Raw genomic sequence first — 70,356 nt, forward strand, 5'->3', positions numbered from 1 at the left:
TTTCAGTATGACATTTCAGGTCTAATTTTTCCTAGTATGATATGTAGGTTTTTGAAATCCTCATTCAAAGCATAAGGTCACAGATAGAGCCCAGAAGCACATCATTAGAGACCCGGCTTATTAATCGGTATCCTGGGGGCTCATAAATGGGCTCAGGGTGTCCATGTGAGCCCTTTTCTGGATGAGGATTCACAGCTTTCATTAGATTCCCAAAGGGCTCCCTCTCCAAAAGAGGGTAAGAACCACGGATAAGGCTTAACCTCCTTGTTTTCAGATGAGGTCAGTGAGGTCAAAGGGGAGATGTGACACCTCCCCCTAAGACATGTGGCTAGTTCTGGGGGGAGCCCAGGCTTCTGACTCATTACAGAGCGCTTACCACGGCCCTCTTTCTTAGGACCCAGTGGGCACTCTGTGGTGAGGTCTGGCTCACCTCTGCGACGCAGGACACTGTCTTCCTCATTCAGAGTGTGGGCTCTGGGGTTGGCATCTGGCCTGGGCCTCCTTTCGCAAGATGTTTCCTCCCAGGCCCCGCCTGACGCTCCCTCGAACTGCCACCAGGGGGCAGTGGTGCCTGAGCTGGCGAGGCATTTAGGAATCCTGGACTTGGGCCAGCCTCCCCTCTCCCCAACACTAGGGCCAGATTCTGAAATGGTCTGTCTACTATGCCAACAGAAAACAAAAAATTCCCTGAGAGTAAACAGGAGAAATGTACTGGTTAAGTTACTCATCATTATCTTATTATTAACAAAATAAAGCACTATCTATGTTTACAGTCATAAAAAAGAAACAGCCTGGAGAGAAGTTGGGCTCTGGGGAGGGGGAGGGAAGATGGGGCGGGTACAGGCTCCACATCTGCCCCTGTGGGGTTTGGGGCTCCCTTCTCACTCTGACCTGAGGGCTGTTCGGGATCTTTGGAGTCGGGTGCCAATGGGATTTGATCTTCTTAGGGAAATAACTTGTGAAAGTGATCTGGAACTGAGGCAAGTTCCCCAGGGCAGAGTTGGGGAGGGGAGGGGAGCGGGCAGGAGGGGAGCGGGCAGGAGGGGAGAGTGGAGCCTGAGTTCCCCTCACCAACCCCTTCCAAGAATGGGGAGCCTTCCCACCCCCTGCTCAGGAGGGAGGGATAGAGACCAGTGGCCATGGGAGCCCTGCTCTCCAGGGCTCTGTCACTGGCCATCGGTCCTGCTGCCCCCACTCTTGGCACTCAGGTTGGGGCCAGGGGCTGGGGCACTGGCACAGAGCCCCTTGGAGGCTGAGCACGTTCCCATGCTGCTCGGAACTAAAAATGGCTCCATGGGAACCGACAGGCAGAGTCAGGGAGGGAGTGAAGGGGCGGGTAGGAGAGGTCAGGGTGCTGTGGGCCCAGGGGCAGACCAAGGGCCTACAGAGACCCAGAGTAGAGTGACCAGCAGGCGTCAGGGGGCAGGGCACACACTGAGGAAGGAGAGAGACACAAAAAGGGCCCTGCAGAGAGACAAGGCCAGAGAGAAACGCACTCAAGGACGCACAGAACCTGAGACACCCAGACTAAGAGGTAGCAATTTGGGGACAAAGAAGCAGAGAAAGAGGCCCCCGGAGAAGCAAGAGTGGCATCGAGAGACACCCACAGGAACTCAGCAACAGTGCCTGCACGCGGCGGCACTCAATAAATATCTCCTGCAAGGAATGAACAGACAAAAACATGCACACGTGTGTACACACACACACACACACACACAGCAGCCAGAGGCACGGTGGGCTTGGCAGAAGATCAAGACAACGAGGGACAGCCAGACCTTTTTGCACAAAGTACAAAGTGATCCTGGTGCTAGAGGAGGGATCTGGGGGTCGTGTGTTGGGGGTGTTGGTCCCACGGTGGCTGGTCCAGCCAGGACAAGAATGGGAACAAAGCATGTGGCCCCAGGGAGACAGGTCTCAGCTCCTCAGGTGTGCGCACAGGGGTGCTGGGGAGGGACCTCTTCCGTCAGGAAAGTATCCACAAGTGCACAGCTGTGCCCATGTCCTGGGTAGGCCCAAGTCCAAGTACCAACATAGTCCAGGTGGGCTGGCTGTGCCCATCAGCTTGGGGCCAGGTCTTTCCCCAGGGAGGAGGACCAGGTGCCTCCGGCCGGGATCAGTCTGTAAGCACCACCAGCTCCCCGTCGCTCTTCTCCTCTCCCTCCGAGTCCTCCTCCTCGCTGTACCGGTACACCTCCCCATCGGCCCCTGAGGGCCTGTCCTCTGCGCCCTCGCCCTCCTCCCTGAGGCTGCAGGTGTTGATGATGACAGGCATGTTGGGGTCCAGGCTCCGGGGCACATAGTGCTCCACCAGGGGCTGTGCCAGGGGCATGCCCGCCACACGAGGGTACAGGACATCTGAGGAGCTCATGTGCACCTGGCTGGCCTGCGGGCTGTGGGGCAGAGAAGAGGCACGGTTACAGAGGCACCCTCACTTCCACCCCAACCCAGCCCCTCCGGGACCCTCAGGGTGTGCCCTCCCACTCACACCCTTTTCGCTCCCAGACACACACTCTGCCCCCGTCTGCTTTCTGATGCAAATTCCCTGTCGGCTACAGTTCCCCACACACGTGCAGGCCCAGGGCCATGGTGTGTTCAACAGCTACTCCTGGAGGATCGTGTGTGAATCCAGGTTTTGGAAATTGTCTATTTTAAATGCCCAGGGAGTTTCCTGTTTAAAGGAAGCCCCCCAGGTGCTTGCTTTGCTCAATCAGCAATCCGCTGGATGGTAAGTACCTGGATTTTTAGTACCCTGAATTTTTGTTGAATTTGTCAGAAATGCAACCCACAGGCACGTTTCTCCAGGTACACGCCAGTCCCTCACAGTCCCTCAGTCACAAATCTGCATCCTGAGCCACCAGGTACTCAGCACAGTCATAGGCGCCCCTGCAGTCACGCATGCAGGCCCCGCCACACACAGATAATGCCCACACACACCTGTGCACATACACACTCACACACAGGCCACACGCTAACACCCAGCCACTCACAAGAGCTGCACACGCATATGCATGTGCACTCTCGCGCGCGCACAGGCTCAGCTGCTTGGGGCGGGCCTGCTCACGGGGTCGTGTAGCTGTGGCGGGCGTCCTGGCGCCGGGTCCGCATCAAGGCCTTGTACTCGCCCACCCGCAGCCTCTTGCCCTCCACGATGCAGGTGCGCTTGGGCCGCGGCTTGTACTTGTAGTCGGGGTACTTCTCCAGGTGCTGCCGGCTCAGCCGTGCCTGCTCCTCGTAGTAGGGCTGCTTCTCCTGGTTGGTCATGGACTTCCAGCGGGAGCCTGGCCCAGCCCCCGGGGGCAGGCGGTCAGTGCTGGGCCCTGCCAACCACCCCCCGCCCCCTGCAGGCCTTGGCCCACTGTGGGTGCTCCTTGGATGTTGAACAGATGAATGAAGGTAGCATGGATATGGGTATTCAGTTGACAGCTGAAGACACAGCACCCACTCACATCCCAAACTACCCAGCAACTCCTGGGAGGTCTCTGGGCTGCATTATTTGCATAAACAAAAGAGCAGCCACCCCAGGCCCCCAGCGTGTTGTGCAGGCTCCCTGCTCAGGACAAAGCCCTGGCGTCTCAGTCGACAAGGGGCCCACAGGACTCCGGAGGAGCCTCGTCCTGGAGACAGCTGCCCTCTGCTACCCCACCTGCCCTGCCTACAGCTCGCCTTGGCCTCCAATCAAGACATGTAATTTAAGAAACCTTTCTACTGACGGCCCAAGAACACCAGTCTCTCCTGTTTCCTGCTGGAGCCAGCTCCAAGGGTCTGGGCAACAGCGGAACAGGTTAGGGAGAGATTGGGGTGGGGGTGGGGGTTAAAGAATGCATATGTTTGCACGTGCACGCACACACACACACACACTCTCTCGCTCTCTCCTCAAATTCTGGGGCGCAGGTGCCAGCAGAAGAGCCCTGCAATGGTACAAGACCCAGGCCCAGCTGCCCCACATCCTGCCTGACTCCCACACCCCACCAGATTCCACTGGAGTTCAGCATGGTGTGGACCATCACCCAGCAAGGCCCGAGCGGACCCAGCTGGCCCCTGCAACCAGGTCCTGCGGGACTATGGCTCCGGGAGCCCCTAGAGCCCCCAGCCCCCCCCTGCAATGGCCCTCACCGAGGATCTTGCTGATGCTGGAGTTGTGCATGTCTGGGAAGGCTTGGAGGATCTTCCTCCGCTCGTCCTTGGCCCACACCATGAAGGCGTTCATGGGCCTCTTGATGTGGCTGCTGTTCCGGGACTCAGGGAAGTGGCGGGAGCCTGCGTGCAGGGGTGGTAAGGAGAGTCCTCCAGGGCCAGCAGAAAGAAACGTCCCCTGCTTGACCACTAGGGGGCGCTGGGAGGCTCCCACGGGGCCAGCAGCAAGATACCAGCAGAAGCCCAGCCAGGGACCCAGGACAGACAGGGTACAGACACATAAGGGGACTCAACAGACAAAGGGAGAGAAAGGGTCGGAGAGAGACAGGACCGGACCACCCTGGCCCTGGGGGAAGCAAAAGCGGGCCCTCCTGCCCCTCAGCCCAGTACCCGGAGCCCTCACCATCCACGTCGCAGCTCAGCATGGTTTCTTCCAGGGGGTGCACACAGCTCTCCTCCAGCCGCTCCTTGGCTGGGGACGTGTCCAGGTTGATGAGGTCCTGGAGTTAACAGGGGCAACCTGCACACCGGCCCCTTCTGTGTCACCCCACTGCCTGCCTCTACCCTTCCCGGTGGTGGCCTCAGACTGTGTCTTCCACCTCTGGCCACTATCTGTTCCCTGCTCCCAGGTGCAGCAGAGTGGGGGCCCGTACCTTGCGGAAAGGGGTGCTAGGGGAGCTCTCTAAGGCCCCACTGTGGCCATGCAGCAGCTGCCGAGCATCCTGGATGGCTTTGGTGACAGCATCCCCTTCGCCAAGGAAGCCTGTGGAGAGGGAGGAGGAAGAGAAGGGGAGGGCGGGGGTCATGCCCAGCTCCACTCCTGTGAGTTACTTGGGTTGATGCTCCCTCTTGCCCCTCCCAGGGCTGTTGCACTGCACATCCCCAAGGGGGCGCCGCTGACATCAGCTGTGATGCAGTGCCGACAGACTAGAAATGAGAATAGTGTCCTCTGAAATTGTGCAATCCAGTGGCCTGAATCCCTGCGGCTAGGGAGCCCAGACAGACACAGCGGGGCGAGGAGGAACGGGATCTTCTGAGACTGAATGCTGAAACTGGAAGGGGCCGAAGAGAGCAAGTCCAAACCCTTGTTAGACTGTACCCCCAGAGGGGAGGGATGCGCACAATGTCCTCTCATTGGCCCTCGGAGAAGACGGCTGATGGAAAAGGTTCGGGACGTAGAAAACTTACCCAGAGGCAGGCCGGGGGGGCTGGACTGCAGATCTCGGGTGGGGGCCCCATGGCTGGGGGGGCGGGGCCCACAGTTGCTCATTTTCAGGCTGGGGGAGCTGGAGGTGTTGGGCAGCTCGGGGGCCTTGGGCTTGGCTGTGAGGTTCAGGGGCTGGGAGGGCTCCTGAGCGAGACCCAGAGATCAGAGGGTGAGAGACGCCCAAGAGACCCTCGCAGAGGGACAGAAGGGACATATGGTCACAGACAAGAACACCCAGAACAGACAGGAAAAGAAGAGACAGAAGGAGCAGGTGAACAAGAACAAAGGACCCCACAGCCCCCTGGGTGGGCAGCCAGCCCTCACATGTGAGGGAGGGAGCCCCAGGCCAATGGGTGGGCAGTACCTGCAGGGGGTGGTGGGCAGCCATGGCCCCAGGCCTCTTCACCACCGGGGCAGGGGGGCTGTGCAGCAGCTGCAGCGGATACTCCACTATGGAAAAGGCGGCAAGGAGAAAAGTCCTGGATGAGCACAGAACAGCAGACACCTTGCTTGACGAGGGCCCAGCAGCACCAAATGGACAGAGGCTCCGAGCTGGCCCAGCTTGCTTCCACCCACTGCCTTCCCCAGCCCCAGAGCACTGCAGAGGGCCTCCTGCACCCTCCCCTCCACTGCCCTGCACACTGCCCTGCACACTCCTGCCAATCCAATCCCCAGACCCTGGAGTCCCAGCCAACAGGGAGATGAGAGCAGGTGCACTACTCAGTCTACAGAGACTTATACTTTGTACCTACTCTGTGCAGGGTACAAAAGCAGCTGTCTGTTGTGTAGCCCGTCTGATGTGCATTATCTCAAAAGAATCCCTTGTGTGTGGCATATAATAGGTAATCAATACATCAACCCATTTTACAGATAAAGAAACTGAGACCTGGAGGTGTTAAATGGGTTGCCCACACAGTTAATAAATGGGAGCACTGAAATTTGAACCCAGGTCCTCTAGACTCCACAGCCCATCCTCTCCCCTCTACACGGCCTTCTCTCTATTCTACCTAGCCTCCCTTGACCTCACTCTCCCTCGACCAGGCCAGCACTGAGGAGTTGACAGTGCAAGTGGAGAGATAAGCCACAGATGCAAATCCCTAACCCCGTGGCTGTGGTGATAGGGACTGAGTGGGTCGCATGCCAGAGAACTCTGTTCCAGCTGGGGTGACTGGAGCAGGCTTCCCGGGGGAGGTGAGACGTGAGCTAGTGCCTGCAGGTGGACAGGGGGAGATGAAGCAGCGGGGTGTCTGGGAGCGCGGCGAGGTGGGCACGTAGGGGCCAGGTGGGCTCTGAGGCCTGGGAAGGCTGAGCTCAGGAGTCAGGACTCCGTGCTGTAGACCATCTAAGGCTTGTGAGCTGGGGGAGGCGCTGTTCACTCAGCTTTGGAAAGGGGGAGGCTGCACGCGGCCCACCCCTCCACACACACTAGCATTCTGTTGCCACCCCCGGCCCTGCCCTCCTCACCACTGTAGCTCTGTTCTAGGGTCACCTGGAGTTGCAATGGTTTGGTGCTGGCACCCTGTCCTCCCCCTTCAGCCCTCCCCCTCTCCCCCATTCCCAGTCTCTCAGTCTAGTCCCGTGTCATGCCCCCCCCACCTGGAAACTTCTTTTGCGTTTCCCCTTCCCCCTAGAGTCGGTGGGGCTGACCCATGAACTGTGTGCACGGGCCTCAGTGGTGGATCTACAAGAACTCAGCCGGGGGATCTCCCCTGCCTTCTCGTGCATGGAACAGGGAGAGTGGACCCGAGGAGGTCGATTTAAAAGCTGTTCCCCCTCCTGGGGCAATTATGGGGAGCATCTCTGCCCTGCTCTGCCCTCTCACAAGGAATCCATGCCATGGCCTAGGAATTCCATCTCTGCCTCTGTCCCCTCACTGGCCTAGTGCAGGCCGCCACCCCTGTCACTAGCAGCGGCTCAGCAGCCCCACCTGGGCCTGCCTCTGGTTGGCCCCTCTCCATCCCATCACCCACGCCAGTGTGACCACACGTCCTCCATTGAAACATTCAAAGTGTCCCACATTCTACAAAATAAATCCCCAACTCCACGCCCAGTCCCAACTGCCCCCCAGCCATGGCCCACCACCCTGTCGCGCGCACCCCGCACTCCAGCGCCCCCTTGCAGCTCCCTGCCTCGGGCTGCAGGTCCTCTGCCTGGAGCCCTTTCCCGTGCCTTCCACCGGCAGCGCCCAGCTTCACCCTCACAAGGCCACTCTCCCAGGCCCCAATCAAACGCCACCTCCTCAAGAAGCCTTCCCAGATTCCTCGGTCTCCGGTATCCTTCTTTCTCCCACCCCACACTGTAAATTTCTTGAGCTCAAAGTCCACATTTTATCACCCCCATGACCGCTCTGACGAGTGGTCGGTACTCAGTCTGTGTCCACTGAATTTCAGTGATGGGGCAGACGGCAGGAGTGACATGGTCAGGGCGAGAACAACAGTGTCACCTTGGGAGATGTATAAAGCTCTGTTAATATTCTGGTACAGTAAATGTACCAGAGCTGGGGAGATTAGACTTAGATTGGCTACCTCCGCTTATATCTGGAAAGCACTTCATGGCTTTCAGTGTGCTATTTCTTTTCATTCTCCCAGTGAAGTTCAGAAAGAAGGGATTATTCTTCCACTGGACAGATCCAAAACTGAGGCCCAGAAAGGCCACACTGCAATTTAACGGGTGAGAGCAGTTCCGGGGCTCCTTCCGGACAGCTTCAGCGCTGGGCCCTCCCTGCCACACTCACCTGGTTTGCAGGGGATGGGCTGAAGGGGCAAAGCCAGCTGGGAGTCGGGGGCGACAGGCAGAGGTTGGTGGCTTGGGGGGAAGGCCGGGATCATGACATAAGGCATGTTGACCTGCTGAGGGCGGAGAAACCCTGTGTGAGTCCCTGGGGGCCCAAACAGCTACCCAGCTGTGGTCAGCCCTGGACACAGAGATGAGAGGCACAGGGCCTGGGGCAGGGACAGTCTTGAAAAGGATCCATCTGCCCCTACGCCACCTCCCTAGGCCCCTGTCTGCCTGCCCTCAAGCCCCAGCTGGGCAGGAGGATATTCCGGGCCCCTCCCTTGAAACAGGGAAAGACAACAGGGGTAGGGACTGGAGCAGAAATGAGGGTCACACCTGAGTGATTCTGCTCAGTCCACATCCCCTGTCCCTCCCTGTCCCCAGCACCTGTCCAGGCCGGTGGCAACCCCTCAGCCTCCTGCTCTCCCTTCGCCCAGCCCTCCGCTCTCTTTACCTGGATCTGCTGCTGCAGGAGGTTGATCTTATGCTGCTGCTGAATTAGCTGTTGCTGCTGCTTCGCGATCTGGCAGGGGGAAAGAGTTGGCAAAGGGGCCACGGGCATTAGGCTCTGGGACTCCCACCTCCCACAGAGCCTTCACAGCCCCAACCACACCCTGCCTTCCACGGTAGGGCAACCCGGCAGGAGAGCTGAGTGGGGCACGCAGCAGAACAGCCAACCCTCAGAATTTACTCTCTTTTTGCAGGGAGCTCACCCTTCCCTCAGAGGCCAGGGATAGTGGTTGGGTAGGAAGCAGCCAGCTGCTCCTTCTCAGAGCCCCTCAGCACCCCTCCACCCCGTCCCCCTGCAAGGGCTTATGAAGAGCCAGTGGTGGGAATCCCACAGCCCCTCCCACATCAGCCCCAGGCTCAGCCTGTTCCCAAGGCGCCCCTCTCCAAGCCCCGACGGACCCCTGCCCTGCAGGGAACGCCAGCTGCCAGGCCAGGCCCACCTGCTCCTGCTGCTGCCGGGCCAGCTCCATCTGCTGCTGCTGCTTCTCGAAGAGCATGGCGGCCATGTTCTTCTGCTCTGAGTGGGCTGTCAGGAGCTGGTCCCGCAGGGTGGACAGTTGGTGGATCATGACCAGAAGCTGCAGCTCCTTCTCTGCCAGGCTCTCTTGGGTCCCTGCTCCACAGTGAAACAGCACCATTGAGAACTTGTTCATCTTTCCATCCATCCAACTGCTGTGCCCCGGCCCATTAGGGGCGGAGCAACAGATGACTGGGACACGAGCCTTGCCCTGCAGGGGGCTCCTCACCTTGCTCTCTGACAGCTGGGCCCTGGAGGTTCCCCACCATTAGCCACCAATTCCAGCCCCTGGGCATGCTGAGGGTGGGGGCCTCTCAGCCCCGGGCCCCCTCTTGGACGTCCTTGCGTGCCCAGTGCCACAGGGTCAGGGTGGACGGCCATCCCACAGGAAGGGCCTAGTGGGACATGCTCAGGCTTTGGAGCAAGACAGATCTGGGTTCAAATTCCCCTTTCAGCCCACCCCACCTGGGAGCTGGTGGGCAAGTTACCAACTTCTCTGTACTTTAGTTTTTTAATCTCTAAATGAGCACAATAATCGTCACTTCACAGGGTTGCTGTGAGGGTTCAAGAGAATGAACGTGAGCTTAGTCCAGATCTGGCACGTGGTCCTCAACCAGCAAGTGTCAGTGCTTCCCTGGCCTCCAGCACGGCCGACGGCGGATGCAGGGGTTAACTTCTATGTGCCAGGCCACAGACCATTGCATCAGAACCACTCAGGGAGCCTTTGAAAAACACAGATGCCCAGGCCCCCATCTTTATAAGTAGTGTTTTTAAACACCTCACTACATGCATTAAAGAATGGGTATCATTTCCATTCCCTGAAGTAACACTGTGTTGAACGTATCGTGCAAGTAGCTTGTTAGAAACATCTTTATTAAATGTGTTCTTAATCACTTTGCTATGTGCAGTCCTCTGGGGTTCTCATTCAGTAGGTGGGGGTGGGGCCTGGGCATCTGCATTGTTTTAAAGTCCCCTCTGTGGTGTGGGCAACCACACTGGGAAGATGACCACTCTAAAGGACCCAAGCAGGAGCCCTCACCACCCCTCATTCACCGAGTGAGGTCCCAAGGGCCCAGCATTAATTCTCGGCAGTGAGAGGAGCATTGGGCTCCCTTCGTCCTTAGACCTGGGAAGTGCCAGTGATGCCCCAGGTCACAAGCGTCCCTGATAAGAGCCCAAGCTCACACCCACACCCACGGGATCTGATTCCCACCAGGCCTCTCCTGCAGGGGAAGGAGCCAGACCTAATGTGTGCCCCAGTGAGGGAGGGTGCGGACCCCTAGGGCCAGGCAGGAGCCAGTGTGACACAGGCCAGGTGTGAGGGCACCAAGAGCCCCCAGAACTGCCCCACAGGCCCAGACTGTGTGGCCGGGCCAGAAAAGGAGAAGGGTTCACACATCCCGCCCTGCCCACCCCACAGGCCTGCACCTTTGACATCTTTGGTTTCCACAGAGCTCCTTCCCAGAAACTTCTCCTTCCAGTCACTGGACAGCAGCTTCTCGATGGCCGGCACGACTGGAAGAGGAGCAGGGATGAGGAGCAGCCGTCCTCACGCCTCCCACCCGGCCCTGCCTCTAACTAGGGCAGACATCCTACCTTCCTTTAAATTTCGGTTGAAGTCCAGCTTCTCCTGCCTTCCAGAAGCAGCCTCGGAGCCTCCTGGCCTCTTGGGTTCTGGGGACCCATTGCTCTCCGGGGAGCTGCAGTCCTACAAGACATGCTGAATGTCACTATCACCCCCCAGAGAAGGGGGGCAGGCTGCAGGGGGCGCTGAGCACCCAGAGCTGTGCTCCTGAGGGCATCTCCGAGTTCACCCAGCCCCCAGCAGGGCCCTCCCTCCCCCTTCCCTACCTTCGCTTGACACAGTGGAAAGAAGCAAAGGTTTGAAGACGAGAGAGCTGGGCTTCAGTCCAGGCGCACTGACTCACAAGGTGCTGGATCCACGTGAGTCCCTAGACTTCTCTGAACCTGACTCCCTCTTCTGAAAATGGGCATCCTAATACCTCCCTCCTCCCCGTCATAGGATTGTTGCTGGGATCAAGGGAGTTAATGTGAATGAGGTTTGCCACCACAGATTCTGGGGCCAAAAGCCAGCGATTAATTATTACTCCTCTGCGTACACCCCCCCGCTCCAGCTGGGCGGTTACTCCCAGGGCCCCCACCACACCCCTCCTTAAGACACCATCCCCTCTCCTCTTCTCAGCTGAGTCCTCTCCATTCTTTAAGACCCAGCTTAGGCCCTACTCCTCCAGGAAGTCTTACTTGATCACCACTCAGCCCCGTAACCTTTTCCTACACACTCCTCCAGGATGTATCCCTTCTCAGAGCCCTAAAACTCCTCTCATTTTCACTCATCTGGCTTTTAATTATACAGTCCCTTTTTACATCTCTTGCATGGAATCACAGAGCTTTTAAGAGCTGCAAGAACCCTTACTGCTCAAGTAGCTCAGCTCCCTCATTTTAAGGATGAGGAACTGTTTTGCCTTTAACAGCGATTTAACTCTGGCTTTGGTAATAAGGCTGATTTTCTTAAAGTAAATGAACAAGCTGGTATTTACCTTCATGCCAAACTTTGAGCCTGTCTCTCTTGTGTCTCCAGCTAATCCTCGGGGTAAGGAGTGGGACACACAGGGCTGAGCAGTTACTGTCAGCTGAGTGAGTCCAGGTTCTGCTCGGACAGCTGGCCTGGCTCCCAGTGCCAGACTGAACTTGGCAGCCCCTCCCCCACTCACCTAAGTCTTGTCCCAGAGATGCACGTCTCTCCTGCCCCTCTGCCCAGCTTGGGGGTGGGTGCTGGCCCGGCCTAGTGCACAGGCCGGGGATGTCACACGGGTGTGGGTCACAGAGGCCGGGTGGGGACACTGACCCAGGAGCCCCGGGGAAAGTGTTGGGCACCTGGGCTGGAGCTTGGGGGTCAGCACCATCCTGGGGGGCCCGGGCTGGGTCTCCGGGCTGGGGTTCAGCAGTGGTGGCCAAGCCCTGAGAGGCCTCGTGGCAGGGCTCCTTCCTCCCCTCTGACTTGACGGTGCAGTTCACCATGGTGCCAACGCCATCCGGGGCCAGCTGGGCAGGGCCAGGGCTCCGCATGGACATCCTGAGGGGAGAGGGGCCTAGTGAGCGAGGCCAGCCCTGAGCCCCAGAGGCAGCGACTCCACCATCCACGCCCCCAGCCCCAAAAAGGCATATTTGTGCAAAATGGAAGCTTCCATTTAGAACTCACTGTGAAGAATTAGAAATGATCCTCCTGTCCCTCAGTTTTTTTTTTTTCTTAAATAGGAAAGTCCAAAGAAGGCTGGGCCCAACCTTTGGCACTCCTGCCTGTCGCAGGGTTGGGACTAGTGAGTTGATGGACTCACCTAAGGAGGCCAGAGATTGTTAACTGGCTGTTTCTGAGCCCAATAAAGCCAAGATTATATATACATGTATGTGTCCGTGTATGTTTGTTTATGTACATATTTGTAATTAGTTACCAAAATTTAAAAATCAAGAGGTATCACATAAAAATCTGGATTTGGACTTCTCTTGAAGTTGGTCTGTGGAATCCATTGGCTGGAACTGAGTAGCAGTTACTCCTTATGGATAGGCCAGTCTGCCTTACTCTCCTCCACTCCCTACTACTCCCCAAAAGGGAAACCAAGTACCCTATATAACACATTTATTCTTTATCTTTCTTATAGTAAAGACAAAAGTGAACTATTTCTTCTATCCATGTATTCTTGTATCCATCTTACATCTACCAAAAGTGGGAAAATAAGTAACAAGTTGAGAGATGAGTGGTTTTAAAAAAGATATCCTCTCATATCCAGCTAGTCTCTGGTTTAGAATCTGGCCCTGTAGGCATCTGCAGTCCCTGGTGTAAGCAGACACTCTGCATCCACTGCTCCCGTCGCCACCTCCCCACCTGCCGCACCACTGCCTGGCCCATCTCAAGGAGCTGCGCAGGCCCAGGAGCCAGGGGAGCATTCCAGGGGCCACGCCAGGCTCAGGGCCAGGCCAACACATGCCCATAGCTCACCTGCTCCCCCTCCAAAGTCACTGAGACAAGACCATGGGGACACACAGCAGGTTCCAAGTAGGCATGGTTCCTGCCTCGGCTACTCAACAGCTGCCTAGTGACCCTGGGCAAGTTACTCAACCTCTCCACACCTCAGTTTTCCCATCTGTAAAATGGGCGGTCTCGAAGGCTGAGAAATGGTCTCCACACAGTGTTTAGAACTCTGCAGGGCAGTAGTAAGCACGGCTGTGGCACTGGTTCAGCCACCACTAGGTCTGATGCAGCACGAGGACCATAGCCTCACCAAGGCCTGGGAGCTTGTTTAAGGGGTGAAGGCCTGGGTCCTCCACAAATCAGAATCTCTGTGGGTGAGGCCAAGGATCTGGTCTAACAAGGCCTGCAGATGATTCTGATACACACTAGTTTGAAAGGCATTGTTAAGTAAAATTTTAAAAAAATTTGTTTTTTGCATGGGCACTAAATTTTTAGGAGAGGGGTGTAAGGCAAAAATCAGATACAACAAAACATCCCTTAAATTAAATTGCAGGTGCAATATAATGTTTGTGTGTGCCATACACAATAGGGTCCCTGGACATGTCTGCACAGTTATCCCGGAGAGAGCCTTGTAGCCGAATCAGACGGTTCTGATTTGATTCCTCCCTACAGCAGACCAGACTCCACGCTCCTGCCACTCTGAAAGGGCAAGTGCCCTGGGGCCGGCGTGGGGCCCAGGACAGGCACTGCAGGGCGAGGAGAGCCCAGGGGAAAGAGGCGACCCCGGCCCAGCTCGCCCTGACCCCTCCCACCACCCGGGGTCCTGGAGGGCGTCCAGGAAGCGGCGGCTCAGCCCATCCGGGCACAGGGCGGGGCGCGGGGCCCCGCCGGGCAGGGGGGCAGGCGGGGGAGGGGCGCGGGGAGGGGTATTATCCTGAAGCTGAGGGCAGCAATTACATAACAAACAAACCCCGGGCTCAAGCTGTGAATTAATCAAACCGCTGAAAATAAAACCTTCCTCTCAGGAACTTCAGACAAAAGAAATGAAAACAACCAGGCTGGCTGGAAAATAAAAGGCAGCAGCGCTGAAAGGGGAACAAAAGGAAACCAGACAATAGGGTGTTGGACAAAGGCAATAAAGCCAAAGGAAGTGTGACAGGCGGACAATGCGGCCTGTGGGCTCCGGATCCCGCGGCCGCCACCGCGTCGCACGCCCCCCGTGCCGCCGGGCGGGCCACCGCGTGCCTCCTCGCCGCGGACGGGGCCCGAGGCGTTTTCCTCCTCCGCTGCGGGCGCCCGCGCCGTCTCAAAGCCTTCCTTGCCACGGCCGCCCGGGAGCCCGCGCCGGCAGCGGGGCGCCGGCCTCGAGGGCTGTCTCCGCGGTGCGGGAGGCTGACCGCCCGCGCCCGAGGTGAGGCCGGGGCTGATCCTCTGTCCTGGTTAACGCTAGGCCGGCCCTGCTCGCCACACGTGGCTGCTTGTAACAGGGCCAGTCCCAGTGGAGCTGTGCCCGCTGTGCAACACACCCGGGCTTCGAAGGCGTGGTACGAAGAACTGAATGTCAGACAGCTCATTAATAATTGGTTGCTGGGGGGAGAGGGGGGCGGGGGGTAGGAGGCTGAATTAGGCACGTGTGTGGCGATGGATTGTAATTAGTCCTGGGGTGGCGAACATGATGTAATCTACATAGAAATCGAAATATAATGATGTACACGCAAAAAAATTGGTTATTGAGGAAATTATAATATTTTAGATATGTTGGGTTAAATAAAATACATTGTTAAAATTCATTTCACCTGTTTCTTTTTACACTTTTTTTTTTTGGTGAGGAAGATTGGCCCTGAGCTAACATCTGTGCCAATCTTCCTCTATTTTGTACGTGGATCACCGCCACAGCATGGCTGATGAGCAGTGTGTTGGTCTGCCCTGGGATCCGGGCCTGTGAACCCCAGGCTGCTGAAGCAGAGCGCACAAACTTAACCGCTCCGCCACCCGCCTGGCCCACTTTTACACTTCTTAACCTAAGTACTAGAGAATGTTAAATTACACGTGTGGCTCGCATTCTATTTCTGTTAGATGGCCCTGCACGAGGACATCGCCTCCCTGTAAGCTTCGATGGCCTTTTCTACCCACACTTTACCCCCAGAGTACCTCCAGCTGGGCACTGGGGATTATCTTTATATTGGGGAGCCTGCCGCCTGGGGCTGCCCATGGCTCCTCCTAGCCTCTGGCACAGCGCCTGGAAACAAAGAAAATAGCTCCTGGTGACCAGCCAAGCTGGCTTGGAGGTGTCAGTCTGTTCACTAGGGCGTGGTCCACGAGATAACCCTGCCAGACCCGCTGCCCAGACAAGGGCCCTTCCACTCCCACAGCTCCGGGCACTGGGCACTGGCTCTCGCTTGGTCCCTGCTAGACCCGTTTGTTGAGAGAGAAGCAAAAGCGCAGGCCGGATGGTCTCCCGCCTGGGTCTCACCCTTGGGGAGAGGGTCCTTGGGCACCTCTTTTCCTCCCTCTGGCCTGCCCTGAGCCCAGGCCCGCTGGAGAAGAGCAGCTCCTCTCCCTGCCTTTCCACAGTCTCGAGGCCCACAGAGAGGAAGTCTCTCTGAAGAGCTTCAGTGCCGGGTCCCGACCCTAACCATCCCAGCTCTCTTTACCCAGGGTGCAGCACAAAAGCCGCATGTGAACAACTGAACGAGGAGAGAAAGGAGAACGAGATGGAGGCTATGCAGTCGACATGCAGTCCCTGCCCCTGTCACTCGGCAGCTGAAGGTCCCTGCACAGGTGGCTTCCCCTTTGCAGGCTTTGTCTGTAAAATGAGGATACCTGGGAGGGGAAGGGGAGGGTCAATGGAACAGAGTTTGGAAAACACAGGCTTTTGAGTCCACCAACCTGGGTTCAAATTCCTGCCCTGCCATCAGCTGACTTGTGTGGCCTTAGGCAAGTTAATTAACTCTGAGCCTCTGTCTTCTCCTCCACGTAATCAGTATAATAACCTATATCTCACAGGTGCCCAAGAAGCTTAAATAATACAGGGTGACCATCCATTAAGTTGTCATATAGCCCAGGATGATCCTAGAGAGCCAGGTGGCTGAAAGAAAAGTACTTGGGGTCAGACAGACCTGGTACATTTGAATCCTAACTCTGCCCAATTAATTGCTGTGCAATCCTGAGCAAGTGACTTAACCTCTCTGAATCCATTTCCTCCTTAGTAAAATGGAAATAAGAAAATCCAATATGAAGGGGTGAGCCTTCCCTTAAAACTCCAGATCCTACAAGATGTGCCTGTGTCTGTTTTACATTCTCATGGCACCCCGAACTTGGCCTTCAAAGTACTTATCACTGTTGGTAATGATACTTTACATGCCTTATTTATTTCTGACTCGCCTGAGAACCCACCCAACCCCACCCAACCCCACCCAGGGCACTGTGGAGATATACACAGCGTAGCCCGGGGGTCTAGCACAGTGCCTGGAGCACCGGATGTGCCCAATAAATACTCATGCAGGTCAGAGTGGCAGAGCACGAGGCAGACCTGGGTGCGTGAGAAGTGACAGCTACGATTGCCGTCTTTATCAGACAGCCGCTGCCCTCTGCGTTCACCTCCCACACCCCCACCTCCACACCCACTTATTCTCAGCGGTCTCTTCCTCAAAGCGAAGCCTTCCAGGAGTGACCTAAATCCCCCAGCAGCAAAGCAAGCCCGCTTCCTTCGGTTTGTACCTTGGGACAGGTAAGAACGAGTTTCCATACTTTTCAGATGGAAAGACCCTGTTGGAGAAGTCTTCCCTCAAGTCTCTTCTTTTCGGGAGACTAAAAAACCCCTCAAATTCCTTTCCCCCTTCCTCACAAAGCACGCTGCACGTTTCAGTTATCCATGTGGTCTCTTGGGAGATGTGTGTGTGTGTGTGTGTGTGTGTGTGTGTGTGTGTGTGTGTGTGTGTGTGTGTGTGTGGAAGATCGGCCCTGAGCTAGCATGTGCCAATCCTCCTCTTTTTTTGCTGAGGAAGACTGGCCCTGGGCTAACATCCATGCCCATCTTCCTCTGCTTTATATGGGACGCCGCCACAGCATGGCTTGACAAGCAGCGCAGCGGTGTGCGCCTGGGATCCGAACCGCCGAACCCTGGGCGGCCACAGTGGAGTGCGCGCACTTAACCGCTTGCGCCACCGGGCCGACCCCCTCTTGGGAGATTTTAAGGTCAGCAGCCACAACCTCCCCTCTCCCCAGAGGCCCAGGAGCCAAAGACCCTTGGTGCCCAGGAGATATGAATTATTGGGCTCCCCTGGTTCCCACTTAGGTCATGGTCAAAGGCCACAAGCTCACAGGACACTCCATGGGGACACATGGCCTCCCACTCAGGGGGAAGTGCTCCTGTGTACCCGATCTCCCTCTTGCCCAGCCTTACTCATGTTTTGTAAATGGAGAAACTGAGACCCAGAGAGGTCAAGTTCACATGGCTTGTTTGGGAAGCACTGCTTCAGGACTACAGAGTCAGAGGAACTTCAACAAGCTGGGACATGGAGCAGCAGCTCTGCGCTGCCCTGCTGCCCTCCTTCCCTTCTCGGGCACCCACCCCACAGGCCCTCTGCAGCCTTCCCTCTCCCCGGCCTCATCTCACCTGAGCATCCTAAGAGGCAAAGGCCCCTAGGGGGCCAGGGCTCCGGCCAGCCTCACCCTTGATGCTGCAGAGCCTGGAGTCTCTGAGCTGGTGCCTGTGAGGCCCTGGGGCCCCGGGACCCAGTGCCTAGGACGAGACCTAGAGAGGCGCCTGCCCTCCACAGAGGGCCAGGGGCTCAGAGCACAGCTCTCAGGAGACAAAGCAGACTGCAGGTGCAATCCTCTCCCTTTTCTCCTCCCCACAACCAACCCTCTCCTGGCCCCTCAGACCCCCACCCACCCACCCACAGGCGCACACACGAGCCCCCTTCTGCCCAAAACAAATCACCAGCCACTTCCTCTCCCAATCAGCCAATGACCAGCCCAGCTGGATCAGAATCAAAGGAGTGTTCACTCACAGCCCTTCCTCCTCCACAAGACAGCCCCCCGGCCAAAATGTCTAGATGCAGATAAAGACGGAGATAAATTCCAGTCATCAGAGCGTGACGGGTGACTCAGACCCAGGGGTACAGGAAGACAGCCTCGAGGAGGGCCAATGACCACCCTTCCCCGCTGGGCACACACCAAACCCCTCTACTGCAGGCTCCCACCCCTAAGCTGGCCCTGAGTGGGTGGTGCCAAGCGGCATCGCCAGGGAGAGATCCACGCAACAGGGGTGGAGCAGGGCCTGAGTCCCAGGGGAATGTCACTTCCTCTCAAAGCCCCAGAGGGTTGAGAGCCTCAGGCAGCCCTAAACAATAGCCTGAGGCGTGGGTGCCCAGGACGGTGCCCCGGTGCCACATCCTGCCATTCTTCTCCCAGGCCGCACCCTGCCACCCTTCCTGGCTACGCCCGATCCTATCTCTGATGTTTACTTAGAGCTGGGAGCTGGGCCGGCTGCAGGCTTGGGACAAAGCTTTCCTGAGAGGCCCCCTCACCCTTTCCAGCCTCTGTGGGCCTTGGTGGGTATCAGGCCCGGGTATGGCCCGGTCTGGTCCAGCCAAGCTCACGAAGAGGCCACAGCCAAGCCCCCCCCGTCCCTGGGCTCTTCCCAGGCTGGCCACAGAGGTGTTCACCTGATAGAGTGGCCAACACCAGCCAGACAGGGCTCTGCGAATTCCCGAGCTCCCGTCCTCCAGCCTGCAAGAGGAGGCAGCTTCCCCCACCCCACCCCACCTCTGGCACAGCTGACCCTCAGCTCAAGGGCATGCTGGACTGAAGGAGCCAGGGAGAGACTGTAGCCTGATGTTCCCATCCACAGCCCCATCTGGTTGTCAGGCCTCTGAGACACCTGAGTCTTCTCCCAGCCCAGGGGCAGAGCCCAGGAAGAGACAGAGAGGACAGCTTGGAAGTGTTTGAGGTTCCCAGGCGGATGTGTGCCTGCCCCACCAGCCTGGGTAAAACTGGGAAGAGGTAAACGGTCTCCAGGAGTCCCTTCTCTGGGGGCCTTCCTGCCTTCAGGACCTGATGCTGTCTCCAGCCCCTCCCACGCAGCCCACCCACAGTGCTAGGAGGCAGCTGCAGGCCCTGCCCTTGTCTCCCAGCAGCCGGTCCAAGCCTCTGTCCTGGACAGGGGAGTGTGTCTGGTCTTCTGCACAAGCAGGGCACAGCCCAGGGCCAGCACACAGCAGAAATGGTGCAGCCAGAGCTGACTGGCCTTGTGAAAGGCCTCCCTTTTGGGATAGCCCCGAATATTAACCAGAGGACGGGGAGGCAGAAAGAGCATGCACGACAGAGCACTCACTTGGCCACAAGCACTGAGTGAGGGGCTCACACTCAGTTCCCCATCCTGCCCAGGCCCCACGGAGGTGGCATCTGAACCCAGGCCTCACTGATGCCCACAGCCACGTCTTTCCTTCTGTTGGCTGCCGCCCTGGCCACTCTCCCTCCGCCCCAGACAAGAGGATCCAGTCCAGCAAAGAGAGACCCACCACTGTCTTCACCACTTAGAGGATTCTAGTTGATCTCAACTTGAGTCACGGCCAAGGAAGAATTAGTCCAGAGAAACCAAGGCCACCTTGGGAACTTGGGGGACGACGCGACCTCTCAAAACCTTAGCTTCCTCATGTGTAAAATGGAGATTCCAGTGCCTACTCTGTGATTAGAAGGTAACGTATGCTTAAAGCATCTGGTATAGAATATATGTTCAGAGGAGGAGAGAGGCCTAAAGCAGGAAGGATGCCTCTCCCTCCCCACCCAGAGCGCCGGGGAGCAGGACACCCACCCTGCCTTCCTCCCCAGCAGGCCCGGCATGACCGGCTCTCTGGGAGGTGGGCAGGTGGGTGTGAACCTCCAGCATTGTGGGGAGGCATCCTGGCATGGCTACAAGAAAACGGGCCTTGTCGTCACCAGATGTGTATGAAGCCCGGCTCTACCATACACTACTGTGTGACCATGGGGAAGTTTCAGTTTCTCCATCTCTAAAATGGAACAAATAATCACTATCTCATAGTATTATTGAAACGACTGAATGCGATGTTTGTAAAAAGCAAAAAAATGTTTGCTTTCTGGGCCTTCACCTCCCACCTCTGTATGGCCACACCCACAGGAGACCCACACCGAAGGACACAGGCATGTCACCTCCTCCCTCTCCATCTGTTCCCTGTAGGCCTCCCTCTCTTTGGCGCTGTCTCACAACCTGCTCAGCTTGTCTGCATGTTCTGTCGATGTCCCCCAGCCTGGAATCTCCCCTGGCCAGTGTCTTCCCTGAGTCGGGCACTCAGGCTCCACATGGCTCGACAGGCTGAAAGGATCCAAATTTGCCAAGGAAACCCCACACACTCAGCGCCACTGCTTATCTGGCCAAGCCACTGCGCCTTCCCTTCCCAGGCCGATGACACAAAAGCTCTGCAGAACTCACACACTCAAGAGCCCAGCAAGGTAAAGTGTTGTTCTGTTAACCCCTGCAGTCCCCTGCCAACCCCGGAGGGGACGGGAAGCAGGAGACTAGAGGGATGACCACAGAGAAAAGGACAGTGGGAACAGCCTGAAAATAGCCTTACCCAGCAGCTGGATGAAATCTCATTGGTGCCAGATAGTCCTCCAACCGGTGCTGGGGTGGGCTGGGCAGCATTTGGCTTCTGCTTGGTGACAAGTCTAAGCCATGTGGACTAAGCTTTCACAGTCCTTGGTGACATGGAGGCTCTGGAGACATGTATAGTTGGCTCACACCCCAGCACCCCTGTCGTGAGCAGCAAGGATAGGCCCACCTATTCACCTCTCTCAGCCTACGACTTGCTTGATCTATAAAATGGGACTAGTAACAAATACCCAATAGTGCGGTTGCAAGGAGTAAAAGAGGCAATATAGGCAAAGCCCAGTGCCTGGCACATAGCGTGAGGAGCAGCTGCGATGGGCATTTTCATCATGATGTAGAGCTGGAGGGTGAGGAGGGGGTCAGCAGACCCCACGCTGCTCCAAGCAGGCACCTACCGAAGGCTTGAGAGCAACCTCTTTACACCTCAGATTCTTCATCTGTAAAGGAGGCTAAGGATGCCTACCTTTCATGGTTGTTGGAGAATTAGTAAGTGTCGTATATAATACACACAGTGCCCGGCAGAAAGCAGACGGGCACTCAGCATTGCTGTGGTTGAATGAGTGAATGAACGTGCTTCCAGGGAACCACCTGCCAGAGCACTCAGCCCCAAACCCAGGACGTGTTTCCAAGGCCCTTCTTAAAGGCATTCCAAGTATCAGCATCCACACATCGGTGAGCCCACAGGCCCCTCGCAAAGTGGGCACCTCCACACTACATCCTGGGGGCCCCGAGGGCCCAGGAAAGGTATCTGATTCTTTCCCCAGTTCCTCTCCCTCTTCCTGCCTCAGCTACCCACTGCAGGGGCAGGGGAAATGGGTCTGCGATCGACAATGGGTAGGTGATACAAGAAAGAAAGAGCAGTCAGTAAGTGCCAGTCACCCAGAAGGCCACCAGGCAGTGTTGGCAGGAGCACAGCCTTGGACCCAGAAGGTCAGCATGCAAATGATCACCAAATACACTTGGCCTCATCCTCTCGTCCCTGGGATGTACCTCCCTAAGGCTCCACAAAAGACACACCTCGAGAGGAGGTCTGAGGGCTTCCAGAGGGCTTCAAGCATCTAGCTCCCAGCCTCAGCAGACAATGGAGAAATGAGGTGCCGGGCAGCCCTGCTGTCATGGTGGGCCGGGCCGCTGGGCGGGACCTGGGTACAGGGCCTCACCTTTGGGCACCCACTCAGGTCTGCTGCCTCCCCTTCCCCACTCCAGGGGTTCTGGGTGGGACGCTACCCATGCCTTGTGTGAGTCTAATCACCACCATCTCCCCCAAGACACGTCCGCTCGTCGGAAACCCCAGTTTAGCAGCTCTTGCTCAGGCAGCACTCATTCTTCCAGCGAACAAAATGTTCCGTTCCTTTTCTCTGCAGAGGCCTTTTCCTCTCCCATTATCTACCCCATCGGCGGCTGAGCCTGCCGCAAAAGCAAGATTTTTCCTTTCTTTTTGTTATTTTCATGGTCCCATTTATTTATGGGAGGCTGTTTTTTCTTGGCTTTGGCTCCTTTTCAAAGGGCAGGGAAGCAAGGGGAGGAGAGCAGCACCGTAGTTAGTCTCTGATCTCATCAAACATCCCCAAAGCAGCCAGCCTGCACCTCAGTCTGCCAGGGACTCCACCTTCCAGCAGCAGCACCCTTTGGAAATGGAGGCAGGGCCACCTCAACCAAGAAAAGAGCCAGACTCGCCAAGGGGTAGGATGAGGTATGTTTCTGGGAGGGATCTTGACATCTGGAGCCACAACACTAACAATAATAAAACAATCACGAGGACATTCAGAGTATTTAACAAGTCAGTGATGGGCACTAACCAATTAGATGGGACTCTTGGGACAGTCACATGAGTTGGCAGATGCCAGCCACAAACAACTGGTTGTCACTCTGGTGTGTATCAGCTAAAGACCCCTCTGAGCACGGCTAACATCTACTGAGCATTCACTGTGTGCCAGGCACTGTTGGAATCACTTTTACTTATTCTGATTTATTTAATCTTCACAATAATCATCTGAGGTAGATGGTATTATTATCTCCACTTTACAGATGGCAAAACCAAGGCAGAGGTGATTTGAGCCTGGGCAGTCTAGCGTCAGAATCCACATCTCAACCAGACAACAGGAATGGAGCACCCAGCGTGCTAAGTCTCATCTGTAGGGATTAGCCCTTTTAATTCTTTCAACAGCCCTGGGAAATAGTCACTACTATCATCTCTGTTTTACCAATGAGGACGCAGAGGCTTAAGGAGGCTAAGGAGTTGTGAGTGGTGAGCAAGACACTGAACCCAGAGCCTGGCTCTTGAGGCCCTTCTTTTAAGCATTGGATTACACTGGCTCCTCTTCCACTTGCCTGAGGTCCTGAGAGCCATGGAAGTTGTCTCGGGGAGTCTGAATCACCTGCCCCCACCCCCAACCTCTGCTGAGCCACTGCTGCTCCCATGATGGGCTCAAGGGACTCAAGCAGGTCCTAGTGCCGTTGATGTGAGAGAAGTCCAAGGCAAACTTGGGGCCGAAAAAAATCTTGAGTTCACAGGTTGCAGGCCTCACTCACTCCTGCCAGCCACACTGGGAGACCAGGTCAAAGCCAGTGGGGTCTCAGTGTGGCCGACCCATACCACCTACAGAGATGAGATGACTCAAAGCCAGGGTCCCACTCACAGCGTCTTCCGAGTGCATGAGGGGCAGCATCCGGAGGGCACAGGGCCACCTCAGCCCCTGACCTCCCTCACAGCTGTCCCTTCTACTTTGTTTCCCGGCCATCCTCATGCCATCCGTCTATCCCACACCTCCACTCCTGCTCCCTTACCTTCCCATTCCTGCCCAACTCTCCACAGCATCGAGCAGAGCTGTGTGCTTGCAACACATATGCCTAATGAAGGACTGCGTCATGCTTCTTTTCTTATCAATTTTCTGAATATCAAAGGAATGTGTGCTCATTGTAGAAAATCGGCAAAATTTAGAATAACATAAAGAAAACAGAAAAATTAAAAAGTCACTGAAAAATTAAAAAGTCACCGATTTCCCATCAATTCAGAGGTGCCCACTGATAACAATTTGGCATATTTCTAAATCTTTTTTCTATGTATAATTTTCTTTTTCATCACTGAGCTCATAAGCAAGTTTGTATACTACTTTTTCCCCCCACTTAATAGTATATCAGGGGGAGTTTTCATGTTACTAAAAATTGGAAATTATTAAAAATTTTTATAATGCCATTTGTAATGGTTGCACATCTTCCCCTCTACGGGGAATGCCCATGGTTGAAATGGTTCAACTCTTTAAATCTCATTTTACTAAAACCTCCTCACCCCCGAGGTCATCCACCCTCTGGACAACTCTGGTGGGTCAGAGCCACTCAGCTCCTGTGAAAAACAGGGAAGGAAAGGGCCCTGACAATCAGCGGACAGAGCAAGGCAGCAGAAGACCCTCACCTGCCTCCTCTCGATGGGTGGGGACACAGTAGCAAAGGGGGCACAGAACGGAGGATGGAATCCGGAAGATGGAGGATGGAGGCTACAGCAGGCCCGGGAGCTCGGGCCCAGGGCCTGCCTGCTTCTGCAATGGGGAGGGCATGTCTCAGCATTTCTCAGGGCCTTGACTTCCCCTTAAAAAGATGAAGAACCACAATGAGATATCACTTCACACCCATTACGATGGCTACTATAAAAAAAAAGAAGTGTGGGCGAGGATGTGGACAATTGCCGGTGAGAATGTAAAATGGTGCAGCTGCTGTGCAAAACAATATGGCGGTTCCTCAAAAAGTTAAACGTAGAACTACCATGTGACCCAGCAGTTCCACTTCGGGGTGTTTACCCAGAAGAAGTGAAAGCAGAGTCTTGGAGAAATATTGTACATCCTGTTCATACAGCACTCTTTGCAACATCCACAAGGTGGAAACAACCCAACTGTGTCTGTGGAGGGATGAATGGACAACCGAAATGTGATTTTATATAGACACACACACACACAAATACACACACACACACACAGGAATATTATCAGCCTTAAAAAGGAAGGAAGTTCTGATACACGCTACAAGAGAGACGAACCTTGAAAACATTATGCTAAGTGAAATAAGCCAGACACAAAAAGACTAATATTTTATAATTCTGCTTATATGAAGTACTTGGAATAGTTAAATTTATAGAGACAGAAAGTAGAATAGAGGTTACAGGGCTACGGAGCAGGGCAAAGGGGGAGCCACTATTTCATGGCAACAGTTTCACTTTAGGATTATACAAAGATCTGGAGATGGACGGGGGTAATGATTGCACAATGTGAATGCACTTAATGCCCCTGAACTGTACAATTAAAAATGGTTAAAATGGTAAATTTGGTTATTGTACATTTTACCACAATCAAAAAAAAGATGAAGGACATGAAACTGCTCAAAATGTACACTTAACGGTACCTTTAATCTTGCAGATGGGCAGAGGTGGGAGCACAAACATAGCCTCACAGCCCGGGGATGATGCGAGACTGGCTGTCTTTGGAGAACCCACGCTCTCAAAGCCATAATTAATATCACTAATTGAAATGTCTAGAAAAGGCCAGAGCCAGACAGTGCCAGACCTGCGCACCAGCTAGAAGGCCTTCCCCTCGATGCCTCCCTCGCCTCTAGGAACAATTAAAGGTTTCCACCTGCCATGCAGAAACAGGTGTGTTTAGGATTCCTCCACAGGGAGGGAAAGGGGTCTGGGGTCAGGAAGATGGGGACAGAGGAAGACATCTAGCTTTGCTTAAAGTCAGTTCCTAGCTTTCCCGGAAATCCTTTCCTGAAACATCCGTCTGAGGGTGGCAGTTTCAAGGAAAGCACTGGGCTCACACCTCGTTTCCAGACGTGTCTGCCCCAACCTGCTGTACAAACCTGGGTATGTTACCGCTCAGGCCCTCTCTCGAGGTCCATCTGGAGAGGACACAGTGCCAATGGTCCACACAGAAGCTCTAAACCAGAAGCTCTGTGCCAATGGAGGGGGGTGCCTGGGGTGGGGGCCATCAGGGGAGAGAGGAAGGAACGGAGCAGCCTTCCTGGTTTGCAGGGACCCATCCACTTACTCCACAGACACCGGCCTCCGGGGGCCACTTGACTCATCCTTTTCCTCCTCAATGAAGAGCAGGCTGGGACCAAAGTCCCTTCCAGCGCTAAGGTCCGTTTGATATTTCCATTTTCTATTACTGGTAAAAATGATCTCGGTTCCCACTTAACCAAGAACACATTACAGGGTTTCCAGTGTCTCTAAGAGCTGCCTGTGCTCCATGGCCTGCTTAAGAGTATGGGCCACGCTGACGGCAGGCCACCACCAGGGACCCTTAGGGATTTCCTACGGAAACCGAAAAAAGCTACCAGCGTCTTTGTCCAAAGAGGAGAGATGAGCGTCCCCTCCCCTGCCCCTGCCACCCCAGGCCCTCCCTCTGCTGCGCGGGGCCATTAGAGCTGCCCTGCTTCCCTCCCCCACAGCCTGCCGCCCTGACCCAGGGGGTGGGGGTCAATGATGGGGTCACTGGAAATGCCCAGCTCAAAACCAGCTCTGTTGCTTAGGAAGAATTTAACCCTCTCCCTCCTGGCTCATGACTATCCACCCTAACAGACCTCCCTGTACGGAGGAAAAAAGTAATTGCAGAGAGGGTCTAGACACGCCCAGGTGAGAATTCTGAGTGCACAGAGGAAATGAGCACTGGATTTGGAGTCTGAAGGTCCGAGTTTGAGCCCTAGCTTTGCCACAAACTCAGTGTGCAGTCCTGGGCAAGTCTTGATTCTCTGAACCTCAGTTTTCCTATCTGTAAATTGGGAGTCAACATACACACCAGCAGATTGCTACAAGCCTGAGCACAGTGATTTTCTAAAGGTGGAAGCACTTCGTACACTCGATGGTTTATACAGCTCCACACAAGGCTAAGAGTCTGGGACACCTTTAACTCACTGGAGGCCTGGGACACGCCGCCCAACCTGCCGAGTGCTCAGCTTTTCCATTTGCACATGGAGTCAATTACTACTTCTTCTCCCAGAGATAATACTATAATTGGGGAGGGCTCCGAGGTCTTTGATGCTGTGGAGACACAAGTGCTGCTAAGCCCCAGCCTTCCACCTTCGGGCTGCCGCCCAAACCAGCAGGAAGATGATGATACAGCTGCCATGGACTGAGTGACCCCACCAAGCCGCACTCGTCACGTGGATTTTCGGCAGCAACAAAACATAGCTGAGGCCCCCAAAGCTAAGGGGCAGAGGCCAAATCCCACTTAGGGTCTGCCTGACTCCACATGCAGATTCACAGCACGAAGATCTTGCAGAAGAGGCTGCTTCAAACGCTCCAGGCGCTCCAAACCCAATGAACGCCCTCTGCCGCAGGCTAGGTGCTGCGGGGACAGCCTTCTCTGCCTGCCAGGTGCCTGCAGGCAGCTCCTGAGCGCCCAGAGTCCAAAGGTGAAAGGCTGTTTATTACTATGAATTATTAAAATTCACCAGCAGTGGGTTTTGTGAATGTGGTGGCTTCATGCCTCAGAGCGATTCCAACTACATGTGAATTTCATAGGTTTTACAAAAATCCATCCCACTTGGTGTAGAACTGTCCCCCTTAGTGACAGGTTTAAGGGACAACACTGGGCAAAAGACAAAAGGCAGTGCACTCAGAGCTAGACTGTCATTCCTGCGACACCTGCCACACCCAGCCTGCAGCTAGTGTGTGAGAAACGGTGCATGCGCTTTGCTGGGCTGCTCCCGGGCACCAGCCTGGCAGGGTCCATGCGCGGGGGTCCACGCCCCAGCCCACCTCCACCCCACGCACCGCCCCTGCTCCTGGAACACGTGAGGCAGCAGCTCTCACCCTTTTCTTTGAGTAAATGGTCACTCTGGTAACAGAATAACCACAGCAACAAACACCTGAATAAGATTCCCATGTGCCAGACACTGTTCTGAACACTTCCCATGGAATCCGTTTTATTTATCCCCCCAATATGCAGGCACAATTGTCAGTGGCATTTTAGAGTTGAGGGAGCTGAAGCACAGAGAGGCTAAGTAACTTGGCCAGAGCCGCACAGCGCATCTGCATGTCGCATCTGAAAGAAGGATACTGTGGGAGGCTAAGGGAGGTGTCATCGCAGACCATCCATCCCCACCACACTCTGGAGAGGCACTCCTCCTCCTTCCCCAGATCCCACAGAGCCCACGCTCATGACCCAAGGCAGGGGCTGCCCCCACATCCAGGCAGGCCCGGAGAGCCGCCCCATCTCCACCCCAGCACCAGCCCCAACAGCCACCACCACCATGGCCACGATATCAACACTGGCCCTCACGCCCTGGAGGCCCCACACTCCAGGCCCCGTAGTAAGCACTGTAATATATACACCACTTCCTTGAATCCTTTTAACTTTGTGAGGTAGGTACTATTTTTCTCCCACTTTGTAGGTGAGAAAACTAGGCTCTAAGAAAGTTCTAGTCACACAGCTCAGAAGAAGCAGAGCCAGCCCTCCAGCCTGGGTCTGTCTGACTCCACCTCGCACCCAGCCTCCTAACCCAAGGCTACGGAGTGGGAACGTCTCCACCAGTCCTGGCGCCCTGGCCACAGTGCAGCTCCATTTCCTCTGATTCTCCCTCCTCCTCTCCCCCGCCTCACCCAGTGCCTTCACATGACGAGGCCTTGGCAAAGCTTAGCCATGCCCTGAGTATCATATTTATTCAAAAATATAGCAGATCATTGCCTTTTAAAAGGCTATCTTGAGATTAATACTCCTCAATCTTAAACAAGTTTGCTCCTTCATTGAGAAATGGCACATGCTGGATTTCCCAGGAAAGTTGGCCACACTCACTCACTTGGGCCCTGGTGGGACTAAAGCCAAGGGCAGTGTGGGTCAGGGCAGACAGGGAAAAGGAGCGCCCCCCAGGGCTGCCAGGCTGGGCCCCACACCCTGGGAGCCCACTAGCCTAGCAGGGAAGGGAAAGTTATCTCCGTTGCCAGACAGTTCAGCACAATTTGAAGGCAGCAAAAATGTTTTTGAATGGAAAGAAAAGAATAGGGTTCTGTGGGAATTTTTCACAGAACAATAGGAGAGAAGTTTCAGTCTGAATGAATGAGCCTCCCATTCTGAAAGTTCTCTGAAACGTTCTCTGGTTCCTCCTTGTCAACAAAGTCCTAGCCTGTCAGCCTGCTCTGCCCTCAGCAATCTTGGCCTAGCTTCAATCCAAGCTAACACCCCCTCCACCCCAGCAAGCCTTGGGGCTGCAGCTCGGTCACAGCTGTTCCTCACAGCGCCTGGCGCAGAGGGGCCCCATGAACATCTGTCTTCATGGAACATGGGATTGCTAATGGAGCCCCAAGTCTGGTGCTGGGCCCAGAGTTCGCGCTCCATACACACTTACTGAACTTATCCGTGCCGAATCGAATCTCAGAGCTCATCCTTTCATGAACCCTGGCAAGAGCCTTGAGCTAGCCAGGGAGGAGGATGTCAACGCAGAGAACAGAGGACAAGCAACCAGCCTCAGGACAGAGTGGCCATCAGCTGTGTGTGGATAATAGTAAGATAATAGCCCAGACCTCACAGCTGGAAACCAGGTCCATTCTCTCACTGCCTAACATCCCTATCCCGCCGCCCCCATCACACACATTCTCTGCCCGGCTCCTTCCAGAGTCTCACAAAGGCTTCTTCTTATCTTTCCAGCAGCCTGCCCTCCAACAACCAGCCAATGGAACCCAGCTTGGAGACATGGCTGGGATGCAAGCAACTGCCACTTGAGTGGTTCGCTACCCCCAAGAGCAGCCTGGCTCCTCCCAGCCATGAGGCTGAGGACGGAGGATCGGGCACTGCCGTCTCCGACCCTGAGAAGCCCCCCACCGCAAAGTTCCCTCCCACTTGGCACCACGGCCCCTGGGGGATGCGAACCCCTTAAAGAATGGCTAATGCAGCTACTTCTAGTCAAAGCCAAACAGCTGGGAGGAGAATGAGGGGAAACAAGGGAAGAATGAGACCAACTTACGTGAGGGCGGGATGGAGGACAGGGACATGCTCCCAGGAACGGGGACCGGTGATGAGTCCAGGGAAGCGTAGAGGCCAGCCTGGTGGAGGGGGCGCCCCGGGCGCTGCTCCTGCACTCCCCATTGTCTCCCGGGACCCCCACAACAACCTGCACACACAGCCCAGGCGCCCACAGAGCTCTATCTGCTGCCCTGATCTCGCAGCTGCGAGCTGAATTCCACCTGCTCAGCACTTTTGCAGAAAGGGGTTGTTTTGCTTGTGCACCATTCTTTCCACGGGGTGGTCATCCCGCCCGCTCCCCCTCTTCCGGGGTCCCGTCACACACCGCTGCTCTCCTTTCCTCTAGGGGTCTTCCCAGGCCCTGCCATCTGAAAAACTCTGCGATGACTCTGTTCTCAGCGTCACTGCCCTGACCCCATTTCACAGAGAGGAATCTGGAGCCCAGGCCCAGGGGGCACAATGTTGGAGGGGAGCCCAGTTGCCCTGCTTCAGAGGGTTCCTGCGGGGAGGCCATGCCATCCAGAAGGGGATTCTCACACAGGGCCGGGCTCAAGCTGCCCCGTGCTGAAACTGTCCCCAAGCACAGGCCAAAACAGCACACAGTCAGCCATAAACTGTTGACCCATTCCTCTTTCCTGTCCAGCCTCGCACTGTGGCTCCTGAGAGCCTTCCTCCAACTGGAGAACAGAATGTGCTTGGCTGGAGACCTGGATGTCATAAATTGCTAATAACAGATTCTCAATCTGAAAAACATAATAATAGAAGGCCTGGCCCTTCCTTTCTGCTCCTCTCGTCCTTGACACCATTTCCTACAAAGCCAAGACGAGACAGAAATGCCTTCTTTGGCCACAGTCAGAGATGGAAATCGATTCTTCCCACCCCAGGACCCAGGAGGCTCAATTCTCCCCACCAGCCTCACCCCTCATGGGCACCAAAAGCAGGCCCCAAGGAGTTTGTACAGGATGTCTTGGCTTTCCAACGCTCCCTCTGGTCTCTAATTTCGCTTCATCCTCAGATTTATCAAGCACCTGCTAAGTGCCAAGCACTGTGTACCTGCGTGTGAAGGTGCCCTTTCCCCACTTACAGGTGAGCGGTGGCTGCAGGCAGCAGGGGGGAGGCTGGCCTGTGTGTTCCCGCTAAAGAGCAGCAGTTGGGGCTGGCCCAGCCCTCTGTGCTCACCCCAGGGAGGGTGGATGGATGGCAAAGATGACCCAAAGCTGACTCTCTGTTCCCAGCCGCCTGCCCTCTGTGAAAGGAGTCGGGGCAGATGCGACAGGAGTAGGAGGAACAGACACGAGCCGAAAGCCAGAAGCATTCGTCTTTGAAAAGAACAATAATAAAAGGCAAATGGGAATGAGCCTGGGTGTAGATTATGAAATTGTGTTCAGTGTATTAGTCATATGCAAATTGTATGTAAACATGCACATGGCCCCTGGAAAAATCCAAGTGTCACCACTGCTCTTTCTGCCTCTCTCTTACCCAGGCCGTTTCCTAGGAAGCTATCCGACCACCTGGCCAGGGGATCCCAGAGTACTGTCCCTGGCCCCGTCTCCCAGCATCCCCTTTGTGCCAGCTTCTCTTCATGGCCTCACCTCGCCTCACAGGCACCTGAGAAACATGAGTGCAGAGGAGGAAGAGAAAATGGGGCTATGCCCACGCCGGGCATGGCCAAGGTGGCAAGTGAGGGAGGAGAATGGTGGTTCCTGCCAAGGCAAACATCCTTCCAGATCTGAAACTCGGGATGGGTTCCCTGTGACTATCAGGAGACCCCATGGGCTCCAGACATTCCCCGATGCCCCTACCCATTCCCATCACCAATTCCTCAAAACCAATGGCAGGAGGCCAGGAGACCCTGCAGCAAGATCCCAGAGTGGGTTTCCACTTGTTCTGCACAAGGTCAGACATGCCACGTGGACCAGCCTCATCCGGGCAGACCCACAGCCAGTGTGAGACTAGGAAGCCCCACCACCCCGGCAAGTCCCTGTCTCCAAATCTCCATTTTCTCATCCACAAAATGAGGAGTAGGTACTCTCTTCCCTTCCTAACTCACAAGGTTCCATGAGGCACCCCTGAGATAAGCCACGCAGAAGCAGGCACACTGTGGAGGGCACCACCAAGTGCAGACGTGGGATTGTGACAAAGTGTCTGACTCCACACCTGGATTTTGAAATTGCAACAAAAATTCCCAGGGTGGCTGTCATTGTCCTCATCTGACTCTACTGCGAAAGCAGCACAGCAATCTTGTTTCATCCCAGGAGAGGTCAAAATGGTCCTTCCCAAGTCTCGGATGGGAAAAGTGAGGTCCCAAGAGGTGAAGTGACAGGCCTGAGGGCACACAGGCTAGCCCAGGGCCTTGGTCCCCTCTAGTGCCCACTGGCCCAGCTGCCCGTCAGCCTTCAAACACCAGCACAGCAGTCAGAGGAAGACGTCACAGGGCGCCACCCCGGGGGGAAGGGCGAGATTGGGGGCCACTGCCTGATGCACGGGGAGCAGCACCGGCTGCAACCACTGGTGTAGCCACTGGGGAGTCAGCCCCTCCACTGCAGCCTGTAGCCCAGCCGGATCCCTCTGGCCCTGGGCCTCCCAGCTTTACTGAGATCTACCCAGGAAATGGGCAGCCAGGCCCATCACCAGTCCGAAAACCATGGAAGGAAGGAGACAGACGACTGGTTCCATGTTAGGGATCAGAGACCGAGGCCCAGAAAGGTTCCTGACGTGGGCGAGACCAGAGAGTAACCTGAACAGCTCGCGCCTGCTGTGTCTACCGTGCAGCTGCGTCCATCAGTATGCGCACACCTCTTCTCTAACCCTCACAAGAGCCCTGTCACAGGGGAGGCACCTTTATCCCATTTTATGGATAAAGACAATATGGCTCAAAGAATGAGGTAAAAGGCCCAATATCGAGATTCAAAATCCAAAAGTTCAAATCCAGAACTTCCTGACTCGCAAACTCCATGGCGTTTTCACTAAACTATTCTGCTCCTCTACAAATTGAAGAACATTCCCGAGTGAGAGTTACTCATAACATATTGGTGTGGGGAGGAGGAGCAAAAAGACACTGAGTGATGACCAAAATTGGCACTGAACCCCGGGGCAGGCTGGGTACGGCCCTGGACGCCTTCGCCTGCCGTGCAGGCCCTCCTCAGCCTGGCCCAGGCCACCCCTCCGGCTGTCGTCCCCACAGACCTGCAGTACAGGCGCAAAAAGTCATGTCCACCCCTCGGGGCTCTGGCTCCCTGGCCCCTGCCCAGAAGGCCCTTCCTACGTTCTTGACCACAAAATCCCTACACCTCACTCAAAGCCCAGCTCAAATATTGCCCCTTCTTTATAAATCACTCCCTGAAAATTCTAGAAGAGTGGATTCTTCCTCCAGGGCATTCCAGAGCCCTTGGACATCCCTGGTCTCAACTACTTGACTGGACTGCAATTATCTGCCTACTTGTCCACCTCCTAGACTCTGGCTCTCTCTCAGGGAAAGGGACAATAATGACCTTCTCTTACATAGCCCTATGACACAACCGCAGCTGAGCAGGCACCTCTTCACACATCTGACAATCACAACAGCCCCACGAGGCAGTGACTCTTATCACCCCCATGTTACAGGCAAGGAAACGGAGACTCAGAGAGGTTAAGTTACTTAGCCAAGACCACACAGGCAGTGTGGCTCCAGAGTCGGCCTGTCCCTGCTGGTACTGCACTATTCTTCGCTGCCTCCCCCATCCCCAGTGCAGCGCCTGGCACACAGTAGGTGTTTAGTAAAGTTTGTTCCATAAAGAGGTACAGAGGGAGGGGGATGTTGCTGCACCCAGCCACCTCCACCCCAAATCCCACCTGGAATCTCTTGGCCCAGGGATCCCTACTTCTCGCCCCACCTTCCATCACTCCTGACATGTAACCCTTCTTCCTTCTAGAAAGCTCCAGGTTCTTTTCCCTGGTCCCATCCATTTCTTCCTCCGGTGCCCCAGCAGGGGTGAGAGGTCTTGCTGTCTTTCCAGTGGGAAACTGAGACCCACAGAGGCCTCACGGCCGGTGGATCTGTTCGGAGGCAGTCCTCCTGGCCCTGGGGCAGTGCCGCATATGGACTGGTTTTACCTCTGCCTCAAGCAAGAAAAAACCAGCCCCAAGGGGCCGGCCCCGTGGCCTAGAGGTTAAGTGCGCGCGCTCTGCTGCTGGCGGTCCGGGTTTGGATCCCGGGCGCGCACCGAGGCACCGCTTGTCCCATATAAAGTGGAGGAAGATGGGCACAGATGTTAGCTCAGGGCCAGTCTTCCTCAGCAAAAAGAGGAGGATTGGCATGGATGTTAGCTCAGGGCTGATCTTCCTCACAAAAAAAAAAAAGAAAAAAAAAACCAGCCCCGAGATGCAGGGAGTCAGGAGGTGAGCACCCCCATCCCTCACGCCCACACCCCCTGGCTGACCCGGCCACTGGTCTCTGGTCTGGGCCTGAGAGAGGCAGGAGGGGCTGCTCCCGGGGGCCAGGGTGGAGGAGACAAGCAGCCCTTTGTGTCTGCAGCGCTCCTGAGACACCTGTCCTCCCGCCTGCCCGCCTGCGCGCGGGCTTGTTTACCCTGCAGCCTGGCGGCCAGGCCCAGCCTGCCTCGGCGTGGGGCTCCGGCAGCCCTGCCAGCACCTGCCCGGTCCTGGCAGCCCCGGAGGGGCCGATTCTCGGGAGGGAAGGGAGGGGAAGGGAGGGGAGGGGAGAAGCAGCGGAGGCATTTAACGGCAGCCTGGCCGGTGTGCCGCCGACCCTGCAGTCCTGCACCCCCGTGGCTGCCGGGGAAAGGCTTGGGCTCCCCATCCCGCACACCACAGTGTGCCCAAGTCCCGTTTGAACCCCCAGCACCACACCACAGGCAGCCCGCACACACCCCATCAGTGTACCCCAAAACCCATGCTCCCTGTGCTGGCACACACAATTCATAGCTGAACAAGGCCTCTGGGTGCCAGGAGCCCCTAGCCACCCTGTCTTCGAATGCCTGCCACTCCCCTGCCCCCAAAGTCACGACACCCCCAGGGTCCTTGGTGAGGGACAGGACCGTCTGACATGCCCTTGGTGACCCAGGTGGGGCCCCTGGGAGATGTGCAGGGATCTGCCCTCACAACCCTCTCTTCTCTCTGACTTGTTCGGGTTTTTTTTTTTTTTTTTGAGGAAGATTGGCCCTGAGCTAACATCTGTTGCCAATCTTTCTCCTCTTTTCCTTTTTTCTCCCCAAAGCCCCAGTAGATAGTTGATGTCATAGCTGAACATCCTTCTAGTTCCTCTATGTGGGATGCCGCCTCAGCACGGCCTGATGAGCGGTGAGTAGGTCCACGCCCAGGATCGGAACCTCTGAACTCCGGGCCGCGGAAGCAAAGCGCATGAACTTAACCGCTAGGCCACCAGGCCGGCCCCTCTCTGACTTGTTCTTGCTGAGCCATATCCTCCTCACCCTCCAGGTCTTTCTGTTTCCTCTTACAAGGAGCCTTCCCCGACTGCCCAGATCTGGTGGTGGTACCCTCCTCGGTGCTCCGGAAGCGCTCCACCCTGTGCCTCCCACGCCCACTCTGTTAGTCAGTGTCGCATCGATTATTTACTTCTCTTTATCTTCCTCCGAACTGTGTAAGGCTGCAGCCTAGTAGGGCACAGCCCGAGGCAGGCCCCCACAGGCACACACAGCCACGCCACCTCCACCCCAAGTTCCACCTGGACAGTCACCTCTTGGATTCATGAGGCCCAGCAGCTGGCTAACAGGCTCAGGGAGGGGTGAGTTTTGATGACATGAGAGGGAGAGAGGAAGGAAGGACATGAAGACCCTGTGGGGTTTAAGCCAGCAAAAGGGCGTGGGGGAGGGCTGCTCCAGGTGAGACAGGAACCTCCCTCCTCCCCGATGGCCGGCAGCTTCCCTGTCCCGTCCGAGAGCCCCGAAACCCAACCAGCCTGGACTCAGCAAGCAGGAGGTCCCTGGTACCTGCGGCCAATTATCCAAAGAGGACTCTGACTCCACAAGGAGGGTGAAGACATCCAAGTCCACAGACCCTCTCTAAACTGCCCAGCACACCCCCATAGCCACGCTCACACACAAGCCCTCCCCTCAATTCTGGTTCCTCAAACTCCAAGTCAACTAATGCCCAGAAAGGGTTAACAAATTGCCAAAAATCACCTCCAAATTTGGGGTGCCATGTTGAGGAGTATGAATCTAAGACCAGGCAGAGCTGGCAGAAGAGAAGAGAACTTACCTTATGAAAACCATAGCGCCCTGATGCTCTGAGACAGATCCAACAGGGCCATCATGTACAGCTGTGCAGACTGTGCACTGCACGACTCTGAGTCCCATTCACTCAGACTTGTATACTTAATACAACTTGACAGCAGTCAAGTTCATCCTTTGACTTCCTCAGATACCAAAGAAAAAGCTCTCCTGCTACCTACCTCTACCCCAGGCAAGATGTGACATATCCCCTTCCTTTGTTCTCTGACTCTGTTTCCTGGCTAGGGTACCTGTGAGTGAAGGCCCCCCACTGCCCCACCAGCCCCAGCTAGGGGACCCCATTGACTCCACCACTAGCTCTTTCCTATTCACTCCTCTCTTTCTGCGGCCCCCCACCCTGGCCAGCCTCCCCTCCATCATCTACTCCTGGTGAGAGGGGCTGGTGGTGGTTCCATGCACACAATGACATAGTAGGAGGAAACTGAGTTTACACAGAGCAAAGGGAGCCCCTCACCAGGTAGACTGGGATGGAAACCCCAATCTACGTGGGGCCCCAGAGGCTCTGGAGCAGGGAGGAGAGGAGAGCCTCCCTCTGGCTCTTTCTCGGCCTCCCAGTCCACCGTCCCCTTTCCTTCTTGACATTGGTCTAGCGTCCCCAACATCTCCCTGCGACTCTTAGAAGCACTGCCTGGTCCCCAGGGGTCAGAAGGAGCTGACCAAGGTCTCCAGAGTGCAGGCCCCTGCCTGCCCGCGTACACCCATGCACACATGCACGCACACCCCCTCTCCACCAGCCAAGAAAACGGGAGCCAGGCAGGCCAGAGAGATGGCAGCGGCTAGCAGGGCCACTCCCTTCTGCTCTCAATGGCTCCCTCCTTCATCCCCCACTCCATTCGCCCCACCTGCCTCTGGGAGCCCTGGGTGGTACCTGCACACGGGCTTCCTGCCAGCCCTTCCTTCCCCACCCCACCCACCCCTCCAGGGACAGGCCCAGAACCAAAGCCTCCCAGGGTTGGGTGAACGACTTTAGGCTCCTTCAACAGGGCTGGGGGTCAAGCGTTCCAGAGCTTCACACCCCACACTGAGACAGGAAACTCCTCACCCTCCACTCTGAGAAGCGCAGGGGGCCTGCCTTGTGTGGCCAGGCAAGAGTTAATTCTTTTGAGTCAGCATGAGGACAGCTTAAGGCAAGGCTTCACTCCCCTTCCTGCCTCCTCCCAAGTGCCTCTGGGCTGCCCACACAACACAGCCCACCAGGGGAGTCCTGGGGCCCCCTCAAGTGTCATCCTGGAAGGGTATCAGTCCAGTCTTGCAGGCTTCTTCTCATATTTCTACTATTACCCTCCTGCCAGGGACCTGTCTTTCTGCAGAATATTCTATGTTGGTCAAGCTTCAACTCCTCTTGGTGGTCCAGAGAAAAAACTCTAACGACTTTTTCTGTTTCACTGTCTGGCAATTCTAGATATATTTTAAATCTTTTACAAAAGTAATACACATTGTTGTACGACTTTCGGAAACTACAGAAATAAGAAATATGAGCCACAATTTTTAAACAAAAAGTCAACAGAAGATGTTGGTCTAGGGTCGGCCATCCCAGCTCCTGGCGTTGGGGACTGGCCTGTGTGGCCCGCTCTACCCCTGGCCTCCGACTGGCCACCCACCCTCATCCTGGACTTCCAAGGAAATCCCGCCACTCTGGCTGCTCCTTCAAATGGCTGGACCTGGACACCCGGGCACCCACCTCTGCCCCAACTCAGCACAGGGCCTGGGATTGGCAGCGGGCCTCTCCCGCAGGGCCAAGGAGCGGGAACCACCCAAGGTTACCACCCCTTTGTGGGACCAAGGCCCTCTGGGAACTATTCTCACCCCAGCCTGTTCCACAGGCTGCACATTCCATCTGAGTCAAGCAGGGGCGGGGCCGGGGGAGGTAAGGCTGAGGGGAGAACAGTCTGGCCTCCTCTGGGACGGATCCCCATCCTTGGGGAGCTCCAGGCCTGGTGGGATTACAGACTGAACACCCAGGAGAAGGGAGCCCACCTGTTCCTGCCTAGTCCTAGCCTCTCCCAGTTCTCCCCTGCTCCAGCCAAAACAGTGAAACCCTACCTTGGACATGTCCCCAGAAGACACAGGGGGACCATGTGCAGAGTAACACTAAACCCCTCCCCCCAACCACCCACAATCCCCAGGGCTGCTCCCAGGGCTTCCTGCCAAGGCCATTTAAATGCTAAGGCCACTGCTGGGGGAGGGGAGTCTGAATGCCCAGTGTATCAAGAGAACTGAATTCAGATTTGATGGCATGTGTCAGGCTTCCCAGTGACCTAAAGGGCCTGAGTAGAGGATGCCACTTCGGAAAAGAGGTGGCAGCTGGAGATACTGACCCCACTTCTTCCTTCCTCTCTTCTAGGACCCCAAACATACTCCTTTCCTCAAAATACACTCCTGGCTGGAGTGTATTTTGGATGAGGGCTGGAACCCTCATCCTTTGGGTACAAATCTCAGCCCCAGCTGCTCTCCCAGCTTGTCCCCACGTGCACACTCATGCTCTGAGGTGCAGCACATCCTGGGAGGTGCTGAGATTTGCCCACGGATGACGTTGGGAGGAGGCAGGGGACACCCCAGCCACCCGCTCTCACCTCCCGCCTCTCAGGTCTGACCACTGTCGCCTCTCAGGTCTGACCACTGTCGCTGTTTCATCCCTGGTTCCACCCAGACCCTCCCTGACAGCACCTAGGAGTCAGCAGGGCCACAGCAGGGCCTCTGGCTCCTCCCAAAAGAGGCAGGTCACAGGAGCAGAGGGGTCTTCCTAAAGCGGCGGGAGGAGAGCCCAGAACACGCCTGGAGTCGCAGGTGGTCACTGGGAGGGTCTATGCTGTGGACCAGGCAGGGTACATGGAAATCTGTTCCCAGGGGAGGCCCAAGGGCCTTCACCACCATGAGGCTTCAGCAGGGACGGTCTCATGGGTCTCTGGCGAGGTCCATGGCATATAACAGGCACTCAGGCTGAAGTGGAGGCCCCACCTCCTCTTAGGAGGGAACGTCCATACCCCTGTTGCTCAGAGAAAGTATTTTTTTCTTCGAATTTTTCAAAGAAACAGAGTCATCCCTGATCAGAGAAGCTGGTGGAGGCTGAAGGTGGCCCTGTTGAGCTGGCCTGTAATAAATCTCCTAATCAAGTCCTCCCAAGGAGTTGGAAGGAGGACCAAGGAAGGGGCAGGCAAAATGGGTGTCGCAGGGCAAAAGCCTCACATCCAGGGCGTGCCTTCCTGCTTGGGAGCAGGGAGATAGGGAGGGAGGTGTGCATGGTCCTCTGTGGGGCCTGGTGACAGGCACTGTGACAGCCTTCCTGGCTAACACATGCGGGTTCCAGGAAGGGGACTAGCAAAGGCTGAGGATCCCAGCGAGTTCAGGCAGGAGCGAGCCCTCTTAAGCAAACACTGAGGACAAGAATCATTCCCATTCAAAGCACGACTCCCTGGCAGGCTGGCCGGGCCTTCCAGCACAGAGCCCTTTTCAAACACCCAGCTTCGCCCCTGAAGACGGCTGGGGAGGGGCACATGCGGGCACAGCTGCACTTGAATTCCACTTTTCAGTGGCTCCACTTCCTGGCGACCTACTCAGGGAGATGCCCAATAAGGGCCCACCTCAAAGCAGCCCAGGAGGAGAAAACCTGTGTAGAATGAGTGTCAGCCCCTCCGGTGCGGGGGGAGGCCTGGTCTCTGGCAACAGCAAACCCAGACCCTAGCCATTCACGGAGTGCTGCTGCGGACGCTCTCAGATGCCAGCCTCCCAAGTCCTAACAGGTAAGTATGGTCACTGTTGTTGCCCCATTTCACAGATGGAAAAATGGAGGCTAGAGATGTCATGTGGCAAGCACCTCTCCTGGCTCTAAATTCTTCTTACTGTATACATCATGTTGCTCTGAATCTGCTAATTGTCAAACTGGCAAAATGTTCAGGAGGGGCTCTCCCCACTAGGAGGAGTGAGGGGGATAAGGATGTAGCTGGGACCTGAGACACGTCCACAGCCAGGGCAGCACTGGGAATCACCCCTCACCATCCCTGACGCCACCACTCCTGACTACAGCATCTGGGCTGGGGTGCAGCACTGTCTCCAGGCAAGAGCAGAGCGGCAGGTTAGGCAACGGCGCCTCAGTGAGACCTATTGGTCCTGCCTCCAGAACAGCCTCCCGTCCGCCCACTGCATCCAAGGCGTCAGTTTGGAATCAGCCTCTGAGCCGGCCCCTCTGCTTCCATTCCTGTTTCCCTTTCAAGCTACTCTCTACTTAGCAGCCGAAGCAATATATCTTTTTTACATTTTTTTCCACTTATAAGCAATTCATGACCATTGTAGAAGGCTGGAAAAATCAACAGCAGATAAAGAAGGAAATAAAAATCACCCCTACATCCCGTATCCAGAATTAACCTCAGCAAACATTTCAAGGCAGCCTTCTAGTCTCCTCTCTACGTATGTGTGCATGATGGGCGTGTGTACACATACAGTGATCTTTACAAAATTGCTACTACTCTATGTAGTTTTATATCAGTTTTTTTCTCTTATTATATACATTTTCCAAGTTATAAGCTATTCTTTTTTGTGTGTGTGTGAGGAAGATCAGCCCTGAGCTAACATCCATGCCAATCCTCCTCTTTTTTTTTTGCTGAGGAGGACTGGTCCTGGGCTAACATCCATGCCCATCTTCCTCCACTTTATATGGGACGCCGCTACAGCATGGCTTGCCAAGCGGTGTGTCAGTGCACGCCCGGGATCCGAACCCAGGCCGCCGCAGAGGAGCGCGCACACTTAACCGCTACACCACAGGGCCGGCCCTATAAGCTATTCTTTTTAAATTACACTTTTTGGTTTTGGGGTTTTTGGGCATAGCTGATATATCTATGGTACAACATGGTACTACATTCAGAAAGGACAAAAGAATATACAGAGAAAACACCATCTTTCCTTCATCCTATTCCTCAGCCACCATTTCCCTCCCCTGGGGCCATTCTGATGACCATTTCTTGGGTACCACATAATCTTTCAAAATTATAAATCAGATCATGTCACTCCTCTACTTAAAACTCTCCAATGGCTTCCCATTGCCCTGGGTATAAAATCCAGGCTCCTAACCAGTCCTACCAGGCGCTGTGTGACCACATGCCGCCCTCCTCCCACTGCTCCATCTCCCCCTCCAGCCACACTGGAGGCAAACCCGCCTCTGGCCGCAGGGATTTTTCATTTGCTGCTCCCTCTGCCTGCAATCCCGTCTGCGGGTCTTTGTGCAGCTAGCTCCCTCTCATCCTTCTAGCTTTGGCTGAGCTGTCCTCTCCCCAGGTCAGCTTTCACTGGCTTCTCAACCTAGGGCCACCCCCGCCTGCCCCCACACATGCATTCTCCCTCACATCACCCTGTTGGATCTCTTTCACATCACACAAGATCTAATATTGTCTTGGTCACTTATTGTAAAGTTATTTATTGCCTGTCTCCTCCCACTAGAAAGAAGGCTCCCTGAAGGCAGGCACACGACCTCTCTGGTTCACCCCTGAAGCCCTGCTCCTAGTACAAGGCCCCGCACACAACTGGCGGTCAACAGATTCCTGTTACAGAGAGGAATGCGGCGACTGCAGTGCTGCTCCCCATCACTGACAGCGGCCCAGCCGTGGGTCTCCTAGCACCAAGACCCAACCTTCTGGCCATCCCCCATGTCTGGGGTGGGGTTAGAGGTCAGAGAAAGGAGAGAGGAGCCATTCTCCAAGGCAGCAGGACTGGGGGGCAGCAGCCTGCTCTTCCTCCCTGTCACCTTGTTGCTCAGCTCACCCCATACTTATGCTGTGCATTGCAGAGTCCAGAATCAGACCAGGAGCTTGTGACAAATCCAAATTCCTAGAAAATACTCCATCTGCAAGCGGAAAGTTGAAGGTGACACTTTTGTCCCTCACCCCAAATCCCACATCCAATCTGCCCAGGCAGCTGGGGTCTTCCAGGTTCCCAAGTGAGCCCCCGCGGGGGGTGACAGAGATGCCACCCAGGGAGCAGAGCCCCCCAGGGAACAGCCCCAGCCATCCCACCTGACTCTCCCCTGGGGCCCTGGGCACCTGGGCTCCTCTCTCCGGAAACTCACTCAGCCCCAGAGACACAGATGCGCATCCAGTCCTGAGCCAGCGGCCCAGGGCGAGGACACTCAACGAGGACACTCGGGGGCACCCTGGTGGAGACACTTCCTTCCTGGGGCCTGCTTTCCACTGAGAACACTGCAGTCGGGCCAAGATTGATTTTTAAGAATGAGGAAAAGCAGGGAATGAAGCGCCTTTCACAAACATTGTGAAGAAGGGAGGGAGAAAGGGAAAAAAGAAAAAAAGACTTAGCAAGATGGAACTTGACAAGGAGTAGGGAGAGTCGGAGGAGTCCAAATCAGGAAATGGTGGGAAGAAGTCTGAGGTTTCTTCCTTCCCAGATGTGGACAGTCACTATCATTGATGAAATGAGCACAACCCCAAAGTGCTCTCCTGGTCTCCACACAAGGTCACTTAGGTCACAATGACAATAACAGCCACCGTTCCTCCAGCACTTTCTTTATGCCAGGCACTGCTCTATGAGCTTCGCTTTATTAAGACTTTTAATCCTCAAGACAACCCCATGAGGTAGGTACTGTTCATATTAAACCCATTTTACAGGTGAGCAAACCGAGGCACAGAGTAGTAGTTTAAATGTCTACAGTGGCAGTGTCTGGGATCTAACTCCGACCCCAGCTCTTAACCTCTAAGCTACATTTGGGGCCGGCTCCGTGGCTTGGCGGTTAAGTGCGCGCGCTCTGATGCTGGCGGCCCGGGGTTCGGATCCCTGGCGCGCCCTGAGGCACAACTTCTCCGTCCAACCCGAGGCCGAGTCCCACGTACAGCAACTAGAAGGATGTGAACCTATGACATGCAACTATCTACTGGGGCTTTGGGGGGAAAAAATGAATAAATAAAATCTTTAAAAAAAAAAAATAATAAGCTACATTTGGCTTCAGTGGCCCAACCAGAGGGTCCCCACACTCCTGAGTTCATGCCTCCCAACCAGTATCCCTGAACTCAATCATTAGAGGCCAGTTTCAAAGATGCAGGCATAACTCGGCCCATCTTGCATGGGGGAAAATCTGGAGAAGGTAAGGAGCTCGCGCGAGCTCACGCTGCCCACAGGTGGGCAATCAGGCCCAAATGTGCTGAATCCCAGCATCAGGAGCTCCACTTCCTACGGGAGCTCGGTGGAAACCAGGATCTCTGGAAACTCGGCCCCGAGCAGCATCTTCTCCGTCTTTCGCCAGGCCCTTCCCAGAGCCAGCGCCCAGGCGCCCTGCCCGGAAATTCCCACAGAGTCAAAGCAAACTTCCCAGGAAAACTCCTCGGCTAGGGGCTTCCTCCTAGCCCCCGTCACAGAGGCGCTGCCAAGAGCGCCGTTGGAGTCCTTGCAGCTGCCGTCGGCCCTCCAGGGCGGGAGCCGCCGCTCGTGTGCTCGGGGTCCTCTAGGAGAGGTCCAGGGCTGAAGTTCAAAATCCACTTCCCGCCCAGACCAGCTCGCGGCCCCGCCCGGGACTCCCCGGCAACCCCCACGCCTCGTGCCCTCCCCAGTCCCGGCTAGGGAATGGAGCACCTCCAGCCTGCAAGACCCAGGCGGCAGCTGGAGAATCCCGCGGACGATCCCTGCGCGTGTGGGGACTCCAAGCAGCCGGCGCGCACGTGTGTGTGTGCGCGTGTGTGTGTGTGTGTGTTTACGTACGGAACGCGCGGGGTGGGAAAACAATGGCGAGCCGCTGGGAACACAGCAACTAGCCCCCCTCCCCACCTCACTACCCCTAGGCACGATTTGCTTTTGCAGTGAAATAGGGATGAAAAGATTCACCTCCGACATCCAAAGGCGGGAGGTGGGGGCGGTCAGAAGACGACTAGGGTGGGAGGTGGGTGGGAGGTGGGCGGGGGGTGAAGCTGGAGCAGCCGGAGCAGAAAACAAACAGGATGCAGCGCCCGGCTGGGCCGCCGGGGAGAGAACCTGGAAGGGTGGGGAAGGTTGCGTGGCTGGACCCCGCACCCCACACAACCAGGGCGGGGGGGAGGGGTGGTCTGAGATTCAGCGCGGGCACCCGAGCCACACGCGGGGCGCGCACAGGTCGTCTCGGCTCCCCGCAGGGAAATCCTTGAACTAGGCGCACAGACAGGCTGGTGAGCAAGACCTAGTGCCCCCGGCCGGTCGGCGAGGAGCGGGCGCGGGCTGGGGGGAGACACACCAAGCTCTGCTCGCATGGAGCGCACACAGACCCAGAGCCACCCACGGCCCTACCGGGCTGCCACCCCTCTCCACAAGCATCCGGGTCTGGCCGGCGTTGTTGGGGGTGGGTGGGGTCCGTTCCTTCCAGAAAAACTTTGCGAAGGATGGAAACTCGCAGAGATGAGAGCCGGCGTGTGCCCAGAAACGTGGGGACGCGAGCGTCAAACTTCGGAGGGCTGGGGCGAGGGGCGCGGCGGCGCGCTGGGGCGCGGAGGGGGCGCACTTACTACTCAGCCGGGCGCTGGGCTCGGGCTCCGCGCTCCTGCTTCTCCTCCGTCCGGTCCCCGCGGCTGGCAGCCCGGGCTTCCCGCTCACATGCCCGGCGGCGCTGCGCTTGGGCGGCGGGGCTGCGGCGCCGGGGCTGGGAGGGGGCACGCCCCCCGCCGTGGGCCCGGGAGTCGCTCCGCACTTGTGGCCACCGTGGGTCCCCGCCCCACGACGGGCCGCCGTCCCGGGCGGAGAGCGCGGTTCCGGGAGGGCGGCGTCCTCCGCGAGCCAGGCCGCTCTCTGCCCTCTGCCCTCTGCCCGCCGCCGGCTCCCTGCCTTCCGCGGTCCTCTGCCCGGCTCGCCGGACGCTGAGCCGGCTCCCCGCTCCGCGTGCCGCGCCTCGGCTCGGTCCGGATCGGCCTCCGCGGCTGACCGCTGCGCCCGGGCTCAGAGCTGGGCTCGCCGCTCCGGCCGGGGCTCCAGGAGCCGCGCTCCCACAGTTCAGTTCCAAGCCTGGACCGGGAGCAGGGCGCTCGCGGCTCGCTGCTGCGAGGCGACTCCGCAGCCTCAGAGGAGAAAGAGGGAGGGAGACAGAGCGGGCAGGGGGAGGAGGAGGGAGGAAGGGTGGGGAGATGGAGAAGGAGGGAGGGACAGAGAGTTCTCTCCTCCTCCCCACAGCCAGGTCCAGCCAGGCTTCAACAGCTGGAAACCTCTGTTGGAAAGGGGGAGCTAAGGTTCCTGGGCGGCGGGGGTGGGAGGAGGTGAAGTGAGGGGGTGGAGAGAAAAGAAGAAAGAGGTGGGTTCTGCCCGCTCCCACTGCCCAGGTATGACGGTCGCTACAGAGAATCTTCGCTCCTTAGAGCAAGAACCAAGAAGTCCATCCAACTCCCAGCCTCCCAACCCCTCCAGACAGACAGCCTCGATTTAGGCTTTTTACAAACTCCGTTTCAGAAGCTCCCTTAGGAACGTGATCCCACCTGCAGCTAGACAGCTTCCTGATGTCTCAGACCACTCCCTAGTCCTGTCGTTTTGCACTCTCTCCAACAAATCTTTTATTTTTTTTCCTGCCCTGTTCTACATAAGGAGGTGGATTTCTTTAGTTAAACGTATTTATTAAATGCCTGCAATCTGCCGCACCCGACTGGGTGCTGGGGACATCAGGGTAAACGTGACAGTGCCCTGCCCTTTCTGGATTCCCGTTTTGTGAAGGAGACAGATGAGTGAACATATAATTACAGGGCAGTGGAAAATTGCTGAGATCCGGCAAGCACATGGGGCCTGGGGGCCACCAAGGGCATTCGGGTGTGGGGGACGGAATCTGTCTTCTTGTGGGAGGTGTCATCTGAACCGGATCTTGGGAGGACGTTGGGAGTGGAGCAGGCGATCACGGGACTGCAAGCAACATGGTCCACGGTGTGGGGGCCCGCATCTCAGCAGGTGATGGCGTGTCCCTCACAGACCTTCCAAGACCTCTGGATTTCATCATTCCCCACTGCAGTCCTTGGCTAGCTCCTTTCATTCATCTTTTAGGTCTCAGCCCAATACTAATTCTAGGAGCCTTTCTTAATGGCCAAATCTGGGTCAGGAGCCCCATCTATGTATGGCTCTGGAAGCCCCCAGTGGTGGATGGTATGGTAACCATTCGTCTGTCTCGCCCACTGGACTGTATGCTGCATGAGGGCAGGGAGGTGTCTCTGTGGTTCACTGTTACATCCCTTGCTTGGCAAAGAGCGGGCCCTTGATAAATACTTTGATATTTGATCAACTGGTCGATTGAAGGTAGTGGGGAGTCACTGAGGGATTCTAAGCAGGGCTTCTGATGAGAGCAGTCCAGTTGGACACAGGGAGGCCAGTGACCACACAATGGCACTAACCAGGGTACAAATGATGCAGGCCTGAGCTAAGCTAGGGGTGGGGAGGATGGAAAGGAGGAAACAGGTGCGGGTTAGGAAGTGGGAGAAGTCAATATTAACTCTTCAGGGTCTGGCTTTTGGATGAGTGTGGACGAAGCCATTTCAGAAACCATGAAGGAGTTGCCCAGATGCCACTAAGCCTTTCCTCCTCCTGGCCAGCATGCCTGTGTTTTCCATTTATTGGTGGTTTTTCTCTGGCCCCTGATCATCTTCATTGGGTACCTTCACTGTTTATCCCTTCCTGTAGCTGTCCTTAGCCATGGCAAATTGAGAGAGAAAGCGCAGAGAGGTGGGAGGTGGGCTCTCCTCTCTCCAACACCCCCATCCACTGTATCTCCACCAGAAGCCTAGAGGAGGGTGCTTGCTGGTTGGTTCAGGTCAGGTCAGGTCAGGCCCAGCCTAGTGGAGCTTGTCTTGGTGGCAAGTCTTCATCCTGCTGACTGAGGCAGTGCTTTTCTAGATACCTGTAGCCAGACTTACGAGTCAGAAGTGCTCAGCTGAGCTGGGTCTTGCACTGTGGTGAATGCCACAGGAGCGACTTTTCAGAGGCAGGCCATCTCTTCCATCTACACTCCACTCAGTTCTACTCGAGCTTTCCAGAGTCACACTCGGGTGTGGAAGCTAATCAAGAAGATAACAGGTTGATTCAGAGAATGTTTCATTTGCCTCTCAGAATTTGAGAGTAAAAGATCTGGAAGGAATCAGCATTCCAGAAGCATCTCCTCTCTGTGCACAGGAAGGAGAGAGATCTTACCCAAGGCTGGTACTTCACACACGTGATCTCCTTTATCTGTCAACAACTCTGTGAGGATGGGACAGTTCCATTTTGCAGGTGAGGAAAATGACACTCAGAGAGGGGAAGAAAAGTTTGCAAGACCACGTAGTAAAGAGGCAAGAGCTGACATTTGAACCCAGGTTTTCTGGCCTTCAAATCCATGTGTTTCCTGCTCTACCATCCTGCTTCTCTTCTTATAGGGTTTGATGGTCCTTAGAATCTGAACCACATAAACTAACACTCGAGTATTATTCAACAGCCTAGATTCTGGCTTAGACCCTAGAAGTGAAAACAGCTCTCTGCCTCTTATGTGACAGTTGGCCTCCTGTCCCCTAACTGGAGGACTTTCTCCCAAGGACAGAGGACTCAACTCATATCATCACCCCCCAGCACACACACAAGGACCCTACCCAGTGCATGTGCTCAGCTAATGCTGGTGGCTTGAGTCCTTTTTACACACACACACACTTCCAAAACTTTTCTGCTCCATTTTTCATGTGTTTAGCTACCATGGGGACTTGAGCATAGGGAGAGGGCTGGAGTAGTGACTCTCACTGCTGGAGCTAGCGCACATTCTCTCTGTGTAAATTTAATTATTAGTAGTAGTCCTAAACGCTGGGGGTAAAAATCAGGCCACATGTCCTACTGATCAACTTGGAATGGGTGCAGGGCAAAGACAGGGCCACCTCCCTCTGAGAGGGCGCCCGCACACACATGCACAGACACACAATGGTTGTTTTTCTCTTTTCTTTTTCCATTCTCTCCCATTCCTTCCCACAGAGGGGGGCCAATGGGCCCCACCTGAAAAGGCAGCTGATGGAGGGAGGGAGGGAGAGTGAAGAGGGTGTTCCCTTCCAGAAGCCTGGGCAATTTAGAAAATCCTGACGTTGCCTTCTCAGTCCTCTTCCCCTCCACCCCCTACCAGCTACCTGGCTTACAGTGCCCCACCCCCACCCCCTAACTTTTTTTTACCCCTATTTCCTGTCTTGAGGAGACCTAGATCCTCATCCTGGGAGGGACTGGCAACAATTAACAAAGGCACCATGGAGGAAAGACAATTAACAATCCAGAAAAGAAGGGAGAGAGAGGCTTTGTTCTGGTCTCCATGGCAACGGGGGTGGGGGTTGGGGAGAAGGGGCCATCCGGAGAGGCTGATACTTTCACTTTCCTTTCATCCCTCCCTCCTGTCCCCTCGGGTTTCTGCCAGGAAGACTGAGGGCGGCTGGAAGAGAACAGGCCTGGGACAGGCCAAGTCTGCAGGCTAGAGATTCAAAGTGGGTGACTCTAGGTTCATGGCCTAGCTAAGAACTCACTGGGAATGAGGGCCAGAGAGAAAGCCTTAGGGCCTGAATCAAAGGCATCCTCCCTTGCTTCTCCTTTTCTAAAGGGCTCATCCTGTGCTAGGAACTGTACCCAACCTCTCTGCTCTGGACCACTTGTGGTCAAAAGGGGCTTGGTGGCTTGTGCTTCCTTCCGCATCAGAACATGGTGGGAAGTAAAGGCGGGGGTAGGACTGGCCACCACAACTTGCAGGGCCTACTGCAAAATGACACGCAGCACCCCTTGTTCCGAAATTGTTCAGAATTCCAGATGGCACTGGCAAAGTGTGAAATCAAGCACAGGCCCTCTGAGCACAGGGCCCTCTGCAGCTGCATGGGGCGAACGCCCAGGGAGCTGGCCCTGGCAGAAAGCACCTGGGGCCTGGGCTCTGTCTGCCTGCTCAGTGTGTGTGTACTGGGCAAGTCTTTCCTGCTTGGATTTCTGTTTCCTCAACTGTTAACGAGGAGATTGAACTAGGCGATCTTTGGCCTGTGCTTCCTTTTCTACAGGATGAGAGGAGAAGGATTTGCAGGACTTCAGTTCTGAACTCCGCTTTGGAGTAAGAGAGAAACCAAGTACAGAGAACTCATTCCCAAGAGTGGGGTGTTCTGGCCCAACTCCCCCAGGCTTCCCTGTTTGGAAAAGGCAGAAGATGATGAAGTATAAGCTCCAGACCCTGCTAGAGATCATGCTGTCCATTTGGGGGGAATTAGAAGGCACCTTCGATCTCACAAGGTGTCTCCAGCAGAGCAGAAGCTTCTTGGCCTGAGAAGCCAAGCACTGCAGCCCAGCTACCTGGTGGGCCTCTGATTAGCCACCAGAGTGTGGGGGCCAGGGCGTTTCTTGTTCTCTACAACCCTACCATCGTGAGAGAAATGGGTTAGGGACTCCTTCTCAGGCTCAGCCTGACTGCCCTGTGGGTCTAAGTGAAATGAAGACTATTAATCAGAAACCCAAATCAAGGAGGAAAAAAAATCAGTTCCGTTACAGGCCCCAAACCAGGCAAGAGGTCAAAGGTCTTGCTCTCTGCCTTCATCTCTCTGCCTAGAAGGCATCCTTCCAGGGACTCCCTGGAGGGATGCTGTTATCGGCTGAACTGTGTCCCAGCTTCCCCAAATTCATATGTCAGAACCCCTAATACCTCAGAATGTGTCTATATTTGGAGACAGGGTCCTCACAGAGGCAATGAAGTTAAAATGAAGTCATTAGGGTAGGCCCTAATCCAATGTGATTGGTGTCCATTTGCATACAGATACCACAGAGGGAAGACACAAGGAGAAGACGGCCGTCTACAAGCCAAGGAGAGAGGCCTGACACAGCTTCTTCCTTCATGGCCCTCAAGAAGGAGCCAGCCCTGCCGACACCTTGGTCGTGGACTTCTAGCCTCCAGAACTGTGAGGAAATACATTTCTGCTGTTGAAGCCACCCGTCTGTGGTACTCTGTTAGAGCAGCTCTAGGATATTAATACAGATGCTTAGAGGTTGGGAGGTCTCACAACCCGGGCTCAGAGCCGTCTGCACCAGGGGGCTTTGGGGCAGCATTGCAGCGTTACTTAACTTGGAACAAATCGATCTATCCCTCTCTTCCCCCACAGCCCAGGCTTTTAAATTTTTATTTCTTTTGGTTCTGGTTTAACACATTTTATTGTTTTAATCCCTTTAGTCTTTTGTTTTTCTGGTTTTAATGATTTTACTTATCTCAGTCGTTTTTAATCTCTGTTTTGTCTTCTAGCTATTTTATACTATTTTCTTTTATCTCATCTTATCTTCTAGATTTATTCTTATTGTATTATCTTTTTATTCTCCTTTATTTCTAACCTTTGCCTTATCGTGTCTTTGTTCTAGCTTTTAATTTCTTTTTAATTTTTTTGGTTTATTTTTAGTTCATATTATCACTTTGCCTGCTGCCCTTTTTTTTTTTTTTTACTATTTTTGCCATCTTTTTATTTCTTCTTAGTTTACTTTATCTTTTTATTGACTATTGTATTATCTCCCATATTTTACTGTTTTCAATTCTCTCAGCTTATTAAATGTGGAGGCTAGAAACATAGCCCTCAGGGGAGAGCCTAACCCAGGCCCCATGCTGAGGAGGTTGGAGGCTCTGCCTTGCAAACTGGCCCTCCCAGCAGCTCCCAACAGATGCCCCGTCTGCTCCAAAGCTGGCCCCTCCTATCTATAAGAATAAATCTGTGTACTCTAGGAGACTTTGGCGTAAAATTCTCTCAGGAGGACACCAGGTGTGCTCACGGTAATAACGCATTAGAACTGCTGGCAGAGCCCAGCCTCCTCACATCACATGCCATTACACTGCTCCACGTGCACCACATCACCTAAAGTCGATCCTCACCAGCCCTCAGTCCCAGACTGTACAGAAGCCACACCACTTGTCACTTCGGGAAGAACTCTCAACATACCTCCTCAGGTTTAATTTTAACAAGAAACCAGTGGTCTTGATCCTTGGAAGAGGCACAATGGAGGATCTCTCATTCATTCATTCGATAAATACGTATTGAGAACCTACTGTGTGCCATGAACTGTGCTAGAGAATGACGATAAAGTAAAGAGAAAAAGAGCGAGGGTCTTTGCTGTCATCAAGTTTGTAGTCTAATAAAAGGATATTTACCTGACTATGACTGATCTGATTTGCCTCCCTTCCAGGCAAGATTACAGGAGGTCGTTATGTTGGAGACTGCTAGTTATTCCCCAGTATCTGGTTTTCCCTTCCAGAGTAATAGAAGTTTTAGCTGAGAAAATGACTGCCAATCAAAAGATTGCATTTCCCAGCCTCCCTTGCAGCTAAATATGGTCACATGACTAGGTTTGGCCCTATAGGACCTAAGCAGAGTGATATATGTAACTTCCTGGTCACATCTTTAACAAGAAAGGGTGTATTCTGCCTGTTCTTTCTCCCTTCTGCTGGCTGGAGTGTAGGCATGGTGGCAGAAGCTGTAGCAGCCATCCCAGGCCAGAGATGAAAGAGGGGCATTGAAAAAGGAGTCTGGGTCTCTGATACCAAGGAGCCCCCGGAAAGCTCAGTACATCTTGTTCTTGGACAATTACAAGAGAGACTAATAAACTGCTGTCTTGTATAAGCCACTGTGACACTGGCCTTTGTTACGGCAGCTAAATCAGTTCTCTTTAGCATGTAGGTCTCCCCCAAAACTTTCCCTTATTTTGAGGCGAGCCTGGAATCATATCTTTCTGAGAACTTTTAGAGAAGAACTAGATATATCCCCGCTGGATTACTCTCATAGGCAAGAAAGAGAGCCCTTCCCTGTCATGAGGGTGGGAGATCTGCCACGTGTACAAGTCTGCTCACTGTGCCCTGTTCTCTTGAGTCCCGGAAAAGTAAGCTAGGTCTTAGCACTTGTTTCCACCTTAAATGTCTTTTTCATGACAAACTATTTATGCAAACTGAAGAACCTATTCTGTTAAAAACAATCTTTCATCAGTGGAATCTACACCAATAACCATACTGACCCCACCCCTCCACCAACAATGCGATTCCTCTCCACATTTTCTACTGTTGGCTTAGAACTCCAAGTTGACCCTTAAAATGTTTACTTCCATGCTCCCCAGTCACATTTTCAGTAACTTCTTCAGCTGTTGGAGCTCCCTTCCATCAGCCCTGCTCTTCTGCAGACAGAGGCTCTTGTGAAAGCCTGCAGACTCCTCCACCACTGAAAACTCTGTAGAATCCTAACACTGTGAATTTAGTCTTGCTTCTACTCAATCAGGTGACAGTGATCCCTAGACAGCAGACACTAGTCTGCTCCAGCTGTTATAACAAGATGCCATGGACTGGGTGCTTAAACAACAGGCATTCATTTCTCACAGTTCTGGAGGCTGAAAGTCCAACATGAAGGTGCTGGCAGATTGGGTTCCAGGAAGAGAGCTCTCTTCCTGGCTTGTAGATGGCTGCCTTCTCCCTGTATCCTCACTTGGTGAAGAGAGAGAGCTCTCATCTCTCTTCTTCTTATAAGAACACTTAATTCCCTTCATGGGGGCCCCATCCTCATAACCTCCTCTAAACCTAATTATTTCCCAAAGGTCCCACCTCCAAATACCATCACACTGGGGGTTAGGGCTTCAAACATGGATTTGGGGGTGACACAAACATTCAGTCCATAACACCTCTCATCCCCACTCCCCTCCATCTTGTTCATTGCTGCATCCTCAGTCCCTAAAATAAATAAATTGAGTCATAATCCTGCATAATTCTAAACTGCCAAAGGATAATGGTTATATCCTTGAAGTTGCCTCCTAATATTTAAGGTATTTCTCCTAGCGTGGGACTGGATACAGTTCTCAGCAAAAACTCCTATTACTTTTTCTTTTAGGATGTAATACAAAGAGGAGTAGAATCTATGAAATAATTTTATATCTAAGAATTAGGCCCTTTTCTTTACAGTTCTCTGTGGCAAATGAGGCAAAGGTGAATTGGCCATTTCAATCTCAATGTCACTAAACTTCCAGATTCTTAAAATTGTAGTCAGTCTATGAGGATATCTACGGTAGTAAGTCTCTAAGATGGCCCCCAGGGATCCTCACCTCTTGGTGTGCACGCCCTTGCCTGATGTAATCCCTTCCCATTGAGTGTGGGCTGACTCACTTCTAATGGACAAAATAAGGCAGAAGTGACAAGGTGTGATGTGGAGACCAGATCACAAAAGGCAGAGTGGCATTTGGATCATCGGTTCTGAGGGAAGCCGCCTGCCCTGTCAAGCAGCCTTTGGAGAGGCCCGTGTGGTAAGGATCTGAGGCCTCCTGCCCGCAGCCATGTGAGTAAGCTTACGAGCAGACCCTCCAGCCCCAGTCAAGTCTTCAGACTGCAGCCCCAGCAGTTAACTTCATGAGAACCTCCTGAGAGACCCTAAGTCAGAAACACTCAGCTAAGCCACTCCTGGATTCCTGACTCTCTGAAACTGTGTGAGTGAGACAACACATGCTTATTGTTTTAAGTTGCTAAGTTTTAGGATAATTTGTTATACAGCAATAGGTAAGGAGATAATATCAATAAGATAACTCCACAGCTTCTAAATATATTTACCGTCTGTGGATGGGATCAGCCACCTGAGAAAAAGAAAATCAGTAAATGGGAATCTGAGAGAGTATTTATTCTCTGGAAAGCATGATTGAATCATCTGCATAATCTGTATTCTCCCAAACCTCTTAGCATGATGCTGGACACAAAATTAGCTAATTGATTAATTGATGGCTGCTTATTGAGACTTGCATTGCTTTCCATTTGCCTTATTTAGACAAATATTTCGTAGATTCACAAAGCTCTTTCTGAAATGAAGGAAAGCTATTTTGCTTGGTGAATCGATTTTAAATGCCTTCTCTGAAGTCTTCCCTGACCACCTCCCTCCACCCTCATCTTCACCCCAGCCATCACAGGTCAGCATTCTTTCCGTGCCCCTGAGAACACCTCTGTTTCGGCACTTGGCACTGCATTGTAATTGCCTGATTGTTGGCTGTCTCCCTCAGTAGGCTGGGAGATTTTCCAAGGCAGAGACTGTGACTTATTTAACTTTGTTCTTAGAACAGAACAGTCTCTAGCTCATAGTATAAGCTCAACAAATATGTCTTGCATGAATGAATAAGAATATATTAATAAAGGAAGGGGGAAATCAATGAATAAATGAGTTGGCCTTGAAAGAAAACTAAGTGGCCTGAAAAAATTCTTTCTTCCTCGGACTTCTGTTCAGCTATAAAATGAAGGAGTTGGATGAGATCGTCCCTTTCCATTCAGACTTTCTGTGATTTATGATTGAAGATGGGCGTGGAAATCTATGCCCTTCTATGACCGCCAAAAAGCAGTGTTAGGAAGAAAATAAAGATAAGAGTGGAAATCAGTGAAATAGGAAACAGACCAACAATGAAGAAAATCAATGAAAGCAAAGGCTGGTTCTTCGAAAAGATCGATAAAATTGATAAACCTCTAGCTAGATTAATCAACAACGAAAGAGGAAAGACACAAATTACCAATATCAGGAATGGAAGAGAGGGAGCATCACTTCAGATCCTACAGACATTAAAAGGATAAGAAGGGAGTATGATTAACAACTTTTTAGAATAAATTTGTCAACTTACATGAAATGGACAAATTACTTGAAACACACATGTTAGAAAAACTGGCCTGAGAAGAAATAGAAAATCTGAATAGCCCATTATCTATTTAAGATTTGAATTCATAATTTAAAAAAACTAGCAAAATTCTGTCAGCCATTTAAGGTTGAAATAACACTAATCATACATTAATTGTTTCAGAAAACAGAGGAGGAAGGAACATTTGTCAACTCATTTTATGAGTCCAGCATTACGGTGATGCCACAACCAAAGATATCACAAAGGAAGAAAATTACAGACTAATATCCTGCATGAACATAGACACGAACCTTAACAAAATTTTTGCAGATAGAACCCAGCAATATTCTAAAAGGATAATACATCAGGACCAAGTAGGTGTAGTCCAGGAACACAGGGCACACACGTAGTAAGAAAAGAAATAACACTTTATTCACAGCTAAAATTATAGGTATATAGAAAACTCTAAGCAATTTACAAAAAATTTACTAGAACTAATAAATCAATTGAGGAAGGTTGCAGAATACAAGTTCAATATATAAAAATCAGTCATATTTCTATATACTTGTAACAAACTATTGGGAAATGAAAGGTGCCATTTACAGTAGCATCAACAAACATGAAATGCTTAGAGATAAATTTAATGAAAGTTGTGTAAGACATTTACATGGAAAACTACAAAACATTGCTGAGAGAAATTAAAGATCTGGGGCCGGCCCTGTGGCGCAGCAGTTAAGTGCGCGCGCTCCGCTGCGGCTGTCCAGGATTCCCATCCCGGCACGCGTGGATGCCATGTCAAGCCATGCTGTGATGGCGTCCCATATAAAGTAGAGGAAGATGGTCACGGATATTAGCCCAGGGCCAGTCTTCCTCAGCAAAAAGAAGACGATTGGCGACAGATGTTAGCTCAGGGCTGATCCTCCTCACAAAGAAAAAAAAAAAAAAGAAAGAAATTAAAGAAGATCTAAATGAATGAAGAGATGTGCCATGTTCATGGATGGGAAGACTCAATATTGTTAAAATGTTAATTCTCCCAAAATTGACCTATAGATTCAATGCGATCCCAATCATAATCACTCCTATAGACTGAATGTTTGTGTCCCCTCCAAAATTCATATGTTGAAACCCTAATCCCAACGTAATTATATTAGGAGGCGGGGCCTTTGGGAGGTAATTAGGTCATGAGGGCAGAGCCCTCATGAGTGGGATTAGTGCCTTATAAAATAGTCCTCAGAGAGATCCCTTGTCCCTTCTGCCATGTAAGGACACAGCAAAAACATGGCCATGTACGAACCAGGAAGTGGGCTCTCGCCGGACACTGAGTCTGCTGGTCCCTTCATCTTAGATTTCCCAGCCTCCAGAACTGTGAGAAATAAATTTCTGTTGTTTAAGCGTACAGTAAGTCAATGGTATTCTGTTATAGCAGCCCAAATGGACTAAGACAATCACCTAGTAATTTTTGCAGAAATTGACAAGCTTATTCTAAAATTTACATGGAAATTCAAAGGACCTAGAGTATCCAAAACTATCTTGAAAAAGAAGAGCAAAGTAGGATATATTACTTGACTTCTAGACCTACTATAAAGCTATAATAATCAAGTTAATGTGGTATTGGTGTAAGGATGGTGGTATAGATCAGTTAAACAGAATAGAGAGTCCAGAAATAAACTTACACATAGTTTGTCAATTGATTTTTGACAAGGGTGCCACAGCACAGTCATGCATCGCTTAACAACAGGGATATGTTCTGAGACGTGTGTCGTGCGGCAATTTTGTCATCGTGCAAACATCACAGAGGGCACTCACACAGACTTAGGTGGTGCAGCCCACCGCACACCTGGGCTCCATGGCACTGATCTTGCAGGAGCACCGTTGTGTACGCGGTCTGTCATTGACCAAAGCGCCGTTTCCCGGCGCATGACTGTAATTTAAAGGGGAAAGGGTATTTTTTCAATAAATGATGCTAAAACAACTGTATAGTCTTATAGAAAAAAAATACCTTGACTCTAACTTCATAATACGTACAAAAATAAACTAGAAATGGATCATATGGATCATAGACCTAAACATAAAAGCTAAAATGATAAAATTCTAAAAGAAAACATAAGAGAAAATCTTTGTGACCTTGGGATAAGAAAAGATTTCTAAGGACACCAGAAAAAGAAACAATAAATTTGACTCCATTGAAATTAGAAACTTCTGCCCTTCAAAGGACACTTTTGGAAAATGAAAAAGGAAGTCACAGGTCACAGCTTGGGAGAAAGTATTTATAATACATATATGTGACAAAGGACTTGTATTCAGAACATATAAAGAAATCTTACATTTCAATAATAAGAAGACAAACGACCCAATTATTTATTTATTTATTTATTTATTTATTTTTGGTGAGGAAGATTAGCCCTGGGCTAACATCCATTGCCAATCCTCCTCTATGTTATATGTGGGACGCTGCCACAGCACGCCCTGGTGAGCGGTGCGTAGGTCCGCACCCAGGACCCAAACCTGCGAATCCTGAGCCACCAAAGTGGAGCATGGGAACTCAAACACTACGCCATTGGGCCAGCCCCTCCAATTGTTTTTTAAATGGACAAAGGATTTGAACAATCACTACAGAAGTAAAGAAAATATATGAATGGCCAATGGGCACATTCAATATCATTAGTTATCTAGGAAATACAAATTAAACCGCAATGAGATTTTATTCCACTCCTGTTGGAATGGCTAAAAGAAAAAACGGACAATACCAAGTGTGAGCAAGGATGCCGAGGAATCGGAACTCTCATGTATTGCTGTTGGGTGCATAAAACGCTACAACCACTTTGGAAAATAGCTTGGCAATTTCTTATAAAGTCTACATACACTGACCATATGACCCAAAAAGTCCCCTACTAGATACATACCCAAGAGAAATGAAAATATATATCCACGAAGACTTTTACACTAAGGCTGAAGGAAATTTTATTCATAACAACCCTACACCGGAAACAATCCAAATATCCATTAACAAGTATGGATCAAGAAACTGTGGGAAAGCCACACGATGGAACACTACTCAACAACTGGGGGAAACCACACACAGAAGAGTCCATACCGTATCGTTCATTTATATGAAAATCTTGAATTTGCAAAAGTATTCTATAGTGACAGAAACCAGATCAGGGGTTGCCTGGGGCCAGTGGTTGGGGGAGGCTGGCTGCAAAGGGGCACAAGGGGACTTTTCAGGGGTGATGGAAATGTTTGATATCTTGATTGTGGTGGTGGTTACACGAGTGTATACATTTGTCAAAACTCATTAAACTTCACCCTTAAAAATGGTGTATTTTATTTTAAGTAAATTGTATCTCAATAAAGTTAATTTAAAAAGAAAAAAAAGGCAATGTAGCTGTGTCCTACGTTGAAGGAATGTGGTTTGAAGCCTGTCTTATTCCCCGTCAGCATATTTCCAGCATCTTTACCCCAAAGCCATCCCACTGCAGGGCTCCTATTCTCTGTGAAAGGTCTCCTTCCCAGCATGTGCTCCCCACCTGCCACCCCCAGCCAGGACCTTTCTTCATCACCCTCCACCATCGAGAGCCTCCTGACCCCTCTACCAGCTGCCTTTAAGGATGAGCTGTCTTTGCTTCCCCAGGTAAGGGCCTGGGGACAAAACTGGGCAGCCTTAGCAAATTGTGTTCAGCAGATGCAGAGTTGGCCCTCAGCTAAACACATCAGCCTCACCAGCTCTCGCTGGGTCTTGGCAAGGGTGAGAGACTGCACACACAGTCTCTGGCACCTTTGCCTTCAGACCTCCACACTTCTTATCCTGCGGACCACCAGACCCAGGTTCTCTGGCTGCACGTGAAGTTCCACAGACCTGGCCTAGGCTTCTTGGTCTTGTCCCCACCCCGAGTCTCATCCTCTTTTCAGATCCTAGCTCCCTCTGTTCCAGATCCTCGCTTGCTCCTAAGACATCATTCCACCTAAGAAATCCTAAATAGAACTGTTTAAAAGCAAGAAATTCAGGTTGGCAGAGTGTGGCATTGGCCCCACTGATGAGCTGTTAGAATCCCTTGCGAAAGAACACCCTGGGCTGGCAGTAGTCCTCCCCACCAGGCGAATGACTCTCTGCAAGGCTGGATGACCTGTTGCTCACATTACTGACGGACCCCGCCACCACTCACCCCCTCCCTGTGGTTAGATACATGAATCATTTGGGGACATAGGGAGAAATCCTAGCCAAATAGAAAGAGAAAAGCGGTGCCAGGAGGGGCTGAAAGGCTTCGTGAGGGCTCCAGCCCTGCATTTGTTTCTAGAGTCTTCTTTGCACTTCTGTTCCAGGGAGAGGCTAGAGCATGGAATCCAGATAGGCAGCTGTAGCCACAGGCCTCTTGGCCAGGGACTGTAGGGACTGGGGCAACAGCATCCTAAGGGAGCTACGGCTCTTTGCCCCCGGCCCCTTGTCCTCCTACTTTTGGACAGCAAAGAGGATGCAATTACCCTGGTCATGGGAATGGCTGGACCCCTCTGACTTGGAGACAATGGCTTGGCTAGAGCACGTGGGCCAGCCCAGGAGACTGGCTTGGGTCTGCGGCTTCCTGGGAGGAAGTGAGACATTGTTTCGGGGGCTATGTGGGCCTGCTGGAACTCTGCACAATGCAGGGAGCGGTGGGTGCCAGGTCCAGCCCACCGACATTGGGAACTTGTTTATTGCTTTAATGACCCCACGGTGGATCCACCTGGAAACAGACCTGCTAATGAGCAGAGACAGAGCTGGCACAGCCCCAAGGGAAGCCTGTCGGGCCAGCTGCCCTGCAGGCGCTAAGGGTGTGTGGTCTGAGACTAGAGAGCTGGAAGTAGAGGCCTGGATTCTGTCTGAGGAAACCACAGGGAGATCTCCTGCTTCTCCATCCCCATCTGCCTCCTGTGTGGGGTCATGAGAAGACAGGGTGGGGGAAGGGGCCGTGAGGTTGAGAATGGGAGGCATAATTGGGCTTCTCATTCCAGCCTCTGCTCCAAACTGCTGGCCTTAACCAAGCTATCTAAGCTTCCTGGGCCTAAGTGTCCCCATCTTTTGGGAAGGGATACCAGAATCATTCCTGCTGTCTCCCTGCTTCCCCAGGGTGTTGGAAGGATAGGGTAAGATCAGACACAGCAACTGCTTTGAACTCCTTGGAAGAAAAAACCTTTTAGACATCAAGGCTTTACACTGTTTGCTTCTTTTCCCCATGGCTGGAACCTGGGAGCTCGGGGAGATGTACTGTCTGGGACTTGGTTTTCCTAGACTGTTTGTCAGACACCTGCCAGGGACTGAGACAAAATTAAAAACAGCTCCTATGTCAAGGACACAGTGGAGCCAAGGGTGGGCAGTACAGGAGGGGGCAATGGTGTGCTGGGCCAACCCCTGCTGGCTCGTGAGAGCCAAGTGTTAAACGTTCAGAAATGTTAAATCCATTGGTAGCTTGCAATCAGCCGTTGTAGGAGTTTTTACACCATAGAAATCAGCAATCTCTACAAATCAGGGCTTTTTTTTTTGAAAACTAGACCAGCGGGTCTGTGGGAGGCTTACTAAGTGCTGCTCTGACCCCATGGCTCTCCCCAGCTGGGTCTCACCAATCCAGCTGTGGCTTGTTTCCCCTCTGGACACAGACCCCAGAGATTGGAGGCCTGAGCAGTTAAGAAAATGGCCGCAGGCCGGGCAGGAGTGGGGCAGGAGTGGCCGGTGAGGTGGAGGTTCCGGGACTCAGTGCTGGAGCTGGGAAATGGGTGTGTCTTCTGTACCATGCTGAGTTCTGAGGGTCTGGGAGCCAACCCAGAGCTCCAGGTGGTGCTAAAGACACTGCTGCTCTGGGTGTTTCTTTGCCCTGGTTCAAACACAACAGAGGCTGGGGATGGGGATGGGTGACCATATGAGTCAAACATATCAAGCATCTAAAAGAACATTCTTACAGGAACATAACTCAGAGATCTCATTAATTATTTGAGGAATTGTTTGCTTGCTTGTGTTTTGGGAGTTGTTTTTAACCCAAGAACTTTCTTTATAGGCTAAAAGTGGTGATGATCACAGATTCTGGTGGAGGCCTCTGACATGGCATGCAGTGGCAGATAAAACTGTGAAGCTGAAGGAGGAAGCTGCCAGCGACCTGGGATGGGTGAAGGGACAGCTCTGGGCCTGGAAGCCAGGATACCCAGCTTCTAGTCTGGTTCTGCCATCTGATCCAGGACAAATCACTGCCTGTCCATGGGCCTCCATGTTCTCGTCTGTGCCCTTTGGTCATCGGTGGGTGATCTCTAGGGGCCCTGGCTACATGTACTTTCTCTGACAGAGAATTCGTCTTACTGCCCATTGCTTTCTCTTACCAATGTCCCTACTCTAATGGGGTGGCACATGAGCTTGAGGTGTGCTCCCCAGGAATATCCATTTGTGGCCTAGTGTGTCTTCCACAGTTACAGGCATGTGCTCTGAGTCCAGCAGGGTCTTGCTTACTTCATGGCTCTTTGTTTGTTTGTTTGTTTGCTGTTGCTTGTCCCTGAGCTGACATCTGTGCCTGTTTTCCTCCATTTTGTATGTGGGTCACCGCCACAGCATGGCTTGATGAGCGGTGCATTAAGTCCGCACCCGGGATCCAAACCTGCAAACCCTGGGCCACTGAAGCAGAGCTCATGAACTTAACGCTATGCCACCAGACCAACCTCCATGGCTCTAGCCTCTTAACTAGCTGTGTGACCTGTGCTGACTTCTCTGATCCTATCACCTCATCTGAGAAATAAGGGCAATCTGAGGGCCCTCTCCCCAGGATTATTGGGAGAATTAGTGGGATCATTCATGTAAATCCTTGGCATAGACCCTGGCACACAGTGGATGTGCAGTACTGGTAGCCGTGGTCAGTGCTTCATCTGAGGAGTCCTGCTCTCTGGAGCAAGATGACACAGGCAGGCCCAGGAGGGACCTGCCACTTAGAAGAAGCAGGCAACCTCGAGTCCCCTGTTTGGGGAGCTATGCATCTCAGGGGGTCTTTCCAGGGGATTTCAACCCAGCAAGTGAAAGTCACAACCTCCCAGGAGAGACCACCATATTGTCAGGAGGAAACTGCGGAACTGATCTGAGGCAGAGAGGCAGGGCACTCGGGTCCTAGTTTTGTTTTTTTTTTTGAGTCATCTTTTTTTTCCCTCCCCAAAGCCCTAGTACATAGTTGTGTATCATAGTTGTAGAGTTGTAGCTCTTCTACATGGGACGCTGCCTCAGCATGGCTTGATGAGCAGTGAGTAGGTCTGCCCCCAGGATCCAAACTGGCAAACCCTGGGCGCCGAAGCAGAGCACGTGAATTTAACCAGGCCGGCCCCTCAGGTCCTAGTTTTGATTTGGGCAAGTCACTTAGCTGCTCTGTTCCCAGTTCTCTTGTTTATGACGTGGAGCTCATCTCTGCCCTGCCTCATTGCCCCGGACAAATGAGGTCATGCTGAGGAGCAAAATGAAATCAGTAAACATGTTTTAGAACACTCTATAAAATGTAATATTATCACAAATAATAATATAATCAATCTCCACGGCCCAGGACAGCCCTTGGAGATTTATTTGTGGATACAAGAATCTTTTCTCTTTTCCAGGGAGTTTTTTTCCAGCAGGAGCCTCCGCACCTCAGGGAAAAAGTGGAGCTGAATGTCCAGTGTAGTTCACAGTCCTGTCTCCACCCTCCCACTCGTCCCTCCACTGGGAAATCTCAATGTATTTTTAGGGAACCTTATTGCTCCCACCGGTTTCCTTTCTAGGCCATGCCTGGGAAAGTCTCAGAACTGGGAGCCCAGGCTGCTGAGGGACGGGCCGGAGCGGTTCTCGCTGACCCTGGGCTTTGGTCCCCAGAAGGGCTGATCAGGGTAGGAGGCCCAGGTGCTGAGATGGCCAGAAAGACAAAAGCTGTGGCAGTGACAAGGAGCTGAGAAATGCGTGTAAAGTCTGGGGGGTAGGAGGTGGTGGAGGAACACCACTGCTAAGGCCCCAAGCAGAGAAGATGAGTCAACAGCTCAGCCACGGCCCGGGCCCACCTCGGTGCAGGCTGAGGGCAGGGCTCCAGGCCCGGGCAGGTCAGCCTCAGCTTCAGAAAGCTGGGGTGGGGCAGGCGGGTGACACCCGTTCCTCTGGGAGTGGGATGAATAATCTTCAGCTGCAATAATAAAGATCAATTATGACCTAATCGCCCAGCCCGATTCCAAAGGCCCAGGGGGTGGGTCTCTTCCTCCCTGTGCCTCCAGGTTTAATTATCTGAAGAGTCTTTGGACTTGGGGAGACTCAAAAGAGAAAGAAGATCTGCAAATAATTAAGCCAAGGAATGGCCTTCACGCAAGAAGTGTCCGTGGGCGTGGGGCGGGGGGCAGAGGGTATGGCAGGCCCCCCTCGGTGCGTCTGTGTGGGCTGGGCTGGGTTCGGAGAACCGAGCAGAGGCGCCGCGGGCTCCCGCCGGCGGACGAGCGGAGCGAGCCCTCAGTCCCCATCCTCTGGCCAGGGGCAGGCGCAGGAGGAACGCGGCCCTCCGCGGCGCCCTCCCCCCGGCGTTCTCGTCGGTGCTCACGGCACGTTTTCAAATACTGCAGTTGTTGGCAGTATCCCTGAAGGGACTGAAAGAACTCAAAAGAGCACTAAACAAGTCGGCATAATTCTGGCACTCACTGCGACGGCGCACGGATGCCCAGAGTCCAGGAAGGCACCCGCCGTTGCGCCCTGCCCACCCCGACCTGTCACGGTGGGGCGAAGCCACGGCCCGGCGCAGTGCTCGCGCCTTCGGCGACGCCGCCTGCCTCGTCGTGGCGGCGGGTTGCACCTGCTTGGTTCCATCTCACACAACTCGCCCAGGTCCCCGTTCTGTGTGACACACCTCACCAGAATGTACGTGTATCCACAGTGGGGGCAAAGATCAAGGTCACACGTGGCGGAGCCTGGGAAGGATTCGCGCGCAGCACGCGGGTTCCGGACTCCCGCTCGCACCCGGGCCGGGCCCTGGCCTCCTGAGAGGAGCTCTGGGACGCCCACTCCTGCGGCCTGGTCCTTCACGTCTAGCAGAGCTACCTACAAGGCTCTCATGGGATTTTGGTATCTCGTCCACCACGTCTGCCCCTGGATCCCTGAGTCGCCGCTGTCGAATCACAGCCTATTGGTGCCTGAAGGAGCAGTAAGTCATGCGAGCGGATCTACAGAGGAGGAAGCCGGCGTTCTTGCCTTACCCAAAGCTGGCTCTCTGGACTCCCATCGGCTCTCTCCGTGATTTTTCACGCGGGTGGTTCTGGTTGGGTGCACCTTTATTGAAATAGTGTTGCATGTGCCCCCACGTCACGGGTCTGTTAACGTGGCGATGGAGGCTCACCCGCTGGGGAGCACGCGGCCCACCCCCACCCCTGCTCCGCGGCGCCTGTGCTTTCAAATCACTTTGGTGTACTTATATGTTAGTGTTCGCTTCTATTTTAAAAATGCTTTCCCATTGTGCTTGGGTGTACTGGGGCAATGCTGTTCTCCTGGTTGTGCCAATAGGCTTTTCAATCAAAAACAAGAAAAAAAATCCACGTTTCTATCTCTTTATATATCTCTGCTTTTTCAGGAAAATAAATATTTGTTGAATTGGAAAAATTTTTGAGAAAAATGTTTTTGTATCTTGTGTGTTTTGCTGTTATTGTTGTTAAATAAGTGCTTTCAGTGACAGGTCTTTTGTTCTGAGAAAGGGCTTTTTATTTAGGGGGGTGTTGTGCATCCAGGGGGCAATGTTAGGAGAGTGGGAGAGTCTTAAATCCTACAAGCCCGCAGTAGCCCTCTTCTTCTCCCCGACTTTGTTTCTGCTTCCTCATTTATACATTCCCTCCTAGGACCATGCCATCACCCCTCACTTGGCCTTCCAACCATTGTGTGGGGGGAGAGTAGGCTGACAGGGACGCAGTTTGTTGGTCCGCCAAGGGAGAGCAGAGGCCCCAGGACCACTGGAAGCTCCACAGACCCCACTGATCCAGAGTGTGGAGGGTGAGGCAGCCACATCCCACCTTGGGAGGAAGAGAAAGCTGCTCTGGGGTTCAAGTGCCTGGCCACTGAGGTCACTCCTTTGTGCCCCCCACCCCCGGGGCTATTTCAGTGCCCACAATTTACCCGGCTCTCTCAAGGATCGTTTCACACAGTGAGTTAACTCAGGTGGAGACATTAATATAGAAGGAGGTGCAGAATGAATCCCACCCCTTCCTCAGCCAGCAGGGAGCAAGGCCCGAGGGGCGAGGACGTAATATGGGACAGGCCAGTCCCAGCCACCTCTCTCCTGACTCACCTCCCCGCATACCAAACACTCCCTGAGGACTGTCGCAGGCCCAGCACTCTGCCAGGTCCCTGGGGAGGCAGTGGAGTAGGAGATGCAGCCCAGGCTCTCCAGGGTCCGACATCTGGAGGGCACACACGCTCAGACAATCGGTCACACCAGCGGATGGTCAGTGCCATGGCAAGGGACACTCTGGATGCTCTGGGAGCACTGAGGGGCACCTGATTCAGGCAGGTGAACTTTCTTAAAAGATGTGTAGGTTTTCATCAATTGAGAAAGAAGAGGAAAAAGCATTCTAGGAGAAAGAAGAGTATGTGGAACAGAATGACTGGAAGGAAACTTCAAGTCATTGGTAAGACAGGAGGGGCGGCTGTGGGAAGTGAGGACAGAAATGGGAGCTGCGGGGCTCAGTTATTTCTGAGTGAGAGACAAGCTCCCTGCTCTCATGTAACTTCCATTCCGGTGGCGGAGACAGTCAAAGCAAAACTAGCAGAGCTGGGGTGATCAATGCTAAGCAGAGAATGACTGCAGGGAGGCAAGAGAGCGAGTGGCCGAGGCACGGCTTCGGGATGAGCAGTCGGAAGAACCTTCCTGGAGAGAGCTGAAGAAGAAAGCCAGCTGTGCGAAAACCGGGCATCCAGGCAGAGGACACAGCCACGAAAGAGGCTCCGGTCAGCCCAGCTGTTTAAGGTCATTTCCACAGCAGAGCTGCTTAAGAGAGCCGCTCGCTCACACCTCTCTGGCCCCTTGAAATAGTTCCTGCTGCAGAACAAATTACCCCAAAATTCAGTAACATAAAACAAGGAACACATTCTCACACAGGTTCTGAGGATCGGGATTCTGGAAGCAGCTCAGCTGGGTGTTTCTGGCTCAGGGTCTCTCTTCTTTGCCATGTGGCCTCTCCACAGGTCTACTCACAACACGGCAGCTTCCTTCCCCCAGGGGGAGTCATCCGAGAGAGAGAGAGAGAGAGAGAGAGAGAGAGAGAGAGAGAGAGAGAGAGAGAGAGAGAGAGAGACAGAGAGACAGAGAGAGAGAGAGACAGAGAGAGAGAGACAGAGACAGAGATGGGGAGAGAGAGCACACCAAAGCAGTGCCGCAGTCTTGGACGCGCTGTCTCAGAAGTGGCACGCCATGACTTCTGTTGTATGCTGTGGGTGCAGTGAGCCAGGGGCTGCACGAAGGTGTGGCCACGGGGGCCATCTTGAAGCCTGGCTACCTCTGTCCTCTGGTCCCTAGTGTTCACATCCCTCTCCAAGATCCAGAAGTCGGGTTCCATTATAGCATGAGCTGTATTGCATCATGGAAATCAAGTCCAGTGCAGCCAAGGCTCCTCAGGGGTAGTTCGCTCCCATGAAGGTTCCTCTCGACCAGTTAAACAAAGCAGGGAGTTATGGGGGCCCCCTACACACCCAGTATACGATGTGGGAGAGGCATAAGATAGCTGCTATACACATTCCTGTTCAAAAGGGGAGACAATGGTTCACAGCAATTCTGAAGTCCATCTAGGCAGATGGATTAATTCTCCACGACGCGTAGCTTTCCCCTCTGAGCTTTTGGATCTGACCTCTGTGTCGTCCCTCCTCTTTCATGGAAGCCAGCACGTGTTTGCAGCTGAGCGGTTTTCTCAGCTTGCTTCCTGCCAGTAGAATCTGGGGAGTCCAAAGGCCTCTTTTCTTTTTGTATTATCTCTATAGTGTATGAAAATAGGTAGGAAAAAAAAGATAGCCCAGAGCCTAAACTACAAAAAATGTTCTGTAAGTGGTGGCAATTATTAAAAGAGAGAGTCTCAGTGGGTATGGTGGGCAGAATTACGGCCCCTAAACCCTGGAAACTATGAATATGTTACCTAAGTGGCACTAGGGACTTGCAGATGTGATTAAATTAAGGATCTTGAGATGGGGGGGGTAATCTTGGATTGTCCAGGTGGGCCCAATGGAATCACAAGAATTCTTACAAGTGAAAAAGGGAGGCAAGACACTTGGAGAAGGCGATCTGATGACGGTTGCAGAGCTCGGAGTGATGCAGTTGCTGGCGTTGAAGATGGAAGGGGCCACAAACCAAGGAATGCAGGTGGCCTCTAGCAGCCAAAAAAGGTGAGAAAATGGATTTCCCCCTAGAGCTTCCAGAAGGAACACAGCCCTGCTGACACCTTGATTTTAGCCTAGTGAGAGCCATTTTGGATTTCTGATCACCAGAACTGTAAGATAATAATTTATGATGTTATAAGCCACTAAGTTAGTGGTAATTTGTTACAGCAGCAACAGGAAACTAATATGGGGGCTAATGCTGCCATTAAGGTATGAAGGGGTAGGAACAGATTAGAGGGAGAGAAAGATTTATGTTTTGAACATGTTAAGTTTATGGAGCCCGGGTGCAGATGTGCAAGAAATAGCTGGGTATTTGAGGCTGGAGCTCAGGAAGGAAGTCTGGGCTGGGGAAAGAGAGCCGGGGTTTCAGGTGATATGGAAGCCATAACTGAAGGATGAGAGTGAGAAGACGCGGGAGACGGAAGATGCTGAGAAGGCAGGCTGAGGAGAAGTAGAGCCCTTGAAGGAGAGAGAGAAGGAGCAGTCAGCGAGGACTAGCTAGGGGATTAACACCTCCTCACACAGGCATCGAATGATAACATAGTGAAGACTCTGGTTGCTTTCTGCTCAGTCCCTGAGGTCTGCCCTTTATTTTTCCAGGTTGCCTGAATCCCCAGAGTTTGTCTGGAAAGCCTCATGAGATGGGGTCTCATTGCTCCCGGGATCCCAGGGAGGAGGGACGGGGGAAGAGCAGACAAAAGCACGCCTCTGCTCAGCTGTGCCATTGTCCCGGGAGCTAGGCCCTTCTCAGGCGCACACTCTGGGGCCCTCGGGGAGGAGGGCCGGGGGCCATCTGCGGGAAGCTGCCTGTTCTACTTCTTTCGTCTCAGCCCAAGGGCCTAGATTTATCCTGCACTGAGTGAGCTATTGTTCACTTTGGAGGCCAGAGGAGGCCAGTGCGGGGCACCTGAGCAGAGCTAGGAGGTCTGGGTCATGGGGAGAGAAAGATCCTTCCAGATACTTCCTTTCCTAGATGGAGGCCTTGATGACTCATCTCCTCTCTTCCACTGTAAAGGCTGAGGGGCTCTTGTAAGCCTCCTTTCTTTGAAAACATCCATAAGCAAGTTTATCACTTAGGAATGCTTTTCAATGACAGGAAACAGAAAAGCCAACTGACAAGGGCTTAAAGAAATTGGGATTTATTTTCCCTACATAACAAGAAGTCTGGAGGTTGTCAATAGCTGGCATTGGTTTAGGGCACCATAATATTAAGAATAACATCTTGTATTTTTCTTGGCCTTCTCTCAGAGTCACAATATGGATGCCATAGCTCCAGGTATCACATCCCCATTCAAGGTGGGCAAGAGGAGGAAGGGATGGTGCCAGATACATCTGTCCCATTTATTAAAAAGCAAGTGTTTCCCAAAACCCAGAGTTTTGCTTGTGTCTAATTGGCCAGAACATTGTCAAAAGTCACCTACAGCTACAGAAGACAAAAAAGGGGGTTTTGGTTTTTCCAGCTTCTCGAGTGGAGACTGGTAAGGGAAAGGAGGTTTGGAATGGGTGTGGGGTAAGCCAGTCTATAACTAAAGGGATGCTTATTGACTCAAATCGCTTCTCCTTAGAGAACACATTTTGCCCCATTTGAGGGCAGCTGGAGTATAAGGGACCTCTCACCCTGTCAGGGGCCCTCCCCCACCACAACCAGGTCTCCCACCGCAGACCCCAGATGACCCATCCAGGCATCGAGCACCATGGCTATAGCCCACTAACACCCCCCTCTGGGAGTTCCTGTCTTTCAGAGCCACACCACCGAAGGAAAAGAAGATGACGTCTGTCTCAACCTCCAAGAGACAAAACGTAAGGCTCTTTTTTGAGGTCAAAAATAACTGTTCAGTTAGCTCAGAGAGGAAGAAGTCAAACCAGTTGTCTGGGATGGTGACTAGTTCTCGTCTTTCAACCAGCTGCTAGGCCTTGGCGAGACAGCTGGTACCTAGGTCTGGGGGTCCAGGGGGGCTTCCTTCCAGCCAGCTCTGCTCCTTCCCTCTCCCCTCATCTCTGGCTCTTCTTCACCTGGTTCCATCTGACAGCCACACCTGCTTACCCTTAGTTGGGCCATCCTCCCACTTGTCTCTCTCACCTGCAGACGGAGTAGCTCTGACGCTGACTACGTTGATGCCCACCCACATTCTGCCCACTCCACTGCAGCCAGCTGGCCGGAGACCCACCTTCCTAACTGCAGCCCCATGCCGGGCACACACGCTCCTGGGAGATTCCCCAGAGCGATGCGATGCTATTAGATGTGGTGGGAGGGTGTGGAGGGGAAGGCTCTGCCCACTCCCTCTGAGAGAGGATCAGGATTTGGGAAAAATCCAGACGGACCTTCAGGCATGACTCACTTCGTGCTCAGTGGGTGTCTGCCCACATGAACAAGAAGACAGGTGCCCACCCATTCTCAAGCATGCCTGGGGGTCTCCTGCTTCAGTGGGGAAGTTTCTGCTTCTGCTGGGCTGAAGGGAACCCCTTGGCATGTGCTTTAGGACCTGGACCTTCATGGTCTGGAGCCAGAGCAGGAGCCTAGCCCAGCAAGGACGTTGCATCTCCTAGTGATTAATGGACAGGGTCACTCACATGGACCCCATTTCCTGGATCCAAACAGCCTGGGAATGCGGGAGGGGTGCAGGGCAGGGGCAGGCTGATACAGAAAGAATTTGAAAGGTCTGGTTTAGACCCTCTGTGCTGGTGGGTGTGGGCAAAGGGGGAAAGGGGCCCTCTTATAAGCTGTTGGTAGGAATATAGATGGGCTTAGCATTTTTGGAAGACAATTTGGCCTTACATACCAAATTTTAAACGGGCACGTGTATACCTATGCTACAGATACATTTCCACGGGTGTCCCGTGTGAACAAGGTTACTCTGAGTCTGGAGCAGGAGCTGGGGGAGTGGGGGACATACACTTTTTACTTCATACACTTTTGTGTTTTCATTTCTTGGTGATGAGCATGCGTTACCTCTCTGATTATAAAAATAGTGTTACCATCATCTCCCTAGTTCAACTGTGTTACCAGCGCAGGTAAATATATTATCACCCTGGGGGAGAATTCTGGCCTGGGGCCTCCAGAATTCCACAGATAGAAGTTTGTAAGAATCAGGAGGGGGTCACCAGGGACAAGACACACCTGGTGAGGGGATTTGGCATCCAATCAGAGAGGGCACAGTGTCCAGCCTTCCGTGCGTGGGCTGCCTCACAGCTCTCCCCTGAGGCCTGGGCCTCCAGCATCCAGTTTATTAAGATGAAGAAATAGAAAATAGGAAGAGAAAAAAATAATAGTATAGCAGTCCATAAAAAAAGATAAAGTGAATTAAAAGAAATAAAAAGATTATTAAAACGATATAAAAAGCAGTATGCAACTAAATGATGAACTAAAAATAACCCCCAATTCAGCCCACAGCTCTCCAGCGGCCAGTCAGCCCTGGGGTTGCGGAGCACAACCACTGGTCCCCATGATGCCCCCGTTGACCTGTGAGGATGGGCCGGGAAGGCAGGTCTCCTCTCCACTCC

General features: G+C 53.4%; 1 protein-coding gene across 3 annotated transcripts; it reads right to left on the reverse strand.

Annotated features, from left to right (window-relative positions):
* Positions 1-715: 715 nt before the first annotated feature.
* On the reverse strand, positions 716-45,012 carry SOX13 (SRY-box transcription factor 13). 3 transcript variants are annotated; one of them, XM_058540283.1, is made up of 14 exons: positions 44,426-45,012; positions 12,039-12,237; positions 10,740-10,851; positions 10,572-10,658; positions 9,067-9,239; positions 8,571-8,639; positions 8,076-8,190; positions 5,706-5,791; positions 5,323-5,485; positions 4,788-4,897; positions 4,538-4,634; positions 4,114-4,257; positions 3,062-3,278; positions 716-2,390 (listed from the first exon to the last, which is right to left on the reverse strand). In XM_058540283.1, exons 2-14 carry the CDS (start codon positions 12,234-12,236, stop codon positions 2,114-2,116), a joined length of 1,848 nt encoding a protein of 615 aa, XP_058396266.1. In that variant the 5' UTR covers position 12,237; positions 44,426-45,012; the 3' UTR covers positions 716-2,113. The 3 variants fall into 3 exon arrangements, with proteins under 3 accessions (XP_058396266.1, XP_058396265.1, XP_058396263.1); XM_058540282.1 differs by lacking the exon at positions 44,426-45,012 and adding an exon at positions 41,712-41,793 and having other exon boundaries at positions 8,076-8,187; XM_058540280.1 differs by lacking the exon at positions 44,426-45,012 and adding an exon at positions 41,712-41,793.
* Between the last annotated feature and the right edge of the window lie 25,344 nt (positions 45,013-70,356).

The sequence above is a fragment of the Diceros bicornis genome, chromosome 4 (genome assembly GCF_020826845.1).
Source record: "Diceros bicornis minor isolate mBicDic1 chromosome 4, mDicBic1.mat.cur, whole genome shotgun sequence".
Lineage (NCBI taxonomy): Eukaryota > Metazoa > Chordata > Mammalia > Perissodactyla > Rhinocerotidae > Diceros > Diceros bicornis.

What these genes read in the sequence shown, in the direction of transcription:
- SOX13 (XM_058540280.1), bottom strand. Translation starts at nt 41,731, where the DNA reads ATGCACAGCATAAGTATGGG. An exon ending in TCCTGCAGCAGCAGATCCAG is followed by an intron (nt 8,191 to 8,570) that starts GTAAAGAGAGCG and finishes CTCCGCCCTCAG; the next exon opens with CAGGTCAACATGCCTTATGT. An exon ending in GCCCATCCCCTGCAAACCAG is followed by an intron (nt 5,792 to 8,075) that starts GTGAGTGTGGCA and finishes CCTTTTCCATAG; the next exon opens with TGGAGTATCCGCTGCAGCTG.